The 72089-nt window shown below is 37.4% G+C and overlaps 2 protein-coding genes across 3 annotated transcripts; both read right to left on the bottom strand.

Annotated features, from left to right (window-relative positions):
- Nucleotides 1-5719: 5719 nt before the first annotated feature.
- On the bottom strand, nt 5720-7973 carry Or88a (Odorant receptor 88a). Its single transcript, XM_068291809.1, has 3 exons — nt 6957-7973; nt 5850-6005; nt 5720-5767 (listed from the first exon to the last, which is right to left on the bottom strand). The coding sequence occupies exons 1-3, from the start codon at nt 7971-7973 to the stop codon at nt 5720-5722; spliced, it is 1221 nt and encodes a 406-aa protein (XP_068147910.1).
- A 15212-nt stretch (nt 7974-23185) lies between these two features.
- On the bottom strand, nt 23186-55394 carry Dll (Distal-less). Of its 2 annotated transcripts, none has more exons than XM_068289652.1 (7): nt 54416-55394; nt 51193-51368; nt 48545-48738; nt 24390-24531; nt 24210-24335; nt 23924-24143; nt 23186-23789 (listed from the first exon to the last, which is right to left on the bottom strand). In XM_068289652.1, the coding sequence occupies exons 1-7, from the start codon at nt 54544-54546 to the stop codon at nt 23771-23773; spliced, it is 1008 nt and encodes a 335-aa protein (XP_068145753.1). In that variant the 5' UTR covers nt 54547-55394; the 3' UTR covers nt 23186-23770. The 2 variants fall into 2 exon arrangements, with proteins under 2 accessions (XP_068145753.1, XP_068145754.1); XM_068289653.1 differs by having other exon boundaries at nt 24210-24314; nt 54416-55393.
- Between the last annotated feature and the right edge of the window lie 16695 nt (nt 55395-72089).

Genomic DNA, 72089 nt, shown 5'->3' on the forward strand with positions numbered 1-72089 from the left:
TCGTCATGGCCTTCATCATCATCATACAGAATAGAAATAGTTTTTTATAGATGTTTTTTTCCGTTTTTGTTTTTTTTTTTTTTTGCATGCGCCGCCCTGTGGCGGAAATGTTTGACAGACACGTAATGTTCTACACTAGAGATGGTGAGACGAAAAGTGGCAGAGAGATTGGGAAGGGCTATTGGAGAGGAGAAGGGAAGGGAGGGCCAGTCATATATTTTTCATTCGTTTTTCCACACATTTTGCATAACTATTGAAAAAATGTTCCTTCACAAATACAAATTGCTGATGGAATTTTATAATGAACATTTTTAGTGGGTTGGCTGGACTCTTGTCCCAGGTCTGCCCTACTGGACTCTGGCCTGGACATTTTGTGCGCAGTTAAGAAATAATTGTTATAGGTAAAGTGAACAAAAACAAAAAATAATGAAACCTGTAACTAACACAATGGGTTGGACCACACACACACAAACCCACACACACACACAGACACAACAATAGCAAAAAACTAGAGAAATGCAAAGAGAAACATTTGAAAATAAAGTGACGTGAAAGGTCGTAACATACAAGGGAACTAAATAACAATCATTGCACATGGACAGAACAATGGACACAACGACCTCTTCAGATGTTGAGCCTTACCCCTTACCTTCTCTTCCTCCCATTAACATCCCTCCCTAAAACACTTGGACTAATATGAAAATTTTTAGATAAATTTGAGAAAAAACTTTGAGAAAAAACTTCGTTCTTAATAAAAAAAGATCACAAAGACTTGTTGGAGGACTTTTCAATTAAAAAATTGATTAAAAACTTTAAGCCCTCTTAAAAATATGAAAGAGTATTCATAGATATTATTCATACGTTTTGATTTACTCACATTTCGTACAAGATAAAAGAAAGTCGAAGATGTCCTTCTTTTGGTCAATCTATGTATAAGCCAATTATTAGGTAGAAAATGTCATTCTATCTCTGATTTTATTTTATTGAACTATTTTACTGATATCAATTTATATCACATCAATTCCATAGGCGAATAAGTTAATAAATTTTAATATATGTATTGTCTTGAACGAACTCAGACCTTGTGCAACAAAATTTCCATTTTCTCGCAGCGTTTACGAAAGACAATGAAAAATAAAGGAAAGGAAAATGCAAATCTTGTTGGACCTTTTCAGAAGCTTTCACAACTTAACTGTGTGACTTTGGCTAAAGAAAATCAAGAGAAACCAAAAAAACCAGTGGCGTTTCTTTCAAGAATTGGTATCAAATGTTGAATACCCTGGAACTGGTATAACTAAAAAGAAGCTAAGGGAAACTTTGGGTAAGATATATTCTTTGAAACGTTAGAAGTAAGAGACAAAGTGTCACACGAATCACCAACCTAAAGCTCGAATATTCTTCAAACTATTCAGAAGGAAGAAGAATTGAAAATATAGTATCCATTTTAGAAGTGAGGATTTTCTAGAAATCAGTGGGCAGCCATTTTGGAGGATAAGCATAAGTCATTAGTAATTGAAATGCCTCGTCAATAGACTTTTTTAGCTAAAGGGTACAGGGTATATCAATATAGGAGAAAAACTCAAGACCAAACCCTATACAGACGTTGCAAGCCCTTTTTCTTTTTCGTTTCATTTCGTTTTTTGTGGGTATTTTGAGTAGTGCCAAAAGGTAGAGGCAATACTCATACGCCCCGTTTTAGGTGGCTGTTGGGTTGCAGCAACAATGGCAACTAAACGACATTCAGTACGGTAGGAAGGGGAATGGTTGGCGGCGGGGGAGTTAAGAGAGAGTGTAGTGTGTGTGTGTGCAGCCTCAGAAACCGTTTCAACTGTGCTAAACCAAAAAAAAAAAAAGAAGGAAAAATATGCTACAAACTCTGGCAACGAGCAGCAACCATGAAAAGAGAAGGACAGAGAAAGAGAGCAAGAAATACAGAGAAAGAGACTCACACAGAGTGAGAGAAAGAGAGAGAGAGAGATAGACAAGGAGTGGTGGGGGCGATGGTCGGGGGGCGTTTACTTTGGCATATTCGTGCGCAATTTCGCGTTTGACGAAACATATAATCTTCGCACATTTCTATGGAAATGAATGGATTGGTGAATGCTTTGCTTGATGCATTGATAGATGCATACGACTGATGGATGGATATATGGCTGGTTGGATAAATTGGATTGGTATTGGTATTGGTATTGCAGCAGCAGCGCAGCAGCTCCTACAGCACCAACTACAGAAAAAGGTGGCATATTTCTTGCTTTTCTGTTTGCCCCAGAGAGTTGCATGCAAATTGGTTTTTGCTTTTTGCCTTCGACATGTTGGACAAGAACCACACCCCAACACAGCACAGCACAGCACCACCAACAACAGCAACAACAACAACATCAGTAGAAACAGCAAAAAAATCTACAACGAGAGGGAGGGAGAGAGAGAGAGAGGTAAGAAGCGCCTCAAAGTCGCCTATTTCAGTTTTTATACCATGCACCCGTAGAGTTTTATGGCATACTAGAGCCACCAAAACGCATGTAAAATTCACAAAGATGTTTTTCCTATCCCCATAAAGTATATATTTCTAAGTATTTGGCATAATTGAATCATTGCCACAGAACGAAAAGGTATTATCTTATATATAAATGAATTAGTTCAAGTTGAAGCTCTTACAAATGACTTTCTTAAGTTCGTTAGGAATAGTTTCACGAGGGAAGTAATTGATTTTGCTTTTAGAAAAAGAGTTTGACCTTATTCGAAATAATGTAAGAATACTTTTGAATATAGAAACTATAGTAGTTGCATTCCCCATGAACTACTTAAAAGGTCACCACTACAGAAGGTACTTAACTGTCCTCAAATCTCTATTGCGATGTTCTTTTTGCCTTGGACCATTTCAATGGCCTATCAGATCATAAGAAGGAAGAATTACGATAAAATTACAGTGATTATTCGTCTCTATGTTTAAATTTAAATAAATTATAGTTAATAATGAAATATTTTTATATTTTTTTACTTGATGCATGGTATAGCAAAGTCGGCGCGTGGTCTTATTCACTTGATTTTCTTTTTTAGTTTAGTATTTTCAATTTTTTGTTCTTTTTTCCTGGTCGTGTTCTACTTCCACTCTCTTGCCTATGCAAATATGCAATTAACTTTGGCCTGAGCCGGAGTTTGAGCCTGAGCGGCATGTTGTTTGTTGCCATCTAACATGGCATTCCAGTCAACAGTCGGCATGGGGATCAGAATACCCAAGAGCTGTCAGTTGGTTGCATCAATCGATACATACATATGGTTGAGTATAGGCACCTACATATATACATACTTATGTACATATCGGTGTAGGGTACTAATCGTGGCAAACTTGGCAACAGTTTAATTTGTCATAGGTTCCCTTATGCTTTTCTTATGGCATTTAACGTTGCGTATACTTAATATTTGATACTCTTGCCGAATAAAGGAAAACGAATAAGCATATTTAAAGACATAATTTTATGAAAATTATAATTCGAAAAGTCTTAACTGAAATTCTCTAACTGAAACAGGAATACTAGGTATACAGAATACCAATACTAAATAATCTGTGTAAAAAATTTCAATTCGATGAAATAACTTTTACATCAAGTATAAACCATGACAAACTTTATAATGAGTATCTATATATGTATTTATATATATTTTCTTAGTATGAGAAATTAAAGTCACTGGTTAGAATCCATTATTCTTTACACTCACAAAAATAGTAGTTTATCTGTCAGTCTATATCTTTCCATGCACTCTAGGTCATGATGTATTAATCTAAGATGTTCCTCACTTCAAGAGGCTATTCTCTTACTCTCTGTCATTCTTCCTGTTATGTCCCTTTTCTCTCTCTCTCTCTCTCTATCCCTAACCCTTAATGAAGTTAGACAAAGGACCGAACGATTGATGACAAGACCACCTTACATTATTACATCATATTTTGGGTTAGGTCTATCAAAATACTAGAATAGAATATATCATTCAGTTTTAAAAGAGATTTTACATATTCTTGAAAACTTTTCTTTTTAACAAATCAAACCTTTTCTAAAGAAACTCTGGTATCGTCATGTAGTTGAAATTCCCAACTAATTTTAGCATTAAAGTTAAGGAGGAGTTTTTTTAACACCTTTTAGTGGTTCTGGAAATTAAGACAAAGAGAATCTGCTGACCTTTTTGTATTGCCTTTGAAATAATCTTCTGAAGATTATCCACAACCTAAACACAAGGATTGATTTAGACTTCCAAAACTCCGTAATCTAGTTAGATGACTACATTTGAATATTTATAATCTATTGTTGTTCACTCATTGAATTAAACTCTCTTGAAATAAAGTCAAGACAAACTGATTTACCATTTAATAGAGTATTGCAAATACGTCACAGGGAAAGAAAGATGTGTTTATTTCTTTCATTTTTTATTTAAAATATGCAGAATGCTAACAAAACGTTGAAATGCTAAGTGAAAAAAGAGGAAAAAACAACTAAGAAAATTCCATTGAAAGAAAAAAAAAACCGAGTTGAGTCTTGCGGTTGCTTACCGTGTTGAAGTGTACCTATATATCAGTTGCTTTTTTTGATGTAAGTATGAATATAGTTTTTTTTGCTTCTTCTTCTTATATATAGGTAGACGACGCCATGTTGCTGATGTTGCGTGTAAGACGCGTGTGTGTGTGAGTGTGTGAGTGTGTATGAAGATACAGATACATGTAACGCATTCGCATTATGGCCGAAACGAACGCTTGTGGCTTACATACATATATGGCATGACTCTTGTTGTTGTTGTTCATATTGCTGTTGTTTTGCGTGCCAACCACCCAAGCCAAAAGCCCAAAATGCAACAACAACAACAACATCTAGATAGAGAGACGCACAGAGATATGGTGGCCGTGGCAAGTTTCAACCGCATACAACTTATTTTACTACTAAACTCGCTTTTTGCGGTTGAACAAAAAAGCGCAACAACAACAACAACAACTACGACGAGAAGAAGACGAGGAAAACATACATTTATTGCACTTGAAGAGGGAGAAAAAAACAAAAAACAAAAATACTTCCAGCAAGTCTTTTGCGGTTAGCACAAAACTATGCACTTAATGGGGTGAGGGGGTGAGAAGAAGAGAGGGGTGTGGGGGGACTAAACCTAAGTAGAAGTTAAGAAAATGGCGTACAGATGCAACAACTGCACTACATTTTTGATATTTCCTTCTTTTTTTCTAATTTTTTAAACAATTTTCAATTAATTTTCAAATTTGTGTTTTCAATTTTATGAAGTGACCAAGCTGCAATGAATTTTTGTACATTTTGTTAAAGTGTGATGAGAAATTTAATAATGACTTCTTATGCCACGGCATCTGAAGCTGAAACGCTTTGGCTGATAATAAGTGCAATTAGGCCATTGATGGAGACTGAGACTCCAACATCAGCTCCAACTCCTCCTGCCGCTGCCATCGTCTTGGTGTCTCCATCTTTTGCTCTTTGGGGCGGATGTGAAGGTGAGTCGAGTCGAGTCAAGTCGACTCTTGGCCAACTGTCGCCTCGTTAGCCACCAAAGCGTCTAACATGGGGCCCGATTTCGAGTCGCCATGTTTAATCAAATACGTGACTTGATTTCAATTTGGGCGTCATCACCAACAGAGAAAGAGATAGCCAGATGAGGATGAGATGAATCGGGCAGAAGAGTGAAATGTTACACATTTAAGAATTTAAAGGCATTAAATCTATTGCGATTTGAGAAATGTAAAAAGTCTATAAGCCAATTGAAGTAGCTTCAAGTAAAAGAACAAGAGAACAAACAAAGTAGCAATTAGTTAGACAAATTAATTTCTAATCCAATAAAATGTTACTTACATCCGTGAAATGCACAATATTAACCTGTATCAACCCGTAGGCATCCAGTTTTTGTGTACACTGAGCGAATTGCAGCCAGAGTATCATCAACTTCCGATACTTTCGACTGCCCATATACCAGTTTTGATTGTACAAAGCCGTTTGAAGGCGGCCAGACTGCAAATGATATATGCAATTACATTTCAATTACTAGAATTAGAAAATATTCAAATTCCAAAAGTGTTTTTCATTAACCAAAATGAGATTCTAATTAACTTAATTTGGATTGCAAATAGTTGAATTAATATAACCATCTAGTAAAATGGCCATAAAGTCAAGAAATTTAAAGTCTAAAACTTAACTAAGTATTAAAGAACTGCATGAATGTAATCAAATCTACTTTTGAGATATTCATTTGAAGAAATATCATCTAATATACATTGAATGAAAATAAATAGTCAAACTAATTCATTTGCCCGATTTAGTCAAAGAAATTGAGAAACACGTCGAATGAATGTAAATGAATGTACTTTAAAATGGAATCGAGTGAGTATTTTCAAAACATGGCTAAATATTTTCTGATTCGTCTTAGCCTCTAATGACCTATTTTGGGGATGTCGTGCAAGTAAAAATTCCCAAATCTGCTGAAAAGGGTAAATTAGTTTGATAATTTTACAAGTTTTGCCAAATAGTCGAATGCTTAAGCTCTTTGTGTTGTCAATTTAAGTAAATAGAAGAGAAAGTTTTGAAAATAATTCTGATTCCTAGTCAATTGTAGGCAATTTCTGATATATTTCTGCTTTATTTTTATGCAATTCGTTGCTCGTTTTTTAGGGAATATTAGTCATATGAAAAGGCCGACAAATAAGTTTCAACAAAGATAAGAATCTAGGATGGCACGCCTACAAGACTAGGCCAATTAAACTAAAAACATTTAATAATTTATTTATTTTAATGTCTAGTTAGAAATAATTAAAAAAAAAAAAACCTTTAAGACCTCTTTCAACCCATTTTCATAAAGAGATCATTCTAATATTTGCAGTTAGATCAGCAAGAAGATCAAGAATCAAGAAATTGGTTTAGTGAATCCTTCAAATATATATATGTATATCCACCCTTGCAACTTACCGCCTCTTCCAATTGGGTTCCACGTAGACACAGATCGAAAGTGAATCCCAATAGAGCCAGAGTGGGGAATAGAAATTGAAAGATTTTAAACAAATCCGTTGTCTCTGTTATGAGATACAAATGCAGGCAAATGGAAGTGGCACATACGAAATTTCCAACCAACAGGGCTGCCTTAAAGATTTCATTGTACATGCCACACAAATCATTCAAGTGCTGATGACGCGAGGCCAAACGATATATTTTGGCATAGAAACCGAAGTCCTCTTCACCCAAAACCAAACTATCCCTGGCATCGATGGCGCTTATCTGTCGGGTCAGAGTGTCAAAATGCATTATCAATTGTCGCTGCATCACATAGAAGAGCATGTCGAAGCTGATGAAGAACGAGATGCCACAGACGGTGCATAACATGTCGTAGGTCCAGCACACCATATAGAGATGATGATTCTGTCGCATATTGAAGGGCAACCAACCGGCCAGCAACTGTTGATCCAGGGTAATATAGTCATCGGGCCCTTCATTGGTAAGAAAATAGAACCCCAATGGCAGGCAACAGAAAAACACTAGAGAGGCGTGGCTATAAATAGACACAATTAGATAACGCTTCTTATAGGCCTCATAGACCTCCCGAAGCTGCAGTTCCTCTTGTTCGCTTAGATTCTTGGCAGATTCTCTGTCCAAGGCACATATAAAACGTACAATTTGATCACGTTTCAGATATAGCGACAATCCTCTTAGATTGAAATAGAGGCTAATGCTAAAAATTGGTGGATTCTGATTAGATGGCACTCCCAGATATGATGTAATTAGGAAGCCAAAGCCATTGAAAAAGAAATATGCCACACTTAGGATACCCAATCTCAGGAATCCCATCTGGGTGGTGTTGATCAAACGTTGCGGATTCGTTGGATCACGAGCCCAGTAGAAGGGTATCAACCCAGAGACTTTTTGAAACCAACAATAAATCAGAAAGTCTTCAAGTCGTACCAAACGCTCTTCTTCCTCCAACTTTTCCATTTCAACTTATGCGTCTGCGTGGTTAAACAAGTTTCAAGAACTGACTTTAGTTGGCTTAAACTCAAGAGCCCTTTATATAAAGAAATGGAAGATATGGTCACTTAATTGCTCTTTGCCTAGGTGTAATTTAATTAACAGGTATACGGAATATTACATAAAATGGGTGTATTTCATAGCTAATTTCAATTCATATGCGTATCTTTAGAAAGGGGCTGAATTTCCCCTCTGAGAAACTCTACAGGAAAAAAGGTTGACCATATTTTACTACACTTTGATCTTGTCTAAGTTGAGAGAACCTAAATTCAGTCTAAAGTCTTACCTCTTTTCATTACAGTGTAATTGAAGTGAAAAATATGTTTCTAGATAAAATTTTGTTGGTTCAAGTTTGAGAGTATCTTAAGCTGGCATAGACAAGTTTGGTTTGGTTTTTACCATGTCTCAAATGACAGCAGTTGTCTATGTATTTATGTCCTTAGTCCTTAAACTAGATTAATCTAGCTTAGTCTACTTAAAGTTATTTTGAGAATTGTAAGATTTTTTGTTCTCTTGCCTTTCTCTGAATATATATTGGAGACAAATCGGTGACAGATTATAAGGAATGATTCATGGAGTAACCCTGGCCCCGTATAGAACCCCTCTTGTCAATAGAAACAGTCTATGGAAATTCATAAGTTTGATTTTAGTTAGTTGCATCAATTGGTTATATCGTAGTGTTATATTGACTTCTTAATTGTTACCCATGAAATTATATAGCCAGGTTAGTGCTGAGAAATTGCAAATTGCTGGCACATTGCCAATTAACAGGTATGAAAAATTCTGTAGCCATGTAATGAGCTTCATGTGCATTTTCCCAGAGCAAAAACCCGGTCATAGGGTCGAATGATTCCAAAAACTTGATCTTCTTTTGGACGGGCTGTCTCTCTCTCTCTCTCTCTCTCCCTCTCTCTCTCTCTCTCTCTGTTAACCTGTTCGGCATTTCAGCAAGTCAATCAGAAGTCAATCACTTTGTTGAGTTGCCGATATTCTTCTTGCAACATGGAAACGATTATAAGCCTTCGAACTCCAGACTTAAACCCAAGACCCAGACCCTGTGCCAGTCTCAAGTCTGTTGAAAATGATAATAATCATAATACAGAAACAACAACAACATAATTGCAAATTGGCCAGCACCAACAACAACAACAACAACTACATAACAGCAACATGATAATTTAATGTTTGCCAAATGGCCAAACGGGACACACACAAAAAAACCTTTAAAAATTATAGACTAGAAAAAGAAATATTGAGAAACGAAAACATTGTCTGGCGACCTTGAAAGTGAAATGCTCTAGTCACCCTGTAAATGAGAGAAACAGAGACAGAGAGAGAGAAAGAAAAAGGTGCTAAAAGTTAGTTTCTTGCTCTAATTGCATAATTGACTGTTTCTGATGGCAAACATTTAATTGACATATCTTTGATTTCGCTTGGATATATATGGATATATGTGTTTTTTTCTCTTTTCTGTTGTTGTGTTGTTGTTGTTGGCTCTACTCTCCAACTTGAACCTCATGCGATAATAATTTTCAAGATCCTTGCCGCCAACAACAGCAACAATAAGGGTTCATTCTATTGCCAGGGAGGGGCACCCTGGCCAGGACAAAAAGATTGAAGGGCCCTTCTAGAATTACGCAGCCGTCGCTAGGTCGCTGGGCAGATCTTGTCGAGATTTTTTTTGCCTCCCCCCACCCTTCTTATGAGCTGCACCTTCTACAATTCCAGTTGCCATTGCCGTCGCAATTGTTTTGTATTTTTTTTTCTCTTTTTTTGTGGGGCGTTAACCAAAATACATTTTTTTTTTTTTTTTGCTGTTGCTGCTTTCTTTCTTTTTCTTTTTCGTTTTTTATTTTTATATTTTTTTGTTGTTGGCTGATTTCCGGCGCGTTTTGGATTACACAATGCAATGTGCCAACCCAAAAGGTGAACGGAATTTATGAACGGACGCTGGGTAGAGAGGAGAGAGAGAGAGAGAAAGGAAGACCAGCTCTGGCCGGGCTCTAGCGAGTGGCAAGTTCCGCCCAACGCAACATTGCTGCACCATTCCCAATGCCTTCCACTTCTTCCTCCTCTCCTTCTTCTTCTTCTTCTGTGTTTGCCTTCAGTGTACGGCTGCTTGACGTCTTAAGAACATCCAACAATTTGTATTACACGGAAATGTCGTCGTTTTGAAACAAAGGGCCAACAAATGTTGGAAACTTTGACTGAATCTGCTCGTGCGCCCTCTTACGAGTGGCTTGGTTTTCAAGATTGCTAAGGGTAACAGTTGCAGTAACAGTAAAAAAGGATAGTCTTACTTCTGTTGGTGGTGGTGGTGGTGGCTCCTTCTCTCGATCAACTGTCGGGATTTGGTTGTCAATTTCAATATTGAGTTGGTGGCATCTGTCGATGTTGGTCAACGCCCACTTAACGGTCTTTCTGCAACTTTCTCAGCTGCTTAACCCCTTGATGTTCACCTATTTGGAGTAGCTGTTTGCCAAGAAATCGATTCAAGCTAGTTTATTCTCATAACAAACCAAATTCTCATTTTCTCCCAAGTAACATTGAACTTGTGGGAACAGTTTATATGTTATTTTTATCCAAGAACTTTTTCAATTTCTAGAGTCTTTGTATAAGTTTATAAGTTTTATTACTTATCCTGTTGGGGTTTCGTTGAATTTACTTACTTTTTCCATTTAGTTGCAATTCCCAACTAATTTTAGGGTTGTAGATATGGTATTTCCATTACAAAACTATTATTATAAGCTTTGCCAAACTTTTTTGCTTCATTTAGTTGCAATTCCCAACTAGTTTAGGCTTGTAGATAAGCTATGGCCATTGAAATTCTGAAGTTCTTAAGCAAAGCCTGCTAATGATAGATCTTTGTGGTTCTTGAAATAGTTATACAAGTAGATTATCTTTTGGTTGGCTTACTGCTAAGTTTAAGATGAACTTTTATCCATTTTCCAATTCCTTAAGTAAAAACTAAAGTCTTTTAGTCCATTTGTTTAATTAATATGAATATGTTTTTCAACTTTTAAGGGTTCTTTATTCAACTTCTAAACTATTTATAGACCTCTAGGTTTAAAAACACAATTTGACTATCTTTTCTTAATCTTCTTTTTTTATATTAAGGGTAAGAATAAATGATATTTTTCTTTTGTGCCAAATTTTACTCATTTTACAGCACATTGTACAAAAATATGTCTTGAAATACTTAAATATTCTCCCTTCTAAAATGGTTCGTCTAATTTTACGTTTAATTGGTTCTTCCTCTATTTCTTTTCTTAGCTTTTTCCACATCTAAATCTTCTTACTTACTTTCACTTTCGATTCTAACTAAACTGTTGTATTTTAGATGAACATAACTTTTACTTAATTCTATGCAATTAAAATAAATCAAACCAATTAAAAGCAACACATAATAAAATGGCATAATAGACGAAAAAGGGGTAAAGATACAATAGAAACCACTTGAGATTCTTTTGCTCTAAAGAAAGATACATTTTCAGCAAGCAAAGATACTTTTGCCATTCATTAGATGAAAAGTTAATAAGAAAGAGCATGGCCAACTAAGCCTGAGAACCGTTGAATTGAAATGGAAATAAAGAAAAGTCATTAAAAAAACGAAAACGAAAATTGTATTAAAATTCTAATCAAAATCAAAACATAAGTCCCATTAATATATTTGGATTTCCTTGAATTTTTAAGAGCATCATAAATTCGATTAATAGAATCGCCTGTCAAATGTTGAAAACTTTTTAAGCATTTCTCAACGAATTGTATTCAGGTGTGAATAAGATAAAGAAGTTTTGCAGAGTCCCCCCTCCTCCACTCATCACCCCAACCTGGATAGATGAGCAGTCTCAAGTCCAATGGCCAGTTTATAGACATGCGTAACGAAACCCCCAGTGGCTTTTGGGGTCCCAGCATGAGGCCGAGTTCAAGTGAAATTAATCAAAACTAAACCAAAGCTTGCCACGAATACGTATGCGAATCAATGAATAGGCCGAGTGTCAGTGTGAGTGTAGAGTGAGTCTGTGTATAGGTGAGTGAGCGGCAACAGCAACATTTGACGTCCGCTGAACAATGAAAGTGGCAATTAACCAGAAGCCGAGCATTAAATTATAAAATGCGATCAAAGCAACAGGTTGCCTGGCCTGGCCTGGCTTGACTTGCCCTGGCCTGGTCTGGCCTGTACTGACTGTGGCTCTGTCTCAGTCTCTGACCACCGCCGATCACCATCAATAGATAGCAATAATAATAAAAACAACACAGCCAAAGCAGCAGCAGCAGCAGCAACAGCAGCCGCAGATGCTATCCGATCGTTGTTTGTTGTCATCAATGGGCTTGGGTTGGGTACTAAGACTTACAGAGAGAGAGAGAGAGACTGAGCCGGTTCGCTGCCCAGTGAGTTTCTTAATCGATTTCTTCAGATAGATGCCCGCTTCCTCAGCTGCAATTAGATAGATCGCCATGGGAGGCTGCAGTGCCCTCTAGAGGAACCTCTTCTCGCTCGCTCGCCCTCTTCTCGGTGAAGTGCATTAGGGCTACCCGCTGTGCGCCCAACACTCAGACCTACACAAAAATTTCATATTGATTGAAAATTGATCTATTATGGGAGACCTGAACAAAGTGCGACACAATGATAATCCGCAAAAAGAAAGAAAGAAAAACACAGAGAATAATATGTGCACATGGCCGACCGACATGGCAAACAAATGCTTGAAAGGTAATGTAGAGGGCGTGGTCGCTGCATTCTAAATCCTCCCCTTCCCCTTCTCATTCACCTCTGATGCAGTTTGTATTATCGGATCAATGTGCGAGTGTATTTAGTGTTTCTCCCAGCATGGGGCCTCACACTCCTCTCTCTCTCTCTCTCTCTCTGTTTGATTGACAGTTGGAGACACCTATTCGATTGTTGTTGTTGTTGTTTGTTTGTTTGCTGTTGCATTTTTAATGATATCACGTAGCTTAATCCACTGTTCGGTGTTCTTTTTTCAGCTTCCTTTTTCTGCCTTTGCTGATTTTTGTGTTTTTTTTTTCGTTTGGTTGGCCATAAAGTTTTTTGGCCACAAACATGGCAAACTTTATTTCCGTCCTGTTGGCATTTACATTAACTAGTAATAAATTGATATGGCCAGTTATATATATAATATATATGAATCCCTGCATTGTTTGCACAAACTTTTGCGGCGGTGCTCCCCTTGGAGTAGGAGGTCCTTTGATTGTGATAAGGGAAATGGGTATGCCACCAATAGTCCTTTGTGTGGTTAGTCTAACAATGCAAGGAATAAAGTTGCAAAATTTTAACTTTAACTAGTTTAGATAACATTTGCAATCGTCTAAATGTCGAAATTAATATTTAAATTTGAATTAGTTGTCTTTTAGGCAGTTTATTACTTTTATTTGAGTTACTTTTATTATTAGATATATCAAAGATAGAAAAGATTTAAGATTAAAGAGTTAACTGAAAATTTAAGACTTTTGTTCTAAATAAAGTATTGATTAATTTAACAAACATTTTCATTATTTTTTATATATGTTGTTAATTGGTTCTATATTTTATATAATATTTACCCACTTACCTCTTTGTTATACATTTGCCGATTGAATTTGTCATCAGTTAAACAAATTTGTTTTCCGATTTACTCATTTTTTTTTAACACTTTAGTAATTTAAAACTAAAACTAAGCAAAAATTTCTGATTAAAGTGAAAATACATATATTTGAAAAGAAAGAGACGGAGAATGTGTGGGAAATTTTGCTAGTTCTAGTCTTTTTTTTAAGTATGGGCGATGAAATCTGTTTAATTTTTGTCGGATTTTTATGAAACATGTGCCATTTGACGGGAAATTCAATTTACTTTCATACTTAGATTAGGAAAATATTACTTTAGTTTAAATTGGGATTATAAAACGTCGTCAAACAAAGAGACCTCAAGAATTACATACAAAATCCCCAAATTTCGATGGGTCCCAAAACAAATACTGGGGCTAAAATGAAAATTTTTGGTATGCAGTTTATCTTAGATTACCTAGATCTAAAACTTTTTCAAAGAATACACATGTCTAACTATAATATTAAAGATTTTTGAATGAACGGGCTAAACTATTGTCAAGAATTTGGGGGCGGACCTTTTTGTTCAAAAGCACCTGTAAAAAAAAAAAAACATCGAAATCTGTCATGACAATAATTACGTGTCATCATCTAAATACAATAAGCAATAAATAACTGCAAAAATTTCTTCATTAAATTTCTTGAGAGCCGAGAAAATCAAATTCAAAGTCAAAAAAACAAAAAGGGTCCACCACTGTATATATAAAGGGTATATATAAAGACTTGTTACTTCTCGAGTGACCATGAGTTTTTCTATTGATCGATTTTAGTTTAGCAACTGCCATTAAATTCTTGCATTTGTCATTTGATAAATATTAAGTACAAAGTTGATGAAATGTGAAAAATTTGTTGTAGAATTTAAATTTCTAATCATTTCCTGAATGGCGTTTCAATATTTGCAAAGATTCTCGCCGTTTGATTAAATGCAATAAATCAGAATTTTATTGCGCCACATTCAATGACAACAATGACATAAGACCTAAGATCTTTTAACACCTTCCCCCAGATTACCCCTTAGCCTTCATACGGCCCTGTAAATGGAATCGTAGAGCAATATTTCTGCCATTTATTCTATCACATAATGTTTTATGCATGAAAGGAGATTTTTGCGAAAAATCACATGTAGCATATGATTATCGGTTTGTATGTACATATATCAATGGACTATATCGAATGACGTTTTCATAAATACATAAATAAATGTTAAGGAGCAGCTTACTAAATAAAAAAGAGAACAACTTCAAGTGCAACAACTTGTAGCAGCAGTTTGTTTGGGGCGTGAAACGCGTTTTATGTGTGCCTCATGTTTAATGCGAAAGTTGTGAGCGGAGCTGAAGCAGCAGCAACGTCAGCAAAAGCTGGTCAAATGTGTTGGCCGCGACACCTAACACACACACACACACACATAGATACAGGGGTCCAGGTCCCCATTTCCAAGTCCAACTTCAAGACAGTCCTCAGTCAGATTCAGCTTAGAGGCCTTACACAACAAAACACACAGCTCACAACACACAACACACAACACTCTGGGGACATTGTCGCATACGCAATAAACACATTAACGTGTTATTTAGTTGTCAACACAAACAGGCCAAGAAACCTAAGCCCATGTGTTCGAGTGGCTTTGATATAGACCGCAAGCAATCCAGTCCATGTCCACTCATGTGAAGATGGAAAACTTTCTTTCACATAAATTTCATATGCTAAATTAACTAAATCTCGACCAGAACAACAAACAGTCGCAGAATTACTTATGCTGGTCCTCAATTGATCGCAATGCCAGGACAGGGGTGTATGTTATATAATCCTCAAGGGGGTCTAAAGTTTACTTAGCTATCTAAAAGTTCTCTAAACTAAACCATGAAAAGTTTAGTACTTTAGTTTTGACAATTTATGGATATTTTCTTAAAGCTTAAAACCTTGAAAACTTCGAAAACTCAGTAAAATAAGTCTAAAATTTTAATATAATAACGTAAATAAATATGGAATCAGTTCTTGATGAAATTTCTAAGGTTTGAGAATAGTCGAAAAACCTTTGTGTGTTTTCTCATTTGTTTTGAATAGTTTAAAAACTTTGCTAAAAGCAATTTAAAGTTCCAAATGTTTAGTTTAGTTAGTGCTTCAAATTAAAATTTTAAAACACTTCTAGTCAAGCTAAACAGTTAGTTTAGAATGGAGTTTAGATCTAGAAGTAACCTGACCTCAAATATAAGATTTGAATATTGTTTTTATAGGGAATCCCCCCTTAATCTGTCTCTGATCTATAAATTTGTGTGGGTGCTAAAAGGAATCTGCGATTTGGACTGATTATGAGACAGAGGAAGAGAAGAAGGAGGAGGAGGAGGAGCAGTAGCACGTAGAGACGGAGGTTAGCATACGCAAAACAATGGCCCCAACTGAGTTAAGTTCATCTGTCCATCTCTTTCTACAACTGTTCCAATGTTCCATTTGTGATGATGTCTCTCCTATCTGTCTGTCTGTCTGTCTATCGGTCGGTTAGTCGGTGGTTGGGTCGGTCAAGTGAACGCAATAAAGTTCCCAGGGCGAAACAAAATGAAAATGCTTCATCATGCGGATGGGATCCGATGAGTTGAGATATGTCATAAATTGATTGAGCCAAGTGGGAGAATGCTGATGCTGGTGCTGAACCCAAAAGCTGCTGGTGAATTGTCTCCAGTCTGCGTTGTTGCTTGTTGTTGTTGTCGTCCACAAAAACTGATTTATGATTATTTCGCAGACAATTAAGACAAATAAAAAACGCAAGCAACCAGCCAAATTCAATTAAATCCATTAAAAAAAAAAAAAAAAACAAAGAGCTGCAAGTCTACGGCGCGCTTCTATATATCACCCTCGCTTATCACCCCCCCCCACCCCTCACCCTGTAGTCTTAATCCCACACTCGATACATACAAAAGACATTCCGACTCCAAACTGGGGGACATTGCAAAAGAAAGCAAATGGCATTCGTTCATATAAAGGCAGCTTGACCTCTGGAGGTCAATTAAATTGACTCGTTTTGGCGGACAATTGTCGAGCGGCGCTGAAACAATTCGATTAGGTGGGGGATCGGGTCAAACAACAACAACAACAACAACATCATCATCAATCCAAAACACACACTCACCGACAATTGTTACTGGACGACGACGACGACGACAACGACGGCATTCATTTCGAAAGTGTTTGGGCTAATCAAGATGTGGCTCATGCAAACGAGTTGAACTAAAGGTCACCCAAACACACACACACACACACACATGCATACAATAATACCCTTAGTGTTGACAAATCAGATTGAAGTTGTTCCAAAGATCGAGGGTTGTTCAATTACAATTGCAGTACTTAAGCACTTTATACACACACAAAGAAAGAATCTTTCACCATGTGATTATCTAAAGATTGAAGATTATGATGGGAATCAGACAGTGGCTTAAGCAGATATACGGCAGATATAATGATATATATATATCCTTCTTAAAGCGCTTATGGCCAAAGAAGAAGAAAGATTTAAATTTAGATAAATTTTCCTTAACTTGTTGCAAAACTTGGCTTGTACGTCAACACGAGGCCAATGGCAATTCTTATTTCCATATTCATTAAGGGGGTTAAATGCTCTAGTAATTATACCCAAATGTACTTGAACGATTCGAATTTCCCAAAAATTAAAATGTTGAATAGATTGATAACTACTTTGACTAATTTCCATTTCATTTTCTGGTAGTAGATCTGAAAAGTCCTTCAGTTCCAAACTCCGAATCTCCATTAATCCTTTGGGATTAAAATATAAGTAATCTTAGATATGAATAGTTATGTTTTATATATGGCCTGATCTTTGTTGAAAGGAACAAGTTGTGTTAAAAATTCCTATAGACCGACTGAAAAAACGATTTGGGCAGGACTTTTCGATGGACTCTTTAAATTATTTCCAGTCGGAGTCTTATTTAAACGATTCTAAAAACAAGATGTCAGATAAACACCTATTTGAGTTTTAAATAGTAGTACCTAAGGAATCAATTACATAGATTGACCAAATTTCTATATACTTTATATTTTCAATAAAGGTGGAGATCGTACAACTTTTTAGGTCCTTCGGGGACCAATCACCACTGGCCCAAAATACAATATTTCTAGATTTCTCAATGTCAACTTTGTTTTATCTGGTTTCGATTAAAGTTATCTAGTCATAGACTAGTTATACAAAATCTCACAGCAATTTAGTTAGTTTACATTTTCTGAGGAACTAAAATAGTTTCATATAAAGCGAACTATACTTTATATGAATTTTTTGTATGGAATCTAAGATGATTGTCAGATTTTGTAGAATTTTAAACAAATGCCTACAAGTTACTTATATAATTATCTAAAAATCCGAAAAACATTTCAATTTTTAATCGTTTTTAGGGCAATCGTTTAGTATTTCGATCTAGTTTTAATTTAGAGTTACAGTGAAACCTCGATATAACGAACTTCGTTATAACGAAAACCCAATATAACGAATTTTTGTTAAGTCCCTTGAAGGACTAGGTTTTCTTTCGTACCTATAGCGAATCAATAGATATAACGAATAATTTTGCGATCCCCCTTTCGTTTATCGGTTTCCTGTATTTATTATTGTAAAGCTATAGTCACAATGGATTTGTTTATATTGTTATATTGTTTATGTAAGAGTTGAAATACTTTGGTGACTTTGTTGTTTTGAGAGTTAATATCAACGAAAGGACTCAGAGAGGAAGAAATTGTCAGAGTCTCTTAATCTAATCTCTTAATCGTTATAGTATACAGATCATCGTATACACAATAAAGTTATTTAATATATGTATTAAAAGAGAGTTGAGTAAGGTAAGTGTATAAGGATTATACAAGATACGAGTCTTAGCACGAGCCTGATTCATGAATACGAGTCTGGTCCCTACTCGGGAGCCAGCTATGAGTCTATCATACGTGTCTCCCTGTCGGGGTGTGGTATTGCCATGATCCTTCGATCACATGGTACACTGACTCTTTTTTCTGTCGCGAAATGGGTTGGTTCAAGGTGAAAAGTGCTTATGCTATGTGATAGGTACTTAGTATTGGGTAAAGCGTTAAAGTACTTACTCTAGGTATAGGAAGTCATTAATGGAACAAGTGGATAGTGTGGTTTAATATGGGTCACAATGTACTTCCTAGGGTTATGGAATGTGTGTGTGTTGTCAACGTGACTTTATACTACCCGGAACTCATTCAGCAGTTTCTGGTATTGCGTCTCGTCTTGCTGAATTAGGGCAGGTTCTACTTTTGTAGGAGTCGGCGTATCGTGGAGAAACGCGTGTGCTAACTTACATATATAAGACTTTGGAGAAGCTGCTTACTTTTCGACATCCCCAGTTTCTAACCCTTTTTGCAAGAGCTAAAACCCTTGGTAACTAATTGTAAATGGCAAGCAATCAAATACTAATTAATTAAGCCACTGATCAGTATAACTTTTGTAATAGTCTAATTTAATACTGCAACAACAAGAGATTAACAAATGTTTAAAGGTTGTCAACTGTTTTAATCGTATTACCATATCAATGCATTTTGATGGGTTTGCACTTTTGTCCCTCTGCCAGCTGCAGGATGACATCAAACGGTATTTGGGTCTATGTCACGTGCCCTTTGTTGACCACGCCCTGCATGAACCAAAAACGCCTTTACTCGAATGGTTAATTAAATTAACAGATTTCATATATAACTTTTCGATATGCCTTGTGACTTGGGCTTGTGCTTGTGCTTGGTCTTGGGTAATTGGCAGTTTCAAATTTCAGCGCAGGCGCAGCAGCTGCCTCTCTCCCCCCCCTCTCTCTCTCTGATTCACCCCTCCCTCTCGCCATAGTTGTGTGTTACACAAGTTTGTATCTCGGTTGCAGTTCAATTTGATATTACAAAATGTCAAAGAAAGAGACAGCAAGCGAGAAAGAGTCTGAAGTTTGCCGACAAAACGCATGTTGTCAGGCAGTCAGTCAGTCCCAGTCAGTCAGTCAGTGAGCGGTCAAATTAATTCATTTTCAACACCTATTTTGACAGTTCATAAAATACATTTGTCATAAAATCGGTCGTTCGGTGCGGTCAGTGACTACTTGTTTCATTTGTTTTGTTTGTCTGTTTGTTTGTTTGTTGGTTGGTTGGTTGGTTGGTTGGTTGGTTTGTTTTGTTGCTTGGTTCATTCGTTGCTGGCCAAGATTTATTGAGACTCATTGAAATGCAACCCAAAAGGAGGAACTGCCTAAGAAGACAGACATACAGACAGATAGAACGACAGCAGGAGTAGGAATACTCAATCTCTTTTTTTCTCTTCTCTGTCTCTGTACTCCTCTCAAATTTGTCCCTTTTTTCGAATGTGTATTCTTTTAGTTTTGGAAAGAACAAACAAACGAAAACGAAACGACACAAAACAAAAAAAAACTTAACAAAGTTATTTTACCCAATGCGAACGACAAAAAATGTCATGTCCTTAAAACATTGCTCTTACTGTTGCTTCCAGTAGCAGTTCCTTTTTGTTTTACTCTTTGCAATCGATATGCGTGCAGATGCTCCACTTTGATCAGGTCATCAGCGACACATCGTTCATCATTCCAAAGGGGAACCGAAGGCTTTGGAATGCTGGAGCACAGCCCCAAAAGTCTCTCAGCCCCAGTCACAGTCGCAGCCCATGACCAGTAGCCAAGTTTTAAGACAATGGACCAAGAAAGCCATGAAAGGAACGCTTTTCAAGTTTTACGCCAAAAGCCCCAATGTCTGGTGCAGATCCCAGGGCCCAAAGCCCAAAGACTTTGACGGATGAATTTCACAAATAACTTCAACTGCATTTTGTTGCTGCTGCTTTTTTTCTTATTTTTGCTGCGTTATTTATTGTACGAGTATTTTTGTGCCATGAACACACCAATACCAATTTGGTATTGCATCAGGAGAACGTAGATGATAGAACGTAGAAGGTTGGCAAGGGGGTTGTGGGGGGATGTGTTGGGCCTTCCTTGGCGTTGGTTGACACAAAACCTTGTTGAGTTTTTCGTTCCATCCAAGCAATGAAGAGACGTTCCTTCGTTCCTTCTTTCCTTGTGTCTGTCTAAGTTTGGTATGCGTCATTTTTACGAGGAAATTCTTTGTGAGCGACTGACTGACTGACTGTATGACTGACTCGTGAGACTTGTGACTCCTTTTGCCAGCTACTTTTTGCTAATTTATGTAAAAATTGTCCAAGTGCAAATCGTCCAAGAGTTTTTTGTCTCAGTTCTGGCCTGATCAAAACTTTACAATGGATTTACTAGTTATATCTATTGTTTCCGTTTGTTTAAACAATTAAAAATCAAGTGCGGCTAACTTTTTTTATTCCTTTTTTTTCCCCCTCTTTAAAAAATTCCAAAGCTCTTTCTTTTTGGTTGATTTTGCCGCTGCAAGATTTTAAATTGAAATCGCAAAATGCAAAAATCTTCGACACAAAAATTCCTTTGTCCCATTGTCTTTTCGAGGGGCAAAAGGTTTCTCGTTGTGCAAAAGGTGTTGATTTAATGAGCAGCAACGACAAGTTGAAGTTGAAGTTGAAGTCCAAAGATCCAAGCCGATCAACTTGACTGCTGACAGTAAAAACCCAGGCAAAAGGAAGAGAGAGAGAGAGAGGGAGAGAGAAAAGATGTTTCTGGTTGAAAATCCATCAGTCTTAGCTACTTACCGAAATTAGCAGAGAAAATCAACCCCCAAGGACCAAATGTATCTCTAGCTGAATAAAGATAGACACAGAGAGAGTGTGAGAGAGAGAGAGAGAGAGTTTGTGAGACAGATGAGTGCGGGGGAAAGTGTGTGAAAATGAAAATTATGCCTTTCGAGCACATAATGGAAACCATTCAAGAGAAGCTACAAAAAAAGGACGTTGACGTAAAAAGCCTGCCAGCCTCAAGCATATCCTGTTGCATTCTTTATGATTAATGGAACAGATTTTCCAGTTTCCTTCCGCACACACACACACAGACACAGAGACAGACACACACTCGCACACTTGCTGCCACTTAACGTTTTTTTTTTTTTTTAAGTGTAATGCATTAATGTGTCCTCAATTCAGTGCCCACTTTTGGTCCATCCATCCTTTCAGCCAGCCTCTTTGCCCGGTCTATTGGAAAAACTCAGCCAATGTCTGAACTCTCTCTTACAATATTGAATTTTTTTTTGCTTTATTTTCTTTGTCTGTTGTTTTTTTTTCATTTTTTCTTTTTTTTTGTTGTTTTCTTATTGTTTTGTTTCGATTTGATTTCATTTTAAAATTACGACAATTACTACAAATTAAAGGACTTAGGGGTAGGGGTTTGCGGTAGGGGGAGGGTGGAAGGGGGGTTCTAGGCATTTCTCTCTTCGTTTGTGTGTGTTTTTTTTTTTTGTATATTCTGGTTTATTTATGCCATTTTCTAAATTAAAAACTATTTAAATTTAAATGCTAGCACATAATTTGTTTAAAGTTTTTTATCAATATTTCTTTCTGTTTTGTATTTTGCATAGATTTTAGTTTTTTGTATTTTTGTTTTTTTTTATTTTTTTTTAATCACATGCACACACATACATACACACACACACACACACACACACAAATAAACTAAAAAATTTAATTAAATAATTATTTATGTTGGTTTTTTTTTTACTTCTTTCTCAATTTTTGTGTTTGTTTTTTTTATGCTTTTGTCAAATTAAGCTACAGTGGAACAAATTATATAACAGAGCACCCCAAAAAAAAAAAAATATATATATAAAAATGTTTTTAAAATACAAGAAATATATTTTCAAATATTTCATTACCAAAACAGAACTCAGAATGAACTTGATTTTCAAACTTTTCTACTTCATTTCCTTTAATAAAACAAATTTTTTTTTTTTTTTTAAATTTTTAAAAAATTTTTTATATTTTTTCGATTCTGAGCCTATTTAACTTAACAAAAATTTATTTGTCCATATATTTTTCGTATCTTAAAACACATTAAATTTTTTTTTTTTTTTTTGGGTAGCTGTTGTTGTTGTTGCTTTGCCTCACTGTACAGTGAAGCGACACAAGTCGCTGCTTAGAAATTACAATTAGATCTAGAGCAAAGCACTACAGCAATAATAACTATTATTTAGCATAAACTTTTTTTTTTTTTATATAGAATTATTATTATTATTATTATAATTATTACGCTGGTTTTGTTTTTTTGTTTTATTTTTTATGTTTTACTTTACATTTCATGCCTTTGATTTAGCTTAATTTACAGAGAAATTTACAATCAAAAAATGTTTTTCGTTTTTGCCTTTTTGCCATTTGCCTTTTACAAAATTTGTATTTTATTTTATTTTTGTTGTGGCTTGTTTTTTTTTTTTTTTTTTAGTTAGTTGTTAAATTATATTGCACAATTTTCTCTTGTTGTAGTTGTGGTTGTTGTTGATATTGTTGTCTGCAGTGCAAATTGGATGTTTAAACAAAATTAAAATAAAAGAAAAAAAATTATTAATGCAAAAAAAAAAAGTTTTTTTTTTCCTTTATTTTTTTTTTTTTTTTTTTTTGAGATCTGATTTTACTGATGTTTTTTTTTTTTTTTTTTGCCATAACTTTGTCTGTGATTTTTTTTTTTTTTTTTTTGTGGCTTAGAAAAAAAGGCTTTAAGATCAACAGCTGATTTCATGATTCAATTATGCATTTGTTTTATTTTTTAATTTAAGATTTAAACAAAAGTGAAGGACACGCTTCAAAGTGTGAGGAATGTGTTTTTATTTTTTAAGTTTCTTTCTGTTTTTTTTTTTTTTTTGTTCCTTAGGCTAAATTGTAAAACGACTTTTATTTTATTATATTCTCGATAAAATTTAATTATTGAAAATGTACAAAAATGTTGTGTGGTTTTTTGTTTTTGTTTTAATATTTATAATATTTTACAAGTTGCTATCAAGGTTGTTGTTGTTTTTTTATTATTATTGGCTAAGATATTGTATGATGGTTAACTGCCCCGTAAACTGTGGCCGTTGCCTCATGTGGCGGCTGCTGGTGCTGCTGCTGCGGCGGATGCAATTCCGGATGCAGGCTCAAATCTGAGTGCAGCTGCTGTTGCTGCTGCTGCTGGTTGGCAGAACAAGAGCCGGAGGAGGAGGTGGCCTGCGACCAGGCTACAGCAGCGGGGGGGCAGTTGATTCGGGTGCTGTTAAACCGTCGGCCAAGCACTAAACAAAAGAAAGCAAGTCCCCCAAAAAAGAAAAAAGAGCAAAAGGAAAATACCATTTAAGACCAAATCACAAATGCATACAAAGAGTAGAGGAGGGAGGGGTAAAGGGTTAAGAAGGATTAGCACACTTACGTTAGTAATGAGGGATTCGTTTCGGGCTGATACCAATACTGGGGCACATAACCGCCCATTTGTGGCGGCGGATTGTGTAGATGCGAATGCGGATGAGGCGCTGCTGCCGCTGGATGAGGTGGTTGCGGTGTCATTTGCGGTGGTGGCTTATGATCAATCCAATGCGGTTTCTGATCCCAAGTCGCTTGCGTTGGCGGACTGAGTCCCGTGGGTGGGAATTCTACAATAAAGAATAGAATAAATTTGATCCAAGAAAACACATCATGGAGTCAAAACTATAACTTACCAGGTGATAACTCAGACACAGGCGTACTTGATGGCGTTGGACTATGTCCGGGAGGTAGATAATGTGAAGGTGAACCGCTATTCGAGCCACTGCCGTTATTACCGCCTGTCAAATAGAGACCGAATTCTGTTTTTTAGCTAAGAAGTGAAACAATTCCCCAAAAGAGACTTTGAGACTTACCACCATGCATTTGACTTGGACTATGCTGACCAGGATTTGGTCCACCGCCACCCAAAGGCATACCACTATTTGTACCCGGTCCCTGGGCTGCTTTCATCATTTTTTTATACTTGGAACGTCGATTCTGGAACCAGATTTTCACCTGAAAAAAATATCAAAATAAAAAACGGGAAGACTCCATTTAGTTAAAGACTAAAAAAAACAAAACAAAAACTAGCTGAATCAGCATGACAATTAATTAATTATTACACAATTAAAGCATGAGTTTTACATTTCTGACGTGTGAACTAATCCAAGTAGTTGGCTTAATATACCCACAGAGAGAGAAAAAGAGATAGAGAGAGAGAAAGATTAATACAAATCGACATCCTTAGAAAATGATAATGATATGTATTAAGAGCATTGAAGCCAACATTGGTGACAGCTTTTCAAACCACTTTTCATATGAAATTAAAAGTGAGCTGCTGCTGCTGCTGCTGCAGCTGGCAGGAAAATGGCTCTAAAAAAAAACAAAATTATATATGTATATAGATATATACAGATTTTGGCAGAGTGTGAGAGACAAATAATCCAAGTCAGCAGATTTCGTCATGAAACTTGATTTGGTTTACCAATTTTTTTGTGTGTGCACTTGAGAGAGTCAAAGTATCTGAGAGTTACTTTCAGTTTCCATTTGACGAGTATCTCAAAATGCTGCCTCTATGTAGAACTAATTGTGAGCCAAAGCACTTTACTTCACTTCACTTCACTTTTCGAAAGCCTTAGCCCCATATAGTATTTGGTTTAAATATAGGTACAATCAGAGCAAAAGCAACAACAACAACAACAACAACGCGTATCTAATGCTATTTATGCGCTCAGCTCTTAACTGTATCTACAATTTGCAATCTTAAATATATCTACATATATATATATCTACATAGGTATACTTAAAGCCCGACTTGTTCAAGGTCGTTCTTCGCGCTTGGTTGAATTTTGTGGGCAAATTTCACTGACGGTTTTTTTTTTTTATGTTGTTGTCCATAAACAGTTTTGAAGAATGTGTTTTTCATTGGGTTTTTATTTTTATGTGCATTTTGTTAGTTGATTTCAATTAAGCGATAACCAACTACCGGTATTGAATGCTGTCTAATCAATCTGTTTTGTGTGATTTTCGATCAAGGCGATCATTGGACAAGTTGGACAAGTGTTGGCTAAAAGACTTTAAGAGATTATACAATTTTCCATTTAATTCTTTTGATTTGATTTTGGTTTTGCTTAATCAAGCGGGAAACGTCATTGAAATGGGTTTTTAGCTTTTCCATAAGAATAACCTTGATCTATCAGTCTTTTAGAAAGCCAAAGCCAACTTTGAGATGCTTAGAAGGAAACAACAGCAGCAGAATAGTCACCACAATTAGTCTTTATTTACACACACCCACTAAATGAAAGTTAGTTATGTTTCACTTTGTGGTAAGCTCTACTTGATGGAAGCCAACAGAAACATAAAACATCAAATATGTTTCCTTTAAAGGATCTTCGGATTGTTATTGCTCATTTTATCCCAAAATTTGGTAATACTCAGACAAATGTGGCTTATATTGGTTGAAAGACTTAAAATACTTAACTGATTTGTTAATAATATAAGACTAAGACTCTCACGAATCTAAAATAGTTCCTCATTCCCTTTAAACTATGTAGGTGGAATTTTGAATAGCTTATTTAGTCCCTTTAATCCTTGAGTAGTTTATACAAGCTTAAACTCCACCCAAAAGGTAGCCGAATATTTTGATATATCCAGACTTTACCGGGTATCTGCTCAGTCGTTGCCAATTTTGAAACTAAGAAATTTATTTGGTTTTTTGTTAGACTTTTTATCGGCTTTGGCTTTGTGTTACGCAAGAGAAACCAAGCGAAAAATATGCGCTCAATGATAAAATATTGTCGAGGTTCGGTTAAACAAAAAACGTAAACCAAAAAGTAAATATGTATATAAATTTATTTATGCACAAAGTCAGCTTCCTGACTGGGTATGAGATTGCCACAAGCTTTTCAAGACGAATATTTTATTTTTTGTGCACTTGAATGTTTAAAACAATTAATAAGTAGTAAGTAAAGTCATTTTGTATTACCAGAGACGGAAAGTAAAAGTGTGGCTCGAACAGTTGTCATGAATAACAACATTTTGCCAGACTTGGCCAAAATGCCAGCCAGACTGTCAAAATGTCAATCAGCCTTATGTCTGGTTTCGTCTTCGTCTCGCTCAGTCAATGTGTTTGACTTATAAATATATACAAATAAGTATATATATAGATAGATGTTGGTGAAACAACAACAAGAAATTAGCATGTCACTGTGTCACTCGAAGATATTGAAGTTGGCTTTGTCTGGCCTTATCCTTTTAACCCACATTTGGTGGTTGAAAAAAACACTTGCTTGATCACTTCCGCAATATGTCACAATATATTTATGCAGAATTGATGATGGCTAGCCAGATGAAGATGAAGATGATTACAGATGGCTGATGATGCAGCAGCAGCAGCAGCAGAAGCAACAGATGGATCGAGTGCTCTTTGAGCTTTCGGATCTATATTCGAACCGAGGAGACTTTCTAGCATTCCACTTGGTGAGGCAGGAGCCAACGAACGGTTTTTAGTGACTGGCCAGACACCTGCGTTTCGAACAAATTGTAAGATCATTGGAACTGGTTTCGGTTAAAACCAAAGTGCGTTTGCCTGTACCCCACCTCCTCCTACCATGCTTGGCATTTAATTCATTTGACAGTTGAGCATTTAAAACGTGGGAAAAGATAAGCGCCAATTGATTTTCCATACGAACAAACTGTGGAAAAACCTTTTGCCAAATTGATTAGTGTGGGAGATTTGCTTATGTCTTTTGACAACAAAAATCATATTTCTAATCCTAATCCTGTCCCCCTCTCTCTCTCACTCTCTATCTCCCTGCTGTCTCTGAGTGTTTGTGTAATAAATCTTGGGCGTATAACACGCCCCTTTTTGCTGCATCGTAAATAAGTAAAACTCATGTCTTTATTTACTTTGAATGTCGGAGAGAGATGTACGAAGACCTCAAGTGTTTTTTGGCCAAGCTTGGCAAATAGCTAAGACAGACCTCGGACACGGATGCGCCCGCCACCTAATGACAACAACAACGCCCACCCAACAAACAACAACAACAATAACTGTGAATGATGTGATACACTTCCTTTGAAAAAGTTCACTCGATATTAGCCAGAAATTTGCACTTTAACTTTACCCCTTATGCAATAGAATTGAAAACTACTTTTTATGTTTGAATTGGTTCTTTGACTGCCTATAGCATACTTTAGGGAGTAAAGTTGTTTCTACTTCATTATTTTACATTCTTCCTCTAAAAAACTCTTTACACTTTAAAAGAAAATGAAAATAGAATAGAAATAGAAGTTGCAACTCATAAAATTCCTCTAAATATTCCAAGTCCAAGATGGCAAATTCTTAATATATAAATAAGAAATAAGAACTCAAGGAAATTACTGAACAAAGTGCTTACATTATGCGATTCTTTGTCTCTTTTTGGAAAGATATATATATTTGAAGTTAACTTATCCTAAATGAGGCAAAAAAAAAACTTGATAAATAAGCTTAGCTTCTGGGAAATTGTTCACACCATTCAATTCAATTTCATTCTTGGCTATTAACTTAATCAGATCTAAATCAAATGCCTTCACTTTGAAGCCATTTCATGAACCTCTCTTGGTAATACTTTGGAGTGGAGTTTTCTTTCGAAAGCATTGCAAACAGTTTTTCCTATGACATTGCTGCAGTCTGATTAATTTGCCGTCAATTGCCTTTCCACATTACTTGGCCAGGGTATCCAAGCTTTCCCCACAGCAAAACACACAACAAATTTCCTGCTGGTTCGCTGCTGGTGCCAACATTTTCCCATTTTGGAACCCCAGTCGGCTTAAACGTTAAGCCATCACAAAAAAAAAAAACGAAAAAAAATGTTTATGTGGCCTAACAAACGAGCGCAAGAAATGGTTGCAGTTGCTGCTGCTACAAATTTATGGCTACAACAAGAAGAAGAGAGGCAAAAAAAACGAAAAACAATAAAAGTTTTTCCCGCATTGTTCTTCTCAGTGGCAACATGTTGCTTGTTACCGCATTTGATTTGCTTTTCATTCATAAATTCCAAGCAACAAGATTTTAACATATTTTTGTGCACATTTTTAGCTGCTGTTGTTGTTGTTGTTGTTGTTGGTTGCTTTTCGGGGCGTCGGCTTCTTCTTTGAATTAGCCAAAAGGAATTGGTTCAATTTTATTTGTATGCCTCAACTTTCCTGCCACTGAACGTTCGGGCCAAACTGACTCGACAATCTATTTTGATCGCACTGCAATAGCCACAGCTTGCGCTTTAGTGCAAAAACTGTGTGTGTGTGTGTGTGTGAGTGTGTGTTGTTTAATTTATGCACAAAACAAAATATAATAAAAAAGTTTATAGAGAGATAGTGCCGAGTGGCTGGGGAGGGGCAACAAGTGTGGGGAGGCACGAGCGGAAGAGCGGTTGCCTGAAATAAAAATAAAAATTTTGATTTATGATCTTGTCGCTGAAGTTGTTCGTCAACACACACACACACACACACACACACTCACACACTTGGCCAGTCTGAAGCTGCCGTACAAGTTTTGTGTTTATTTCGCTGGCGCAACAAGTGCTTTTGGCAGTATAACTCACTCAAAATTCAGTCAGTCAGTTAGTCAGTCAGTCAGTCCAAGTGTCCATTCGTCAGACGCAGCGGTCAGTCTCCGTCTCCGTCTCCGTCTCAGCATCAGAGTCAACCCTCCGCTTCCCCCATGCCACCAGCCAGATGACGATCATTCATAAAAGCTAGCAGCAAACAGCTGAGGCTCACCGCGTGGCAGTTAGCCAGATTTTTATCTCAGCCAACAGTAACAACGAAAAGTAAAAGCCAAGCAACAAAACGCATTTATTTAATATTACTTATCTCCATCTCTCTCTCTCTCTCTCCCTCTCGTTGTGTGTCTCAAAAAACAATTGTTGTTGCGTGTGGCAAAAAACCGCTACATAGACCCAGCCCCACCCACTCTCTGTCAGAGGAGGAGTGGGATGAGGAGGGTTGGCGCGTAGTGGTAGGCGGGGGTTCTTTTTCTTTTTCTTCTTCTCCTTCTTCTTCTTCTATGCTCTTTTGACTGCCATGGTTGACGGATTACGCAACTTGCCGGCCGTAGCATTTTCATTTTATTATTGTTATTATTGCTGTTGTTGTTGTTGTTGTTGGTGGAAAATTTGTACATTGCATGCAATTGTTTGCCGCTAAACAAAAAAATTTGTTTATAATTTTGAATGCAAGTGTACAACCGCCGCCAGGCAGGCAATGACTTCAAAAACAGCAGAAAACAAAATAACAACAACAACAACGAACAAAAAACAACAAAAAAAAACAACAATGCCATGTCGTGGTAACGTAAAAAAAAAAAAAAAACTTTTCTTTTGAAAAGCCTTTGTCTCGCCCTGCCTCAACCGCTCCTCCCTTCTCTGCCAGGTAACTGACTGACTGACTGGCTGGCTGGCTGACTGGCTTGGCTGTTCCATGCCCTAGAGTCAAGTGTCACGCACACAGTTCCAGCTCTTCCAAACTCTTCAGCTCATTAAAGCCACATGCAAAAGGTTTCAAGTTTGCTGCTTAAGTCTTTCGTTTTCATGGATGTTCTTGTTAGCAGCCACTAAGAAAGGCAACCAAAAAGTCGCTGCTGCCGCTGCTGCTTGGCCTCGTCGAGGTGCAACAAAAGTGATTTCCAAATAAAATCGTTGCGGGCTGTTTTGGGCAACGCCTATCCCAAAAAAAAAAAACAAAATAAAACAAAACCCGAAACACAAAACTCAGGAGAAGGAAAAAAAAAAAAAGAAAGCAACGAGCAAAACGCTCAAAGGCTTCAAGGCCAGCAACGCAACGCAACGAAACGCCTTGGACTCCAGTTCCAACTCCAGCTTGATCGTACCACACCAACAACACACTCTCCACACACTGGTCCAGCGCAAATGAACGCAAGTTAACACGCCGATGCCGCCAAACAAATTGAAAGCAAATCGATGCGGCAACAGGCCAACCAGCTTCATCTACACACTGAGCCCGTGACCAGCATCCCATCAGCAGCAGCAGCAACAGTTGTTGCCCACGTTCAAAGTTAAAACACGTGGCCGTAGGGTTCAGGTTGCAGCTTTGACCTCCAACAAATAGTTGTACGCACGTGGCTCTCTCTAGTTGCTTGTTTTAGACCAGCTACCAGCTACCTGAAAATCATATGAGGTTTCATTTTCACCTGTGCCATGTGCCAGCTAATCGGAACTTCAATTGCAACTGCTACACATATATTTATCAATTTAATGTAAGTTAACATGAACAAATTGCAATAGTCTTTGATACGTTTAGTGTTGGGTCTGATCTTGGCTTTAAAACACGGACTTGATTTAGTGCCAAAAATCGATCTGGTATAGAAATTTGTTATGGCAAACGTTTCTGAAGCATGGGAAATCGATATGATTAGAAAGCTTATACTTTGAAATCAAAATATTAATAATTTGCTATACAATTTCCATATGTTATATAATGACTTAATATCAAATTAGTTTAAAAATGCAATCAACCATAACAATCTATTATAAAAATGTCCTTTTGGGTTCTTGGACCTAAATAAACATAAAGAAAAGTTAAGGCCTTTCGATGTTAAGGGATATATAAGATATGAATTACAAATTGTTATGGCATGGCATAAGTAGTTTCTTAATGGGGAATAAGAGGGCAACAGTGGGTTAAAATAAACTGCATACTAAAGTTTACTGATGCTCAGTGAGTCTCATTGGGCATTGTCATGCAAAATATGCCACTTGATGTGACCATTTTTGGTTTACTGCCTTCAACATCTACTAGTAGTTAGCTTATTTCCCCAGGGAGAGTGCCTAGCTATGCCATTGATCTTTATCAATGAAACAACAACAGTGAGAGAGAGAGAGGATGGATGGCGACATACTTATGTCTGAATGAAAATGAAGACTCTTTGCCCCAGCAGCATTAATTTATGCATATATAGGCAATGCGTAAAAAGTGAATGAGAATCGGTATGATGGAGAGGTGAAGAGGCTTGGTTATGAGAGAGTTGCGTCTAGTCATAGCCTAGAGGGAAGCTCTGCTTAATAAACAATAAATATGCAATTAAGCAAGGCCAGCAGTCTGGCTGTTTATATAAGATGCCGCTGATGCTCATGTTGCTGCCGTTGGTCAACTCTTTCTAATAGCAATTGACGTGGACGATGACGGCAATGTGGACTTCAATGGGGATGCCTTGGATGCTGGTAATGAGAAATGAGGCTCCACATACTTACTAACTCTTCAACGGCTGTTACTTTTTTTTTTCTTTTTCATAAATAAATAAAGATATTGATCTAATTTCTATACACAGAGAGTGTGTGTGTGTGTGGACCAGTTTAACATTTGTTCGATCAACCGAACGTTCGCAATGATTGCTTAATCGTTTCATAAAGTTTTCTTCTCAATAGAAGAAGAAGAAGAAGTTGTGTATTAATTTGATAAAGTTGTTAACCGACTTGGCCTAACGGCTTTTGGCCTCAACTTGAAGGTAAGAGAAAAATGAAGATGGATATGGTTATGGGCCTGGTTAATACATTAGCGCGAACTCACGACAAGTCAACTGCATGCCAATAGCCAAATTTAGTCTTTGCCAACAGACAAATCGAGCATTATACTAACTCAATTAGTGCTTTATAGGAGACGACAGACAGACAGACAGACAGAGAGAGAGAGAGAGATGTGTTTATAGTTTTCATAGAAACAATTAAAATGGCAATTGAATCTCTATCACTGACGTTCGTCGTCATCCGGTCTGACCTGGCCACAGCTCTCAGCTCTCAGCTCTCTCGGACTTCTTAAAGCTATTGTGCAACAAAATACAAAATAGCAACAAATGTTGTTTTGTCAAATCCGGAAACTGTTCCCAGGTTCTATAGGCACTTGCTGCTGTGAACTATTGAACAACAGCAACAGCAACAAATAACACAGAGGCGGTGGAGGAGGAGGAGGAGGCGGAGGAAAACAAAGTTTTTTATTTCGCATCATGCAATGCGAATGGGAATTCTGACTTTTTGTTGCTATTCGGTTGTTGTTGTAGTTGTTGTCGTTTGATTCACCTGCAAAGCCTTGAAATTTTGTAATTCTAATTTCAAACAACACAAAAAAAAACTGACTCAGTTTGAACAAAAATTATTGCAACAGAACAAAAAATTTCAACAATAAATCGGCGGCAACATTTGATCAACAATTGTCAAGGTGAGATTCTAAGCAGATAGAACAGCAGCAACAACAACAACAACAGCAACTCATGACGCTGCAAGTGCAGTTCCAAGTATGCAGTTGCCTTAGGGGCGGACACAACGGCAACAACAGCAACAACAACAGCAACACAAAAATGTATATTATTTTAAGGCAAAAACTTGCACATTTACTCAGCATTGTTGTTGCCGTCTCTTTACGTTGTTGTTGTTGTGGTTTTGTTTTTTTTTAAACAGTCACTGAAAAATATTAGTCATACTTAATTTAGTTTTGGTTTTGTAGCAAGTGACAGTTAAATAGGTAAAAGGAACAACAACTTGCAAACTTTGTTTGCAGTTATGTCATTTCGACTATCTAAAACAGGCAACAAGACAAATGGCTAAAAGACTCTTTCGCCCAGCAACTGTTTTTTTTACTCTCTCTCTCTCTCTCTCTGTATATACTTAAAATATATATATTTTTTTTTTTGTCTATTGTTTGGGAAAAAAACCAAACTTGTTTAATATTAATGCGATTCTGTTGAAAAAAAAAATCTATACATTTTTAATACTTTGTGACGTGTGCATCTAAATGATGAGGAGAGGTGAGGAGAGGAGAGGGAGAGAGAAAAACGCATTCTCAGCAGTTAATCGAAAGTTTTCCAGTAATTGTAGCAAACTGTATTGGAGGGGGGAAGAACCCAGTCATAAATATAAATTTGAAAGCAAATTCCAAATCAATGTCAGGGATTCCCCCATGAACTTTGCTAACCCAAAAGATAACTGTACCAGGTTCAGTTAGTAGGCTTTATTTATTGGTTGGGCCATGCTCTTGAAAAACTCCCAAAAGGTTCGATTTCAAGAACTTCTTTTCCAGAGAACACTCCAAGGAACCATTTTCATATAATCTTCATAAAAGATTCTTGATAGTTTTTAAAGAGGTAAGGTTGAAAGTGAAGTAGGCACAAAGAAATTAAGGATTCTTAAAACTCTTTTATGGGAGTTATACCATTGGCGGATCTAGGACGCTAATTAGGGAAACTTTGCCCCTTAAAGTATGCAATATGCTGGGAAATTATATTTTATAATACATTTTTGCATACCTGGTAACTGAAAAAGTCTTTTTAAAAAATGTTTGCTTCAAAGATTACTTTTTAGCCACAGTAAATACTAAATTTTGTTTAAATGTTTTATAAAAGGGAATACCCAGGCTGTTTATTGCATACTTTGAAGGGTAAGTTGTCACCTTTTCACCTTTCACCTTACATAAATCGTTTATCCATTGCCTTTTCAATGGAAAACTTTAAATTCAATAAATTTTTTAACTAAAAAACGATAAATTAAGATTATTTTTAATGTCCTTAATTGGAATTAATATTCTTATTCTTGATTATAAAATTTGTATATCATAAAATTCAACTCTTTCCCAAGTCTCGCCCTCTTCGATTTGGCTTAAATAGTCTCCCATAAAAGTGAGTGCACTTGAAAAGAACATTTTCCACTTGGTTGCCCATTTCTCCTACCCCTCTTCTCCATGTTGACCACAAAGTGCATAGTTGAGTATCAAATTGTTAAACAAATTAAGTGAAAAAGTCACAGCAGAAAAAAAAAAGATTCCAAACAAAACTCCCTGAACTGGGTAAAAATCATTTTTGTGGTCAGACTTTTTTTTTTTTAGGTATAATTACAGACGATCCAGATTGAGATCTATAAAAATAGATAGTACAACCCACCACAAAAAAAAAAAAGTGTGGCGCTTAATTGCACAATTTATATAAGTTTCTCTCTCGGTCTACGTTTTGTTTTGTTTTGTTTTTTTTTTTAAGTAATTTAAATATTATTTTTACCTGGCCAAATGAAATCATGGTCAACTGACTATTATTTGTCGCTTTACATTTTCCTATGCATTTTCACAAGCGATCATGATAAAAAGAGTAGGAAAAAAACTGAACAACGACAACACAAAACAAAAGAGTGGAAAACTTAACCAAGCGTTAAAAGTTTTGTCTGTTGTCTGTTGTCTATTGTTGTTGTTGCTGCTGCTTTAAAGGTCTAAAGATTCTGATTTCCTATATAGAATGTGTGTTCACATTAATTGGTGTCAAAGTACAAGCGGCCAACGCAGCAGGAGCAGCATCAGCCCAAGAAATGATGAAGGACATTCGAGCATTATAATTGGCATCGCATTTACCAGAGTCACGAAACAAGTGCAGACCAAATGGGGGTTGAGATTGCCAATTTTACCTCCCTCTTATTGGGTAGATACAAGTCATATGAGCATAAGTGAAGCAGTTTCAATAGGGGATAGTATATGTATTAGTCATATTAGAGTACACAATGATTCTTTTAGGTATCTGAAGCTAAGCTTTATAGCTGATTTCTGATGCAACTTTAGTTAACTCTCTTATAGACTCTTTGAGAGTCACAGAAACCACAAAAGGATTGGCGAGTTTCAGACTATAAGATCAAAAATCGGGACTGCTTAGCTCAGAAGGACTTATGGAGTCAGTAACAGATCAATAACTCTATCTCTCTACCACCGAACCATCAAAGGGTCTAAAGTAGGTTACCCATAAAAACAATTCCGAATCGAAAATCGTCAAGTAACAATCCAATATTAGCTTCAGTTCCAATTTTTATCGAAAAATACTTGATCCTCTTACTGATAACAGAAATGGGAAGCTATCTAGGAGTATTCTGTAGTTGTTATTTCTGTGAATGGTCTTACAGAGTATTCTCTAGTCGGTGGGCCAGAAAAATTTGTTTTGTTTTGGTTTCATATAACACGCTAACTGCGAAACAATTTGAGAACCAATTAAAATATGAGACTCAGAGACAGAGAGAGAACAGATGAGTCAGACTTCAGTCAGTCACCACCCACCCAATGATGAAGACGAAGAGGAAGAAGAAGAGGAAAACAAGTTACAAAAACTTAAAGGAGTTTTCACATGTTGGTTTTTCCTTTTGTTGTTGACTTGGTAAACATGTTGAGGCCTCCTCGACCATAATAAAATAATAATTATTATGATTATCGCGTAACTGAAATCTTCATTGGATCCGAATGGAATGGAGACTCCATCCTTGAGAGGAGGAGCGGTTTGCTGTCGTCTCTTTATGTCTCTGTGTGTATATGTGTGTGTCTGTTTGTCAATAAATGAGCGTGTAATTAACCCTTGACAGGCCCCAAAAAAAAGCTAGACACTCTGTCGTCTGTAGACTGGCTTGACTTTGTCCTCAGTTGTTTTTTGTTGGCATTCAAACTATGCCAAACTATAATCATAAAATTTTATTTATTTGAATACTCTCACTTGGGCAGGTCTAAGGCATGAGACACTACAAGTTTTTCCTTGCCTCCCCTCACACCCAACCCCTCACTAGCCAATTGCCCTGTCTTCAAGTTTTGTAATTTCCTGAGCATTGCGTATGATATTTATCCGTTGTTGTCCAGTTTCAACGTTGCATGTGGAAGTTGTGGCCAGTTTTTTTTTTTTGAAAGCATACAAAAATATTGTGAATGAAATGCGAAACTTGCTTTCAGCAACCATCAGGCACTGGGCAACCATCGACAAGCGTGAAATCTTTCCACCGAGATCACGCTGTGTGGCAACAATTTTTTGGTTTTTCTTTTCTTTTCTTTTCTCTTTGTGATGATGGAATAAAGAGATTGCCAGCGATGGAAGAGATGATGGTTGGTTGTAAATGGTTAATTTCCAGAGTAGACAGGATGCTAAAGGAAAGCCAGTTTGCATGGGCTAGACAAAGTTGAAGAGAAGGCCAAAACTTCTTCACGTTAACAGATCAATCAGAAAATAAGTCATTTGATAAGCAATTCAAATCTTTACTAATGAATAAACGTTCTACTAACTGCTCTATTTAGTATATTATTCTAATATCACATTCTAGAGTGAAACTGTTATTTCCCACATAAATATTTAACATTTGTAATGTAAATTTATTAATTAGAACGCACAGTGGTTCGTTTTGATTGATTCGCTGGCGAATTTTTAAAGGTTAATCATAAACTAGAGGAGAGAACATTGGAAAAGATGAAGAGTTAACTCTCGATTCATAAGGATTTTCATTCCATAAACATCTTAATTCAATTTGAAATCGTTTTTCACTTTGCGCTTTGCCTTCAAAAATTCATTTATCCAGTGGCACGCTTTGTGGGTCAATTCCACTTGGACAGTATCGCATTTGGATCTTGTATGTGTGATCTCTACCTGTAACAAATTATGTCAACTACGAGATCCGACAATAGTTAGGCACACGTAGGCAATATAGAGAAAGAGAGAGAGAGAGAGAGGTGGAGAGAGGGGTAGACGCTATCCATCGCTCTTTAGAAAATATGCAAATGCGGTCAGATCATGATGATGATGAGAATTTGAGCAAAGTGAGAAATTGAGAAACGTTTTATAGCTAGAGTTTGAGTCGCCTTCGTCGCAAGTGTTGTCTGTCTCGTTGCTTACTCTTCAAAAGCTTCAAAGCAATGCATCATTGTTAATGGCAACTTGTTTTGTTGTTGTCGTCGTCATTGCTGTCGTTGTTGTTGTTGTTGTTGTTGTAGTAGTACCAGCATCAACATTGATCAAACTTAATTCAAAGTTCCTGTTACGCGAGCTCACGGTGCAAAATTTCGACATAGGGAGGCAAGCAGCAGCAGCAGATAGCAATAGCAACAGCTGCTGATGTTGCTGGTGGGCTGTTGTTGTTGTTGTTGTTGTTGCAGCAATGTGCGTGCGTTTAAGAAGACGTGCGAGCTGATGCCAGGGCAAGTTACATTGTATTATGTGCCATAATTTAATTGACATTGCTCGTGTAAATCAGGCAATCACTGATATATGTATACACATAACGACAACGACAACGACGACGACAATATGTTGCTGCTGCTGCTACTGCTACAACTATGAACGTGACGCCAACAATAACAACAACAACAACAACAGCAAAGAGCCGGCTACTGGGCAACATCTCTGAACATTTAAATGCGGTCAGCCAGTTTTCATGTTTGTATTTAGCAGTTGATACTAACTAGACACTTGTATTATTTAAATCAAGTTGTGCTAGTTTTTTTCTTCGCTTTTTCTCTCTTTATACACGTACAGATTGGGTTTTTTTTTTCTTTTTTGTATATCTTTTTCTTTGCTTCACTTGTATTTGATGTGTGGAAATTAATTATAATTTTTGCAAGTATTTCGTTTTTTGCAAAAATTCCAGTGAAAATGATGTTTAGTAAAGTCCATGACCTTTGAGTGTATATTGGCCACCACGTTCATGTTAGGGGTGGAGCAGACGAGCAAAAAAACCAAGAATACAACAAAACCAAGAAAGAGCGAAGGTGTGCACCGTGGGCGATGCGTCTGCGTCGTCATCGTCTCTGGCTGCGTGCAACAACAACAGCAACAGCAACTTGCGACTTACGGACTCGTGATCCGCAGCGGCAGCAGCAGCAGCAGCCACCAAACACACACTCATAAAGCAGGCGTTGTTGATTTTTGAAGACAGACCCAAAGTAGGACTTAGGAAAACCAAAAAATGTTAGTCCAACTGAGATTTAGGAAGCAAAAGTGAAGATAATGCTAGTTAAGAACTTTGCTTGGGATCCTTTTTTTCTAGAATTTGAGCCTAGAATCAATAGTTATTTAGTTAAACTGGAGTTAGGGGTTTGAACAAGTCAGAAGTAGTCTCAATAGTTCATAGAAGATAGTTAAAAGTCTGAAGTTAGACTTATTGATATGAAAGCACGAACTAACAAGTAAGACGTATTACTCCCTTGTTGCCCTTTCTTATAAGCCACATGTTTTATGGAAGGAAGTCCTTAACACATTACATGCACTTATGTATCACTAAGTATCAACTAAGTAATTCGTATTGTTAGCAAAGTATCTACTTCTATTGAGAAACATGAACTTCTTTGGTGGTCCTGAAAGGGTTCAAGAATAAAAATCATCTATTAAACTCTTAAAGCCTTACACTCAAAGTTGTATAACTTCATTAACTATCTGAATGCTTAGGAAGTATTAGATGATTAGCTAAAGTTTGCTTTTGGCCAAGTTAAACAACACAAAATTATGCAATTAAAAGTCAATTTAGTTGCAAATTAAAGTACCTAATATTATTGTAGTTGAAGCTTCTTGATCTTCCTCCTCTACGAACATTTTTCGTTATGGTCTGGCTTCATTTCGCGGCTCCCACAAGCGCCGTTTTGGCAGTTCGTCTGCTAAACTTGATGTTGCTGCTGCCAAAATCCTTTGTTTTTTTGTTCATTCTTTCATCTTTTGCAGCCAGCAGCGTGGCCTCCTACAAAATATATTTCTTTCTCGATCTTTTTCTGGTTTTCTTTTTAGCGTTGCGCCCTTTTGTTGCTGCACAACAGAAACCAAAAAAAACAGATCAAAATGTGCCGATATGAGCTCATAAACACGCAGTTTAAAAGTATTTTAAGTTTTATACCTTCCTATATATATGTACATATGTATGTGTGTTTGTATGTATATTATAGGTGGCTCAGACAATCGAGGAGTTGAGGGAGAACTTTTGTCTCGCGCTGTCAGGTTTTTGAGTTGAAATTTTTGTGTCTGTTTTCGATATTGAAACATTTGGCAATCAGCTTTAACGTTCTATGTAATTATTCAATTAGGTGGAGTGTAAGACATAAAAAAAACAACAACAACAAGCAAACATAAAAAACGCTAAAAACAGTAGCCAAGATTTTTGCTCTAATTGAAAATTAATTAATATAGGTAGCTGTTGAGGAACCAATTGTCATTTGACTTGCATTGCTATACGCAGCAAGGCAAAGACTCATGAATGATCTTGCACATCTCACAATGCTTTTGTTTTTGTATTTTCTATTAAGTTTTCTAGAATATACTGGCGTCAGTCTGGTATGCTCTGTCTCTGTCACTCTTTATAAACCTATATGACCTACGTAGTTGCGTAAGAATTGAAAATTTAGTAATAAGCAAGCAAACGAACGATCAAGACGTGTTCTGGCAGTGGCAGACACAGTTCAGTGAAGTTTAAGTAAAAATAAAGTTAAGTTCTTATGAGAAATTAAACACAGTGGTTTATTGTTCATCATAATTTGGTCCTTCGAGCCGGATCGTTGGGCATTGTTTGTTTGTTACTCATTGCTTAATAATTTGTTGCAACGTGGTTGCAATTAATTGTTAACCTCAAAGTTAGTAGTCGATAGTTCTGGCCTACTATCGAATAGACAATCGCGTGCTTATTGGAAAAAGCGCGGACAAACGGTGGCGCCACTCGCCTATCGGTATCTGTTATCGATATAATCGACGAGATCGTGAGGGAACACATCTCTGGAAAAAGACGCGTCTTGAAATTTTTGGTCCACACAAGCAGTGGAGATTTCTTGGTATTTCATCATGGAGGAAATGAAAACATTCATAAAGGCCAGAGGAAGATTGAAGACAACCATTACCCGCATATATGGATATGCAGAGAATCCTGCACAGGATGCCGACGTCTTCGCAATTGACACCAAATTGGAAACTTTGTCCAATGCGTGGAACGAGTTCGTGAAGTCTGGCGACGAATTGGCCAAATACGACAAACTAGAGGGTTATGTGGACCCTACCGAAGACTTCGGGATATACGAGGAGAAATATGAAATAGCAAATGCCCGCCTTAAGGCGTTACGAGCTGCCTTGGCTCCGTCTGGCAAGTTGGAAGAAATCGGCGCGGCTGGTAACGATGGTTCGCTCTTCCAAGGAATTCTGCAACAAATGCAGAATCAACAGCAACAACTACAACTCCAGATGCAGAGTCAAATGGAACACCAGCAGCGTCAAATGGAACTCCAGATGCAGAGTCAAATGGAACACCAGCAGCGTCAAATGGAGCAGCAGCAACTATTGGTTGAGAGATTGCTCTCGCCACAGCAATCTTCGTCTTCGTCAGGCTCACAGTCGGTTGCAACAGCGGCAACAAGAGATTGTGAGTTACCGAAAATCAACATCAAGCCCTTCGGTGGAGATTACAAGGAATGGCGTGCCTTTAAAGACCTGTTTGAGAGTACCATTCACGGAAAGACAACTTTAACGAATATCCAAAAGTTTCATCACCTTAAGTCATGCGTCATAGGAGAAGCAGCGATACTCATCCAGCATCTGCCCGTAGTGGATGCAAATTACGTCACTGCATGGAAATCATTGAGTGATCGATATGAAAAGCCCCGTTACTTGGTGAATTTACTGATGGACACATTCACCGCATTGCCAAAAGCTGTTGGGCAAAACTCATCATCGCTACGCGCTCTGACTTGCGGAGCCAGTGATGTTATTCGGGCTTTAGACGCTTCTGGACAAACGGGCCGTGACTGTTGGCTCATATACTTGCTCATCAACAAGGTTGATGAGGCTACCCGACGTGAATGGATCGACAAAAGCCAAGATATCGAAAATCCTACCATTGAAGAGTTGCTCAAGTTTTTGGACTCACGATGCGATCGCCTTGAGCTCAGTCAAGTTATCGATCATGTAGCGAGCAAACCGAGGGATGAAAAGGGAAAAAGGCAAGCACGCACCATGCTTGCCATTACAGGTAATTGTATGAAATGTCATAGTACTGAGCACATACTGTCGGCTTGTCCTCAATTCCAGAGCTTGACTGTCAAGCAACGTTACACCTTTGCGAAGGAGAAACATACGTGTTTTAATTGTTTGAGAACTGGACATGGAGTAAGCGCTTGTGGCTCGAAGTCTTCTTGCAAGTATTGCAAGCGCCGCCATCATTCTATGCTGCATTCTGAAGGCCATTCTACACCGCAAAATAGCTCAGAGCAGCACCAAGGCAACTCAGGCCAGGTTTCTGAGGAGTCACCAGCGGCATCAGCGATAGCAATGATGAATGTAACCAGACCCAGTAAGCCAAATGGCCAACGAAGAAGCACTCTACCTACTGCATTGGTACACGTCCGAAATTCTCAAGGAGCCTTGCTGACGTGCCGTATTTTATTGGATAGCGCCTCAGACTTGTCATTCATTTCGGAACGGTGCGTACAGACGTTGGGGCTTGCACGTTCGCCATTTCGAGTTGCCACATCGGGCATCTCAGACGTCAAGGCGGGAATAACCAGAGGTTTCTGCAATCTCCAGATGATGTCTCGTGTGTCGAGTCATTGCATCGATATTAAAGCTCACATTTTAGGAAAGATCACCTCACCATTGGCACGTAAAAACATTGATGCTTCATCACTGTCGGTATTTAAGGGATACCAAATGGCTGACCCTGACTTCAGAACTAACGCCTCAATCGACATTTTGCTGGGCAATGATTGCATTTGGTTAGTTCTCACCGGAGAGAAGTTATGCGATGGTCAAGGGCACCCTATTGCAGTTAACACCATATTTGGATGGGTAATCACATCGGTATACACTTCAAGATTGCAAACATCATCTACGTCATTGCTGACTACGGTTAATATAGATGGACTACTGCAAAGATTTTGGGAACTAGAGGAAGTTCCATCACACACAACTGTAAACAAAGAGGATGAAAAGGTCGAAACGCACTTCCGCCGTACCCACAACCGCAACTCGAATTGGAGATACATAGTCGATTTGCCCTTCAAGGAACAAAACCCACAATTTGCGGATACATTTCAAGGAGCAAGATCGCGCTTTCTCGCAGTCGAGCGTCGTCTAATGAAGGACTCCAGCTTGAAGTTAAAATATACTCAGTTTATGAGAGAGTATATCCAGCTGGGTCACATGAAGGAAGTAGCTGCAGACGAAGACACAAACGTATGTATGAAGTCATTCTATTTGCCACACCATCCAGTCATAGGCGCCAAGCTGCGGGTGGTGTTCGATGGATCATTTCAAGATCGGGATGGACGATCTCTTAACGACGCACTTCACATTGGCCCATGTATACAACGCAACCTCTTCAACGTTTGTCTGCGTTTTCGAATGCACAGATTCGTATTTTCTGCGGACATCGTCAAAATGTTCAGACAGATTTTAGTGGCCCCTGAACATCAGAATTTTCAACGAATCCTTTGGAGAGAAGACCCTGAGGAACCATTGAAGCATTACAAGTTGACCACAGTCACCTATGGCACGGCATGTGCACCGTTTCTGGCAGTTAGAGTGCTGGAACAACTGGCAACTGATCACGAATACGAGTTTCCAAGGGCGGCTAGGATACTTTTGGATGATTTCTACGTCGATGACGTACTGACAGGAGCCATGAACGAACAAGAACTGCTCGACATTAAGGAAGAGCTGATACTCCTTATGTCACGGGCACAATTGGAGCTAAGCAAATGGGTCTCGAATAGTAAACGAATTGCCAGCAACGAGGGAAATGAAATCGATTTCTCAAAGATGGCAGCAAAGGTGCTTGGGCTGCATTGGCGTCCTGGAGAAGACGTCCTAACATATAAGGTTTCATTATCGGAACATATGACTTGTACGAAGCGACAAGTGCTATCTGACACGGCACGCATCTTTGACCCACTCGGCATTTTGGCGCCAGTGGTGATCAATTTTAAAATTCTGCTCCAAGAATTATGGCTGCTTAATCTGGATTGGGACTCGGAACTGCCAACGAAGCAAGCGCACTTATGGCAAACATTCAGAAAGGACATTTTCACGTTAAGGAACTTGAAGATACCACGATTTGTAGACAATCAACCCGATGACATCGAACTCCATGGATTTTCAGATGCTTCGTTAAAGGCTTACTCTGCTGTCATTTACAACCGTGTGACACACCTAGATGGAAGCATCGGAGTGGCACTCATTGCAGCTAAAACAAGAGTTTCACCATTAAAGCAGAAGTCGTTGCCACGGTTGGAACTTTGCGGAGCTCTACTATTAGCTCGTTTATTCCAAGCAGTAAGGTCTGGTCTGCGCCAGAAGGATGTTAAGATACACGCATGGACCGATTCTACAATCGTTTTGTCATGGCTTTCGCATCAACCCTGTAAACTTAAAACATTTGTTGCAAACCGAACGGCAGAAATACTAGAGATCATACCACGTAGCGCTTGGAGACATGTCAGCACTAAAGAGAATCCTGCGGACTGTGCATCACGAGGCATGCTAGCGAGTGACTTAATTAACTTTGATCTATGGTGGAAGGGACCATCTTGGCTGCACGACTGTACACTATACTCAGAGACAATGAACAGACCACCAACTTGCTGCTCAATTCTCAAGCCAGCAGCAGAACTTGAGTTCAAAACCAAAATCTTGACAACCATTTCCAAGGATATTGAGGATTCCCCATTTGAGGTACTACTCGGAAGGACATCATCTTGGATCAGACTGGTTCGAGTGGTCGCATATGTATTCCGCTTCGTTCATCGAATCAAATCAAGCAAGTCTAAATATTCAGGACCTCTAAAGTTCGATGAAGTTACCAGAGCAAGGAAGTTTTGCCTACGACAGGCACAAAATCAATTCAATGACGATAGACAGCTGCTTTTGAGGAAGCAATCGGTGGAGCGACGATCAATTTTAAGCAAACTATCTCCCTTCGTTGACGAAGATGGAATTGTACGTGTGGGTGGACGTTTGGAAAGGTCGCAATTGCCTGCAGATGCCAAGCATCCAGTAGTTTTGCCGAAACAACATCGCCTTGTGGAATTGCTGCTGAAACATGAGCATAAGGTCAATCTTCATCCAGGAGTTTCAGCAATGTTTGTAATAATTCGCCAGAAATATTGGATCATTGGCGCACGAAACCTTATTCGACGTATCACACATGAGTGTTTAAACTGTTTTAGACAGCGCCATCACACAGCAAATCAGTTTATGGCCAATTTACCGGCTGTTCGAGTGCGACAAGCCTTTCCATTTGAGCATACTGGATGCGATTATGCTGGACCTATCTTGTTGAAGGTTCACAAGGGACGAAACCCCAGGAAGGAAAAGGGCTACATTTGCCTGTTTGTATGTATGGTTACTTCAGCTCTTCATCTGGAGCTGGCCACTGATCTCAGCACCGACACATTCTTGGCGGCATTAAAACGTTTTATGGCTCGTCGTGGAAAGTGCTCCCAAATGTATAGCGATAACGGTCGCAACTTTGTTGGTGCAAAACGTGCACTAGACGAAATGGTACAGCTTCTCGCTTCACGCGAGCACAATGATGTCGTTTCAAAAGCCCTTGCGGATCAAGGCATCAAATGGAATTTTATTCCTCCATATTCACCACACTGGGGTGGTAAGTGGGAGTCGGCAGTACGCTCGGTTAAGCTGCATTTGCGACGTGTAATAGGAACCAACGTCCTCACCTTTGAGCAGATGCACACACTGCTCTCGCAAATAGAATCTGTCGTTAATTCGCGACCATTGTGCACAGCATCGGATACTGAAATTGCCTACCTGTCACCGGCACATTTCTTAATTGGCAGAACATATACAGCAGTTCCTGAAGACGGCTATTTGCAGATTCCGACCAATCGATTGAGCTACTGGCAGCATGTTCAAGCAATGCTTCAAGGATTTTGGAAGCGTTGGCATCAAGAATACTTGACATCGCTACAACAGCGCCCGAAATGGACCACCAAGTTACCAAACATTGCGATCGGTAAACTTGTACTCATCAAGGACTCTAACGCGCCCCCATCGGCATGGCTCTTAGGACGGGTAACTCAGGTGTTCACAGGAGATGATGGCCTCGTCAGAGCGGTTCAGGTTCTCACCAAATCAGGAGAAGTCACTCGCCCTATCACAAGGATTGCAGCCCTACCGGGTTCAGAAACGGAGTTTCAGGGGGGGGCGGGATGTTGAGGAACCAATTGTCATTTGACTTGCATTGCTATACGCAGCAAGGCAAAGACTCATGAATGATCTTGCACATCTCACAATGCTTTTGTTTTTGTATTTTCTATTAAGTTTTCTAGAATATACTGGCGTCAGTCTGGTATGCTCTGTCTCTGTCACTCTTTATAAACCTATATGACCTACGTAGTTGCGTAAGAATTGAAAATTTAGTAATAAGCAAGCAAACGAACGATCAAGACGTGTTCTGGCAGTGGCAGACACAGTTCAGTGAAGTTTAAGTAAAAATAAAGTTAAGTTCTTATGAGAAATTAAACACAGTGGTTTATTGTTCATCAGTAGCAATGAATGTGCCTGAGTGTGTGTGTGTGTGTCTCTCTCTCTCTGTGATCATTAGCATCGACCGGATGCACTTTCAAATAAAAAACTCAGCTAGTGGCCAAAGTGAAAGATGCAAATAGCAGGTCTATATAATGTGACTAGTTTTACGATCACGGAGTCTCCAATTTTTTATTTTACAGAGCGTTTGTTGGCTAATTGCACTAGACACTTTCAACTATCGGCTAACGAGACTTTGGAGACTTTTTTTGGTCTTTGGAGAAAGTATTGAAAAATATCATCTCGGCAAAAATCTAATATTTTGGCTTTTGGAGACTTTTTATTGAGTGGAGACTTTGTAGAGTAAGTCAAAGAACCTGAGTGGAGAGTTTGTAGAGATGCTCAAAAATTAAACTTTATCAAATTTTATATCACATTTAGTTTCAATACTTTTGGAGACCACTGGAGACTTTTGGAGACTTTGTAGAGTTTCAAAAAAAAAAAGCAAATATGAAAGTGATTTATGATTTTCATGGTTTTTTTTACTTTTGTAGACTTTTTATAGAGCATGTGCCCAGTTAAACTAGCTTTTAATACCCTGTTTATGATGCCTTTTATGGAATACCATGCTAACTTTATAGAGTGTTCAGTCTTAGTTTTAGTATGCATTCTTAACTTGTTGTAAATGTTATCACCCCAAAAACCAAAGTTCGACAACGAAAAAACTTAACATGCAAAACTTTAACTTTAAGACAAAACAAATTGTTTAACACGCCCCAAAACCAAAAAACAAAAAACTTAAGTAAAACGGACTGACTAACTGACTGACTGAATGTAGTGCCCCCAACGCTGAAGGCCATTAAGTGTTGCAGCGGTTGTTGTTTGTGTAACGCATAAATCTTGGGCTAAAGCACAATGGTTTGTTTGCCGGTCGCAAACATTGGCGTGGACTAAGTCCGCACCTGAGACGAGACCTAGGCAAATCAATAAAGAACAAAAACTTCCGCTGTAGTCCGAAAAAGGAACGACAAAAACGAAGGTAGAAATTGACGGGGCGGTTTTAATTAACACCAAAAGCGAAAGTCCTGCTCCTGGGCCGATAGCGGTTAGGACTAACCCCCACACACACACACACTCCTCTCGATTGCACTCATAAATTAATGCTCCTTCTGCATTTTAACCCCTTTTGCAATGTGACTTTTGCCCTGAGGGTCAACAAGATAAACCAAATTGATTGTGGTGCACGCCGAATTGTCTGAAATGCAATTTTGGGGCGTGGCTGTTTGTTTAGACTTGTTGGAAGTTTTCGTTTTTGGCCTGCCGATTGACAGCTGCCATAGAGAAAGAGAGACAGAGAGCAAATCTGCGTTTTATAGGGTGACTAAGTCCCTGAAAATTTATTACACAGCCGCCGTGTGGCACGCCTGTCTAACCGGGCGTCTGCTAGGTCTGTGCTAGGTCTCCTCAGCATATCATAGATATATGTTGCACGTACATGCATACATACATACATATATATTCAAATATATATCATGATAAACAACTTAAGGCTGGAGCAACACCCACGCCATTTCAGGCCACGCACATATAGACAGGGTCTTCAACTTGTTTTACAAGTTTTTAGTTTTTTTTTTTTTTTTACAACATTCGAATGGTCTCTCTCTCTCTCTTTTTCTTTCACTCTCTGCCTCATTTCTGTGTGCTGTTTGTATGAACTTTTGTGGCACACTAATTCAATTAGGAAGCCCACGCCCACTATCAATAAATTTTCACTAAAACGAGACTCATTCACATTTCTCATTTCCAGTTGTAGTTAGTTTTCTTCTTACTTTTTGCATCTAGCTTATTTGTGGGTGGGTGTCGTCTCTCATTCGCTCTCTCTTCCTTTCCCTCTCCCCTTCTCTCCCCCTTCTCTCTCTGTATGTAAAGACTTTTGTGAGCAGCAGCGCGTGTATACAAAAAGTTGACATTGACACACGTGGATAACAATATAACATAGTCAGTTGCATGTGCGATGCCTCACTCGGTTTGTCTGTCTGTCTTTCTGTCTCTCTGCTAGTCCATCAACTCTGAGGGTCACAGGCGTAGGAGGTCTCTTGCAGTTGGCGTTGTCTTTGCTCGTTTGTCATTTAACATTAGGAGGCATGTCAACAATTCAATTTGAAAATAGAAATTAACTGCCTGCCCGGTTAGCAGACAAAACGTAAAAGACACAAAAACAATGGCTGAAAGGATTAGACTAGCAAAGGACAAAGAGCAACTAAAAGTAATGCACAAGGGATTTGCGCATGAAAAAACAATGAAATAAAACTTAGTTGTAGATTAAACATGTCATTTTCTTCATATAATAAGATATTGACATAAAATTTAGTCTAAATAAAAGGTGATCTAACTTTTACATTGTATATTAAGCCAGTTAAGACTTGAATGACTTTATCTAATTTACAAATGCTTTATAATATTTCTTATAAAAATGTTTATAGAAACTCTTTTAGAGATGAAAGTGGACTTAGACTTAGATTCATTTAGGACCTTGTGTTAAATGATATGTTTTCCTTTACCATTAGAAAATCTCCCACTCTAAACACGTAAACCCTTCCTTAGTCTCTCAATTGGCATATAAAATTTAGGTACAAAACTGAAATCTGAAGATATTAGACCTTCCTATATAAAGGATGTTAAGAGGAAAGGAATTGGAAGTTCTCTTAAATATATGATTATGATAGATAAGATTTCAATATAATTCTTGACTCTTACCTGCGTTTGTGTTAGGCCCAAACTGGCTGCCAATTCGGCACGTTCTGGCAAGGCTAGATATTGAGTCCTTTGGAAACGTCGATTCAATTGCTGGAGCTGCAGTGAACTGTAAATGGTGCGAGGTTTGCGCATTTTCTTGCCCTTGCCATTGACGCGTAAGCCCGAATCTTCGCATTTGTCGGAGATGGAAAAATCTGCAAAAAACACAACAACAAAAACTTATATATAAAGACAGAGACAAAAAGAACTGAAACTCTGATCAAATAAGGCCTGGCCTTTATATATGCTTTTGGATAATGAATTTATAATTAGCAGGACAAGTGAGTGAAAGAGAGAAAGAGAGAGAGAGAGCGATCGAGAGGTATTCGATTCGAAACCTTTCCTGGAAACTTTTACATATTAATGAGCAAATATTGGAATGCATAAAATCTGTTACATTTATGGCAAAAATGAAAAAAAAAATTACAGAAATTAATTGCTAGAAGTCCTCTCAGTTAAGTAACTTGTAAATGTCATCAAATTAAAGTTAATTGCATAAACAAAAAGCAAAAGTTCAAAGCTCCCCCCGGATTGTTGTTTTGATGTTGCCACTGAAGTTCAATGAGCGACAACTGCAATCGACAAACGACAACGACAAACGACAACGACAAACGACGACTGCTAATTGTTTAAAAATAGCATGAAGCCACCACACAAAAACTATTATTAAATGCCAAATATGGTAACAGGTATAAAGAGGGGGAATGAGGGGAGACCAACCCGGCAAGAGAATGAGTTTGCGCCAAAAATATCTACACAAATATTGGCGCCCAAAAGTGAATTGAGGCACGTGCTGTTGGCCGGCTTAATGACAAAATGGCAACCCTCATGTTAGAGAGAGAGAGATATGTAGGTAGAGCAAGAGGGATGGAGAGACCACCCAATGTATGAGCCATTAGTCAGGCTGACACTTTGTCCCTAGAGTTTATGCACATGTTGTTGTGTCTTTTGGCATGGCCAATGGTCGCCATTTGCCAAAGAATGGTATAATTAATTACGCCAAACGAAAGCGTAATTACGGGCAATTATAATTACAAACAACTCGACACACACACGTCAGAGTGAGTGTGTGAATGTGAGTGCGTGAGAGTGAGAGAGAGAGAGAGTGGTATTAAATTAATCATCAATGAAGCGCTAACGATCAGCTGTTTTTTTTCTCTCTGACGAAGTATCTTGCCTTTCTTTTTGGCCTTTCTGTCAATTCAAGTCCAAGTACATATCTACACAACTCGCATCAAGGTTAATTGGCCAACGTTGCGTATGAGTGACGAAAGTCAAATTGCGACAGTAATAGCAACAACAACAACGACAATGGGTGAACTGAAAATGAATTGCTTTTCACTTATACAACAAAACTGAAAAACTGCTCAACCAAAACGCATAAAATACAATACACACACACACAAAACACACACACACACACACCGAAAACGAAATACAAAAAAGTGTTTAACAAAATACGAGTCTATAGATAGATATATCTATACATTTATATGTTTTGGATACACAAAATGTCACAGTCAAGCGCGCAATTATGCCAGCAACGAGAACCAAAGTCAAGCCAAAGGAAAAACATTATCCACATACATATGTATCTAGCTATATGGAAAATTTGAGAAAAACTGCCAAGCCAACAGCATACAATTGAGTCTCTGAATCAATGAATGGCAAAAACAAGATCCCACAAACACTGAGAACTCTTAGAACTTGAAATAGTTAAGAGTTTATTAAACCCTTTAGGAAATTATAGTAGAAAGGACTTCGATTCACTATTGTCAAGCTTGATTTATTGAAAATTGAGATTTTACCTCTGAGACCTCCTAACTTTGAGCTCCTGTAAGACTTTGATGAATATAAATGGATTTTCACTAAGATATAGAAATGTATTCCATCTAATTTCACTGTTTTCGACCGATCATTCCTAAGGGAGCTATTTGATATAGGCATAATAAACTCTCTAATATTAAGTTTCATGACTTTGGCGTTTGTATGGGAGCTATATGATATGATGTGTTCCGATCCGGCTGAATCCGAGATATACAACCCCTGAAGTATATACAAGCCTATATAGTATAACAAACCGAATTGAAGTTCTACTTACTAACTTTGTTAGATTGTTTAACAAATGAAGTTATCATTCACTTTCAATATCAAATAGCAAATCAGATTATTATATAGGGAACACAATCAATAAAGAAAATTAAAGGGAAAACCAAAGGATATATATCTGAATATTAGATATTTCTTCAAAGGACCACAGATTAATCACTATTAGTAAGTAATTTATAGCTCTAGTCATCTAATATATCTTTTATATACTCATTTTTTTGGCCAAACTGTACTAAGATAAGTCAATTTATAAAATAAAGTTGTTTCGCCTTCGTCTTTTTTTGGCATAAAGCAAACAAAGCCCCCAGGCAAAGAGAGACAACAATGAGAACTTGAAACGGTTGTCTACTTCAGTTCGAGTGTCGCCAAAAATCAAAAAAAAAAAACTAAAGCCAAGACATAATGTAGACACTGTACAGCAACAACAATGGGCTTCAATGGATCTTGATGAACTTTTTAAGTGATGTGCGACAACAATTTCTATATATTTGATTACTTACCATCTTTTGGTGGACTTGTACAGGGTGGCGCATAACTGCCTAAATGATAGCCAGAATAGGAGTTCTGATGCATGGGCGGGAATGGATAGCCTAAGGCACTGCGAGGACTTGGAAAACCCGAATCCTGGCCACCTTGTGGACCAAAATGTTGATAGGTGCTGCGTATGCCGCCATACCTGAAAATAGGAAAAAAAAAAACATTTCAAATATTTTCTGGTAAATCAATAAAAGGAACACAGAAAAACAAAACTAAATGAAACTAAACTTGGTTAGACTAGATTCCTTGGCCACGGCCTGGGTTTGCGTGTTTTCCCTACACTTTTCACTATTAAATTCAAGCCAACAACTCCAAATACAACAGCAACAACAACAACCAAAAAAATAGAACAAATTTTTCATGTTTAATGCAAAAAGCGTCGAAATAAAACTTTTTTCTCACAACAACTAACAAAAAAATAGAAAAAAAAACCTAAAACCAAACTTTTTTCCATGACTTCATTTATATAGACAACTTCTCTGAACTTTATGCGGTTAATATAGAGAGAAAAAAAATCAATAAAATGTCAGAGAATTTCAGTTCTCTTAGTTCTAGTAAATATTTTGTTAACACTTTTCAGTTAGAAGCCACTGCAACAGAGAGAAAGAGAGGGAGAGGGAGAGAGGGAAAAACAGTTGAGTTAGTTCCCATGCATTTCCGAAGGGAGAACCACCGCATTATGTTAACGTTCCTAACAAATTGCCCAATACCAAAAGCCATGAAATATTCAATACTTTTGGCGGCAACACGGAAACGGAAACAAGCCACAGCTCAAAAAGTGGCCCAAAAAAACCGCAAATGTCTAACCAAAACTCCGCAATATGGCAGTTACTTTTGCCCAAGTCTAAGCCATTCAAGCTAACCGCTTTGCCAGGGCTCAGTCAACTTGAACACGCACCGCAAAAAAAATACTGAAAAAAATGGGCAATGGGCAAAAAGAAAATGACAAACCGCACACACAAAATGCCATAAAATATGTATAATGAAAAATCGAATCGTGCGTTACCCCGGAACCACTCACTACCCCATAGCCAGTGAGTGACTGATACATATATGGACTACAGTCACACACATACATATGTATATCCGTCTAGTGTGAGTGAGTAAGTTCCCCCTCTAGAGTAAAAAATAATAATAAATAAACTAACTGCACTTAATTGAATTTATTTTTGGCTTCCGTTCATTGCCATGGCGAGGGCAGAACTTGTAGAGTGATCAACGGACATCATCAGCGTCAACATCAACAACCAGCATAATCCATAAGCCGGAAAAAGTTATCCTCATGCTAAAGAAGACACAATTCAGATACCAACAACAAATCAAATAGATTTCCATTAATTTAGGTTAGCCACAAATCTTTGGACTTGCATCAATTGATTTTGGTTTGGCCTTTAGATAAGTTTTTAAGTTGAGCTCTGTCTGCAAACCTAAAATATTATATAAATTATACAAATCATGAAACAAATTTGTCATTTTCATTAACTATATTTTTCATATATAAACTAGAAGAAGATCTTAGAAGAATGTTTCATCTTCAAATGATGAAATTCATCCAATTTGGTGATTCGCATTCCTAAAGTTCCCCTTGTAAGTTGAAAATATTTGTCTTTATTTATAATATTAACTTTTACAGATACTGAAAATTTATATCTCTATTGTGTGACTAAATAAATGAACAATTTGTCTAAGCAATTTGTTATTAAAATACTTTTATATCCAATATTTGAGTTTTGCCAAAAGTAAAAAAGTTTTCTTCTTAAGTAAAATAGTTTAAAATCGAATATTTAAACTTTAAACTATTCTAAACACTTTATTTGAGTTCACTTTAAAAAGATAAACCAAGTTAATATACAATTTTGCATAAATCATTTAAGTAAAATCCTTTAACTAACAATAATTTCATAAAATTTCCTTTGAAAAGGTTTCAATATTAAGCTTTAGATTGTTTTTAAATATATATTTCATTTTTCTAAGCATGTTTAAGAATGTTACTTTTATTTTGTTTATTTTCAAAGGATTCTTTTGGTTGGGTTTTTAATTTAATTTAGTTTTTTAAACAATTTTGTTTTAAAAATTGATTTCTAGCGTAATTTAAATCAAATTTATGAGTTTTTCTGATTATGTTCAAAATTTTCTCCTTATAAAATATTTTTATTGGCTTTTCAGAATTATTTTTATATTTAACCCATCTAAAATGTTGCTCTTTTTGTGTTTAACCCATCTAAAATGTTCTTTAATTTGTTTTCAAATAATTTTCTTTGTTTTTCTGTCTCCACTTAAGACTTATCAATCTAAAAACAGTTAGTTATAACATAAAACGATTTGAAAAGAAGTAAACTAAATCCAACATAAGTTAATCTTGAGTTACTTTCCTTTAAAAATATGTTTAAAAACAAATTACTCCTATTAAATTTTAATATTTTTGTGTTTTTTTTTCAATAGACTTAACTTCTTGTTAAGAAAATTGTTTTTAAATCAGATTTCCTTTGGCACACTTTAAAAGACTCTTAAATTTATGATGCCTACATATATAAATACTACTTAAAAGTTTTATATACTAGAAATATTTAAAAATAAGAAGAAGATTCTATAACATAAACTCAAAAAAAGAAAAAATCGGACCTCAAAAGTTCTTTTCATTACTTTTCATTTGTTATTTTCAAGTAAATTATTGAAATGAAATTTGTTCATTCTATTTGCATTCATTTGTTGTCCTGAACTGCATTAATTTGATCTATTAGCCTGGCTGGGGAACGCCCCTAGAATTTATGTTGTGTGTTTTTCCACCTTTTTGGGGTGTGTTTGCCTAAAAAATTTGGCTGATCAAGACTGAATGATAAAAAGAACAGAAACAACAAAAAAAGAAAAACCTACTAAAAAACCAAAATGCAAAACAACAACAACTAAAACTTAAATAGCAAACTGCAATGGAAAACTTTTGGGATCTAGCTAGCTTGAGGCTGGCAGTTGTCAGTCAGTCAGTCAGTCAGTCACTCAGATTGGCAGTCCTTCATTCGAGCAGCAGTTTATTTTGTCGTTGTGCACTTTTTCTTTTTTTTGCAAGATTTTTAACTAGCGATAAAGTTTTTTGTCGAGAGAGAACTCTATAATTAAAATGTTCAGATAGTTTTCTGTGTCCATTGTAATGAATTGATGATCCAACTGCCCCCCTCCCCCGACACTTACCCGGCGGCGGCATGTTGCTGCAGCTCGACAAAGGCCGATTTGCCGGGTATATTAACACCGGGCGTTATGCTACTGGCCGTACTCCCTCCGTCCATATATTTGGGCGTATGCGGGGCATCCGGAGCATCCATGCCCGATTGCGGTGTACTGGGAGGCCCCTCGTAGGGGCTCCCTAGATCCGTGAAATTAAGCGTGTTGGCGCCTATTGAGGCCACTTTATCAAGAATTTTGGCGGCTTTTGTGTGAACGGTCGCGGGAAATAATCAGAATCACAACACCGATAAAACTCCAATCGATGGGTCAATGAGACTCTATTAGCGTATGTGTAAGTGTGTGTGTGTTTGTGTGTGGTGTATAAGTGTATATGGTGTGTGTGTGTGTGTGTTAATTGCACGTAAACAAAAGTTTTAATTAGAGTTCAGTTCAATTGGGCAATTAAAAGACATGTGCATAAATGAACGCCCCTCCTCAAACACACACACAGTTTATTAGTATTCTTATTTTCGCGTAAATCCTTTCTTTTTTTTATTAATATTTGTATCTTTTTGCACTTGTTTTGCTCACTTGTATGGGTCACCGTTTTACTTGAACACTTGTTACAATTTTCGATAGAAATTGAATTTGAATTTCTTTTATATACAATATATATGTATATTCTTCTCTTTATTCAATTGGCATTTGCAAAAATATGCAACAAACACAACATCATCATCATCATCATTATCTTCATCATCATCATCATTCACAACATGATCATCTCACAAATGAACGTATGTACTTATGTGGGTAGCAAGTAAGTTGGATCAGAGAAAACGCGACGGCTTTGAGTGTAGCATTGAGTAGCGAACGCGAAATTCCAAATGAAATCTGGTTAGGTTTAGGTTACGGTTACTCTTGTTTTTGTTATTTTTATTCTTTCTGCTTTCGAGCGGAGACCCGCGAGAAACACACAACGACGATGACGACCAGCGACAACGAACCAACCACGAACAAAGTGCGTATACGACTAGGTAAAGTTTCAGCGCTGCGATTGCGCTCTGCCCCGCTCGCAACGGCAGTTCGCAAGTTTTGTCGCTTTGTGGCCGAGTGGTTGAAGTGTGCAAACGAGATGGTTGGCCATTCAAAAGACAGATGTTGGAGCGAGATGCCTTGTGTGACTGCATTGCAGCGGACAACCCACCACCAATGGTAGGCAAGTGAACCGGTTTTCAATCTCTCTCTGTGTGTATCTGTGTGAGTTGCAGCGGGTTGGTTTACCAATACCATAAATTTCGTTACACACACACAGAGACACACATATGTATCTAGACAAGCATAAACAAGCAAGTGATAGACAGACAGTGGGGAGAGAGAGAGAGAGAGAGAGCGAGCGAACTACTGATTGAGGGGAGCTCCTTGTCATCTTGAGTCTAGGTCTAGGGCCCCCTGCCACAAAGCAACAACAAAAATATTGAAGAATTGCTGATGTTTTTTTTCTTTTTGTTTAAGGCGTGGCCAAGTTGCCTTCTTTGCTAGTTGCTTTTTTTCTTCCCCGTTTTTTTTGGCTGTATTTCCTTCTTTTTTTTTTTACATATGCAAATATATTTGTTGTACAGAAAGTGCAAATATTTTGACGTTTTAAATAATGTTGATTAAATGCAAAAGGTCTCAATTATTAAATTGTTGCCGATTCTTGAACCTGTAATCTTTATATTTTTTTACAGACACACACACACACAGACTTACACACATATTACAGCAACAGTTGTCTGATTGAGTTTAAGTCAAATACTAAAACATTTACAAAACATTTCATTACATCCCATCGAATTAGTTGAATAGAATTATTAATAACATTTTGGAGTCTTTTTTTTTTTTTTTTTGTTTGGTTTCCTCTAAAACTTTGTGTCACATTAAAGTGAATTCAATTTAAAGACATGCTAGCGCCATCTATGGGGCAAATGGGGCCCCAAAACCAGTCAAACCAGGCAACTCACCTGCTCTCACAGACAGAGAGCGAGAGCAAGAGAGAGCGACAGCTAAAACGCCCCCTTACAGCTTGCACACACCACACAAACGCCAGCATAGAAGAGAGAGAGCAACAGCATGAGAGCACATAATTTCAAAATGGCGACCCAAAAAAACAACAAAAAAAAAAAAAAAGAGGCAAAAAGGCGAAAGGAAGGCAATTCATGTAGTTTTGTGGTATCGAAACAACTTGGCTGGCTGCAACTCTCTCATGCGGCTACATTTTATGGTATTTTTCATTCACAAGACAAAGTCGGTCGCCGTCACTTGTAAAAGATACAACCAAAAACCAAAAAAAAGAACTCAAGAGGCAACAAGATAAAAACCAGCAACAACAACAACAGCAAGAATATAACATAACAACGGGGGGGTTTCCCCCATCAACCAACTACAACAACAAAAACAGCATGAAAGAGAAAAAAAAAAGAACTTGTCACCTGAGCAGGATTTCCGTTTGGGCTCTGTTGCTTTTTTAACATACATATAAATATTCATAGAAAATCACAGCAATTAGCCCAAGTGGAGATTAACTAACTAAATAAGAACTAAATAACTAAATACTTGACATATTCTGTGTGTGTGTGTGCTTAAAAAAAGAAAATTAAAAAACATTGAACCAATTGAAATGTTAATCCCTCTGTCGGCCACAACTTGACCATGCGACATAGACAAAGGGAATTGCAAATAGAAGGGAGACAGACAGAGAGAGAGAGAGAGAGAAATAACAACCAAGTAATTGACTGCAATTACTTAATGAAATATTTATTAAATGCAAATTATGATTAGATCGATGTCGCGCTGTTTCATTTCCCACTGCATTTTCCAGCAAGTGTGTGGTGTGTGTGTGTGTGTGTGTCAATTAATTGACCATAAATCAAAATAGAATTATCAAAGCACACGAGACACGTGCAAATAAAACACTTGTCCTGCAAGTCAATCACTCAGGTGTCAATAAATTCATTCCAAATCTATCAAGAAACATCTTTTTGATAAGAATTTCGAAATCGTTTCAACTTATTGCTAAAATTTATGTTTACTTTTGCTTTGTAAACCCTTTGGGAGTTTCAGGCACGTGTCCTTAAGAATTCCTGGAATTCTAGGCCAAAGGATCGCGTGCTAAGGAGACACTTTCCAATCCATTCTATCTCTAATGACTTGCTAATGGTCTTGACCTTGTTGAAATCAATTTGTAGTCCACTTTTATTTGCCATTCTTATGGAAATGCTTTGTGAATGGAAGCGACGGTAAGATCTGTTGACCCTATCCAGATCACTTTGTTAATGCCAGCAAAGTAATATTTTATAATAAAATCACAAGCAGACTTAATGCTTATAATGATATTAATCAAGTCCAACTTTACTTTTAAATCCAATTGAAGTCGATAAAAGTAATTATCTTTTAACATTTAAACAGTTTAAACTTGTTTCTCTGCAAGATATAGAGTATATATAGTTGTTTCATTAAGGGTAGTCAAGTTTATGAATTCAAATTCCTTTAAAAAAAAGTATCCAAAGATATATAAAGTGTATATAAACGACTACTCAAAGTTTAAATGAGTTTTTTTCGAGGTTAATAATAAATATTAAACAGTTCTTTCCCAAAAATGTCCTTTTTTGAGTATCTCCTTAAAAAGTATTCCCTCTCTCTCTCTCTCTCTCTGTTCATACACCAAAAAACTGAATAATAAAGGTCATCATGTGCCATCCATGGCCTTAATAAGTTTTTAGTCTAAAATCCAAGAGTATATACTAAGTTAAGCTAAGTTAAAGGAGGACTATTTGTATCACATTTGTTTAAACTAAACAAAATTTACTTCTTACCCTTTTCTGTTGATTAATTTTAGTTGTATTTAAATCTCATTTGCCCCATTTCATTATCATTCGATATTCCATTTGTTTTTCATTTGTTTATTGTATTTGTTAGACATCCCACCCAAAAAAACCAAACAAAAAATTGACCTAGTCCCAGTTGCCGAGTTGCCGAGTTGCCGAGTTCTGAGTTAATAGCCAAGTTGCTGTTGTTGTTGCTTTGTTCACACAGTTGATTATAGACCTTGATTGCCATAATTTTATTTCATTAGTTTAAAAGCAAAAGTATGAAATCATGGAATAATTCAAGCTTTCTGTGATATCTCACTTTGAAATGTTGGACACCGCCCTTCCCTCCCCCACCCCCCTCGGTCGTTTTCCTTTTTGGAAAATAGAAGGAAAATCAAGCAAAGCAAGCAAAAACGGAAGCCTAATCGATTTTATTACCAAATAACATTAATTCACTACCGAAATACCAAAATATAAAACAAGCCGCTCTCGACCATTGCATTACATTTGAACAAATGAGACGATTAATTTTCCCTCACGGAAAATGTACAAACTATGGCCAGAAGAAGAAGAAGGAATAACGCCCACCAGAATGTAGAAGGAACGGAAAGAAAGCGCAAAACGTCAAGGGTTTTGCTTGATGTTTTCTTTGATGGGAACCAGGTGGTCAGTTGAGGGGAGAGAGGAGAACAGTGGAAACACCTACAACCAACACACACACACACACTCACACTTACACACAAATTAAAAAGGGCCAAGAAAGAGGGCAGGCAATAAAGGCAAATGAAAAGCAATGAGCAAAGTTCTCGGGCAATACAATTTATCATTTAAATAATAATGTGCCACAAATGACGAGAGTGACATGACAGAGAGAGAGAGAGACGGCCAAGTGGGGGAGGGGTCCCTTTTGCAGGGCCTTGTGGCATGTATCAGATCAATCACTTGCCTTGGGTTAGAGTGAGATACCAACAGCTCTCCAGAGTTGTCTAGTCGCTAGCTTCTGGGGGTTGTTCAATGAAATGGAAACTGACGTCCGACCTACCAACGCTCGCGACTGTCGGTCAAATTACATTTTAATGAGCCTTTTCTGGTCAGGCTCACAATGTACTATGGCATGGTGGTCAGTCCACTTGCACGCTGACCTCACCTCACTTCACATTCCCGCTCACCACATCTCTTACCGATTCGATGTGCCTTTCAACGCCATAAATTTTATGCGAAATGCATCCAAAAGAGAGCAAAAATTTCTTAGTTTTATGAATTTGTTTATGATGTGTACGAGAAGGCTAATGAAAGCGCCACAGCAGGCGCCAAATTGGGTCAGAGACCGCCCGTGGCTTATAGGAGACTCCACATGGAGCAGCAGCTCCATGGCTGTTGCTTCCTCCGCTTAGGCATATGTATTTGCCATTCAATTCCAAATAAATCAGATTTTATGACTTTAAGCCAAGTGAGGCAACGTCGAATCTTGACCGACGACTTCATTGCTTCAGTTTTGGCTTTAGTTTTCGTCGGCGGTTCTCTTTCAAAGCCGAAACACTCCACCACAACGCCGGTGGTGGTGGTGGTGTCGCTGTGAGGCATCTGTGGAGCATCATCCTGGCGTTAATTGGCTGCCGCCAATAAATTTTCAGCCCAAAGGCTTTGCCCGTTGATGTATTCATTGAAGAAGCAAACTTAACTCATCTCATCTCAACCCAACACAATTCAAAGGCAAAACTAGTTAGTTGGTTGGCAATGCGTGTCTTGGCCAACAAATTTGAAAACTATTCACATTCAGCTACCGAAAATAACACTCGAAAGGAATCTCATTGGTCTATGGACAAACGAAATTCATTGATGAATTTATGGCCCATGGAAATGCAAAGAAGAAAACCAAAACAAAAGACTTAAGCAAAAAACTATTGAATGAAACAAAAAAAAAAAAAAAAAGATGAAGAGTCAAGTCGTCTCGGAAATGCTCTACAAATGCCAGTGGAAAACATTTTTGGAAAAGTTTTTAATGGATTTTCTCAATAATATTTAATTTTCAGCTTAGTTTATTTAAGATAATCAATCGACAAATAACTTTCACCTGATTATACAACAGATTTTGTCTTAATTTTCAGATAAAAAACTCAAAGATTTAAAATGAAAAATTATTTATTATTATTATTAATTATTAGTGTTTGTATCTTTTTTCAGTTTCTAATTTTTAAAATGTTTACAAAAAGGATAAATTGTTTATATAAAGGATACAACTCTTTAAATGTTACTTCAGAATATGAAATTTATTACTTGTTATAAACAAATTGAGAAATTAAACATAAAAAGTGATAACAAAACAATTACTCAACAATTTTGAATATAAACCAACTGAAAGTCAGTCTTAGTTGAAGCTTTTAACTTAGTCACAGCTTCAAAAAGCATTAGTCTAAGATAAAGACACTAGATTATTGCAGCTGATTCAACAAATTTTAGGAATCAATGTATTATTCTCAATTAAATTATTAAATTATTACTATTTAGCTGTATTTCATCTTCTTCTTTGTTCAAGCCAGTTAATTTTCCAGCTTTATTTTCTGAATAAGATTATTTGAGTATTTCAAGAACCATCAAGTGGGATCATTACCAGACTTTGCTAAAGAATTCCAAAATTCATATGTTTAGAAAGGCATCAAAGATCTAAAAAGGACATTTCATACAGATCCAAACTAAAAAGGAAACTCTAAATATATACTATCTAATTTTTATCCGATTTTAATGAAAAATATGTCATTCGACGGGAAATTCAATTCCATTTCTTTCGTAGTTCAAGGAAAAAAGTACTTTAGTATGAACTAGTGTCGTAAAATGGACTCGCCCAAAGAACCAAAAATTTTCATACAAAATTTAGATTTTCAATTGGCTCCAAATCGAAAGTTGGGGATAAATTCAAAAATTGTTGTATGCAGTTTATTTTCGTTTTGCTCGATCTGCAAAACGTCTATCTTTCATATTTAAGATTTTGGAAAAAACATCTTAGGTATATGCCCCCCAAAAAACGGACTTCTCTTTGTTCAAATGCACCTGTCAAAAAAATATGGATTAAACAATAAAGACCATTCTTACGGTCCATTATCTGAACACAATAAACAACAAATTAAAGAATTATTCGATTAAGTTATTTAGGAGCCGAGAAAATTGAATGCAAAACACAAAAAAAAAAAACGTCTTAAATTTGTGTCCGCCACTGTATACCCATCCCACGATCCAACTTCCTCTATACGCTAAAACTAGTTGGGAATTGCAACTAAAAGAAAATATTGGCAAAGTTTTTAACACTAGAGTTCATGTTTTTGTGAATATATCTGACAAAATTTGCTTTAAATTTCAAGAAGCTCACAATCTTGACAGATATTTTAGTGCATTATATTATCTTGATATTTAAATACCTAAATTATAATTAGTAATTAAATAGATTGTACTTTATTTCTTGGAGTTATAGAAAAAAACAAATTAAAGCATTGAACAAATTCTGTTTGAAAATTACTTCCAAATCGTGTTGAAATATCTTGGATATTGGAAATTACTGAAAAGTCCTTTTTAAAAGGAATAAAGAAATATTTATTCAGTTCTAAGAATCAATTACCATTGCAATAGTTTGATCTTACTGCCTTTGCTTATAAATTAATCGAAATTTTTGACTTACTTTTTGAATCCTAAATGAAGAAGAATGAATTTCACAGATTCCAGAGTCTGATTTTCTCTGTTTTCTGTTTGAGAACATTTTCTCTGTCATTTCCTTGATTTTTGTGGAATGTTTTTTTGTTTTTCGTATTTTCGGTGATCATCTTCACTCTTCACTGCCCTTTCCAACTGAAAACTCAACTTCAATGACCCCCAAAAAGGTCTGGCAAACGGTTCAACAATTTCACACTTTGTGAAGCACTTTAAGCAGCGTTAACCCCACCAAAAATCCTACAAAAAAATGAAATGTTTTGAAATTTGAAAATAATTGTTGACACTTTTAGTTGTTGTTGTTGTCCAGTCACATAACAAGTGTCAGTGGCTGCCGCTGGCCTCTTCTCTGTCTAGTCTGATGTGTGCGACTCTTGGCTGCACATGCGCATAGAAAAACTTCCGGCATCTAACAACAACAACAACAACAACAACAACTACAACAATATTTCAAATACGTAAATTTAGTTGTGTCACATTAAAAAGCAATTATCACCTTAAATTAACCACCAACAACCACCGACAGACAGACAGACAGACAGTTCGTCGTACATCAAAAAATTCAAATTTTTTCTAATGACTTTTCAAAACTAAAAACTAAGTAGAAACATTTTTTTTGGGTTGTTATTTCCTTTGGTCGGGTGGGGGGAAGGGGCTCGTTAAATTAACTTGTTGCTATTTTCAATTGGATGAACTGCGATTGGTTTGGGAGTTGGGGGGTGGTTGCCAGGCGGGGGGAATGGGGTTTCAAATGGCTGCGCTTTTAATTTGTTTTAAATTATTTTGTAGGTGAATTCCACTTTTTTTTTCTCTGCTTCTTTGGTGGGCAAGTTGAAAGTTTAATTTAGCATTGAATTTGTATTTGTTGGCAATGTTTTTCCCTTTGACAGCATCAGCCATTGTGAATCATAACCAAATTAGTTGGCACAGTGGTTCAAAAGATATAAAAAACCAATAAATCTAGTGATTTTGTGGAAAGTAAACTTCCGCCATTGCAGGATGATGCAAGCCTCAACCACGCTTCTTATAAAACATCTTTTCTTGAAACCCCTTTTTTAAGAAAAGTTATAGAAGATCGCATCACGAATAACTTCCTATATAAAAGCTCCACTCTAGTCACGACTTCCCTTCATAAGTTGTTGATGGACCCTTCTTTTGATCAATATTGACCCATTTGAAGGTAATATTTTGATTAAAGGTATTAATATGAACCGATCGAAGAAGAATCATCAATTTTGTTATGACTTATGTAAATCTGAAACACATGAACTTGGTATAAACAAAATTTAGAGCATATGAAAAGACATTTTCAAGGCTTCTCTTAAGCCAACTTGATAGTAATCATAGTCTAATTAAACAAGAGGGCTTTAAATAGATTCTTTAAGGTGTAATAATCTTCCAAATGCTTACTTATTTAGAGAGAACTCTTATCAAAGTCTTTGTGAATCGTTTTCATGATCTAAGCCGTTGAAAAAAAGACTCGAATAGACTCAAAAAATACTTTTCCAAATGCCAGAGATGAGTATAGGCGACTCTTTACTTGATAAGTGCCTCAAAAATAAGTCAAAACTGATTATAAAATGTCATTTATAATCAGAAAATCTTTACATTAAAGATCATTTCAATCAGACTGAAAATACATTCATACAAGATTACGTGAGGACAATGAATATAATATAAACCAGAGGGCCGGGGATAACTTCGACCGCGTCAAAGTTTGTATACCCTTGCAACTTTTTTGGTAACTCTTTCCTTACCTATTAGCCATCAATGTGGAAGAACGTTTTATCTAAAAAGGCTTGTGTTTGCGAAAGAATGGCCTACAATCATAGGAAATAACGAAGATATTGATCATAGTCACTGTTTTCGACCGATCGTTCCTATGGGAGCTATATGATATAGTCATCCGATCTTAATCAAATTTGGCACAGTAGTTTATAGGCGTAATAAACTCTCTTATATTAAGTTTCACGACAATAGCTCAGAAAATATCGAAGTTATTGAGAAAAGTCACTGTTCGTGACTTTGGGGTTTGTATGGGAGCTATATGATATAGTGGTCCGATCCGGCTGAATAATCCCAGATATACAACACCTGCAGCTTATACAAGCCTACATGCAAAATTTTAGCCCTGTAGCTCTTACGGTCTAGGAGGAGTTTGCGTTGATACAGACGGACGGACGGACGGACATGGCTATTTGAACTCGTATCGTCACGCTGATCAAGAATATATATACTTTGTATGGTCGGAGATGCTTCGTTCTATGCGTTGCACACTTCTGACCAAAATTAATATACCCTTTTTGCAAGGGTATAAAAACTTAAGACTTAAAGACTCCCATGTAGGTCATGGCTTGCATGGGGGAAGAACTCTTTAGAGATGCATCCCATTCAGAAGACTTGATGAATTTCAAAATATATAATCTTTTATTAAACAATTTGAACCACTGTTGCTTTCATTTTTTTGTTGTGCTATATTATGAAATGCTTTGAGCTTTGAGCCATGTTGTTGTTTTGACGGAAACATTTGTCAGCGATTTTCCAGCGTCAGTAGGAAAAAAAAAAAACAAACAATTTAATTAGAATTTCCCCCTTCCCAGCTGGCGACATTTTGAACAAATTATCGCCGTGTTGCGGCACAATGTGATTTATGCGCAGAATGTGTGACATTTGTCGCCCAACTTACTTACATCACAATTACCGAAAACAAAAAGCAAAACGGAAAGAAAACAAAACCTTTTAAAATGGCGTCTGCCGTTATATATGTAATCGGTTCATCATAGCTGCAACAACTTCACCAGGATCAACAGGAAGATACTCTCGAAGAGGACAAACCAACGATGCACTTGCAGACGTTCCGCGGTGACACTTTGCAGTGGAGGACTTGGAGATGCCATCACAGCCATTGGACATTCCTCATGGATGAAGCACTGCGGTTGCTGTACGATTGAGAGTTTGTATAAACTCTCCTCAGGTTGGCCAATAAGGATATGTAGGAGTAGGCATAATAACAACAGCCAAAAGGACATGAAGGTGTCTGCCTCCCTCTCTCACTCTCTCTTTCTCTTTTTCTCTGTCTGTGGTTTCTCTGTGTAGCTTTAATACAAAAGATTTGATTCCAAAAAATTTCGAAAGAACAGTCAAAGTTAACTTGAAACGCCAAAAAACAAAAAGAAACCTCAAAAAACGGAAAGGTGTCCATATCGAGAAGTTATAAAATTAATTACCAACAAAAGAAGAAAGAAAAGGATGCTCCGCTCCAAAAGAGAGAGAGAGAGAGAGGGAGAAAAAGAAAAGCAAAAGATACTTTAGTCTTTCTTCCTCTGATATGATTTATATTGTCTCTCCGAACGGCGCCAAAGTCGGCATCTTTAATGTCTGCCCGCTGCCTGGTTGTGCGTGTGTGCGAGTGTGTGTGTGTACAATGATGATGATGATGAGGGGCGGCTGCGCTTTAAACATTCAGTTTGTTCGGTTCTTCTTTTATTCAGAAATTTACACATATATTTTGTTTGCCTTCCTTCCATTTCACTCTTCACACTTCCACTTTACGCTCCAATTTCAATTGCCATTTTCTTCCTGCTGTCTATTTGCATTAAGAAAGTGAATTTACCTGTTAATTAGTTTGCCTGCCTGCATAGGAAGGGATTAACTGCTAGCGGAACGGATTATGGTCAAGGTCATTTGGCCTTAGCGCCGGCCAAAAAGCAAAAAAAACGGGAGGTTCAGAGGGAGAGAGAGAGAGAGAGAAACGCATATCTTTTGGGTTAATTTCAGTTTGGTGGCCCAAATGCAAATGCAAATGAGGCCTAAGCTCAGAACAAGTCATCTAACGGTGATGTTGCTGCTGCTGCACGTCGGCAACGCCCCATGGTAGAGATGGTAGGAACCAACGCCCTGGGTAGCAACAGCATCTATCAAATGCCAAGAGACGAAGACTTTTCCTTCATGGCCATGTTTTGTTGATGTTGTATTATAAAGTGCATTGTGGCTACCAGTTAAGTGCATGTTGCTGGCGGGAAACCGAGGTAGGTGTGTAAACTATGTTGCTGCTGCCGCATGTTGCTGCTGCTTGTTGCTGTTGCAGCCGGAGCAACAGCCATCATCAAGAGAGCCAAAAAACGCCACGGGGTAGGACCTTTTTTTCTGTTGTTGTGGTTGTTGTTGTTCTTGTGCCGTTTGCCAAGCTGGTGGGCGCGTTCACCTGATGTTGCTGATGTTGCTGTTGCCGCTGTTGCTGCAGTGTAGAACAGCTTCTGTTTTAAACTTGGAGCTTGGAATTGGCTTGGCTTGGCTTGACTTGACTTGGCTTGGCATGGCTTGGTTTGGCTTTCTTTTCATTCATGCACTTTGTCCGGGCTGTTCGTTTTGGCCAAGCTATAATTACCGCATCCATGTCGTTGCTGCTGCTGCTGCTGCTGCCAGTTGCTGCTACTTCATAAATTAGCATGCCAGCCAGCATGTTGCTCCATTTGCTGGCTGTGGCACCATCTTGTGCGAGTGGCCCAATGCTTTGTCACTGCCATAGAACTACCAATGCTGATGCTTTTCTTGGCCACATTTTCCCTGGAAACCGAAACACAAATCACACCACCAAAGCAACCACATCTTGGCCATTAGGCTTCCGTATGCTGCTGCTGCTGCTGCTGCTCCTTCCTAGCTTATTTCAGTCAGTCTCTTCGTTGTATTTTTTCGTGGCCTTCTTCATTTTCTTAGTTAGCTCCAGACGAGGTTGTACCCAGCCTAGGGGCAGGCTGCTTGCTGCTCGCTGCTGCCCTCTTCTTCATTTTTCCTTGAATTCCTTGAAACATTGAAACGCCCCTCGAAAAGAGGATAGCAAAAAAACAAAACACAACAGAAACAACAACTTCGTCCTGCTCTTGTTAGGGCTCTTCTCTCTACTTGCCTTTTTTTCTGATGACCCACAAACAATTTGTTTTTGCATTTCGCTGCCGGGGACTTGCCCATGATAGCCGCCACCCCAATACCCCAATACGACGGGCGGACGGACAAAAAAAAAAAAAAACAACAGACAACTGAAAAACACGAGATGGTAACTTGCTCTCAACATCATTATCACAATGATCTCGAACTGGACAACTTGGTCCCCTTTGCGTGTTATCGTTGCTTTATTATTTCTTTTGCTCTTCCATCCCTCTGCCCCCTCCCCCCTTTTCAGTTTTTATTTTATTGCCGGCTTCTCACTAAAGGTTTCCATTTCCAAGGGAAGTCAAGGCGAAAGTATTTTTTTGCTTACTGACTGTGTTTTTTTTTTTATTAGGAAATCAATCATATCAAAGGCCCCTTAAGTCGCCTGCCTATGGCTAATCCGGCACTATCCATTTGAATAGAGTAAACCATTTTCAATAGGACCCTTTATCTAATATCTAAATTCTTTGTACTGTTTTCACACAGATGAATTTGTGAAACATTTTTCCAACTATTAGATGTTTAAATAGATTTTATCAATAGAAACTAACTTGAAGTGTCAGTAAGTCCATTCCCTAGTCCTAGTTTTGAATTTTCTAACAAAGAAATAAAATACTCTTGATATGAGTTGATATCATTGGTGTTTTGAAAACTGGAAGTATTAAGAGCTGTCTCCATCATCCATTAGCCTCGGCTGGATAAGTTGGCAACAGACAGGAGCTCTGACTTGTTGGCTAGGCGTATTTGTTCGTTCAAATATATAACCTAAGGCTTGGAGCGAGACTTCATCTTTTGGGCTGCCATCCCATTGCCCGGTTAACACCCCAACGAGAAGTGGAAGTCCAGACCCAAGCCAAACCCAAGTTTCAGTCTGCAGCCCAAGAAGATCAAGCTAAGAAGCTGCCGCTGATGATGTGGATGTGGATGTGGCATGGCATGGCCTCTGGGCATCAACTCGTAAGCGTTTCTGAAGACCTCCAGTGCAGCACGCGATTTATGTATATAAAAAAAAAAAGGAAAAAAAGATAAAACACAAAGTTATAAAAAAAAAGGAAATGGCACTGGGAGACGAGCACGAGCGGACGAATGCTTTAGGGGTGTTTCCTTACGGTTCTATAAATCTCTGGAAAATATAATTTTTATTCTTCTTCTTTTTTTTTATATGGTTGTTGTATTTTATTAATGATTTCAGTTGAATTTCTTATGTTGGGGCCAGCAAAAGATTTCAAGAGAAACAAGGCTATCGATGAAAAATGTTATTTTAATTGGGATTAGGCCAAGTTAACACACACACACACAACTACAGCTAGAATATACAAAACAACTCACTTAGCAAGCACACAAGCAACACGTGCAACACTCATTTGTTTGAAATGCTAATAAAAGATAGATTTATCATCCAAAAGCAATGCAGAAGGCGCTACCATAATGATTACAGCAAATACTTGTAGTCAACAAGAGCAGCAGCAGCATCAGCAACAAGACTAACTGCATTGCAATAGGGTAACACAAAAAAAACGCTGCATCATGGCCAAGTGATGAGGGTTAAAAGAGCTGAGGGTTTCGTTGCGGGAGGAGACGGAGATGGAGACCAAAAGACAAGCCAAACACTTGCGTGTGTCACTGTGCTGACGCTCAAGTAAGCGACTGGCTCCAAGCTACAGCCACCAAATGTAACTCCAACTCCGAAACGCCAAAACTTCAGTTAGTGTCAGAGGCACCTGTACTAGTACCCACCAGCACCAGCACCAGTAAACCGATCGCTAGTTGTCTCTGTATATGTAAATGTAGAGGCCATTTGGGTTATACAGGAACTTAGCCAAGAACATTACACTGTAAGGAAAATTGTTATTAAATTATTAAAAAAGCGTTTTTGAATTGGTTTTTGGTTGGCTTCATTTCGGTAATGTCAATATTTCCTTCCTTTTTCCTCTGTGTATACACCCAACTAGGGAATTTTTAAAGTGGTCTCGCAATTTTAATAAATTCTCAATCTAAAAAAATGTCTCGCTCAAATATTTCTCAATTTAATAAGCCAAAAATCTTAGTTTTTATATCGGACACTCTTTAAAAATATGTTTTAAATTCTTCCATGTAAAAATGTAGAAAAAGTTAGAAGTTAAATAAATTTGGGAGTTGTGAGACACTATGTTGTTCGATGTATTTTCAATCTTAAATGTCCTGAAAACTATTTATTTAGCAAAAAAGTATTCTGAAAGAGTTTCTTTTCAGAATTAGGATTCTTTTTTTAGGATTTAAAGACTCTTTCTTAGTAAAGAAACATTGTCTTAATGCATCTGTCTTAATTACATTATCACATATTTTCGGAACCTTTCGAATTTTGGACCAATCTAGAGGACTTCTGTTGTTTTTTTTAACAAGTCTTGTCTTTTGTGCCACGATATCAAGTTTAGTATGGTTAAAACATTTTTTTACAGTGCATGTTCTCTAGACTGAAATGAAAATTAAGTCATCAAGTCAGGCACACAGTCTTAGGGGCTTGTAGAGAGGGGCTACATGTGTCTCACTCCAAAGACTCGAAAGTGAAGTAGGTGCTGTAAGTTCCAAAATATAAATATGTTTATATCTACTCCAGCTATACATATGCTGAATGTTAAAAGCCAGACACAGACACTTCTTGATGAGATTTGAGCTCATCAGGCGGGCAGGCAGGCAGGCAATGGTTGTCCCCGTGTTTTGGTTCTGTGAGTCTGTGAACGGGACAAGTGTCTGGCGACTAAGAAGAGAAGTCTTCTCTGTCTTCTGTCTCGACTTTGACTCCAACTTCTGGCTCTGACTCTGACTCTGGAGACGATGATGAATGGGCCAAGTTGACATATGAGGGTTTTAATCGTCATAGAAAACCTACGCATGCGATTCAAACATTAAAAAACAAAAAACAAAAACAAAAAACAGTAAGTATGCCGAAACCGAAACAACAGAAACGGATTTTGAATATATGTAGGTATATATATTCATATTTAAGGCAAATGAGGTAGAAACCAAAGTAAGGCACCGGCTCCCACGCTCTTTCTTTTTGCTCTTGGTCGATGTTGGTGGATTGAAGCCTTGTTATCCTTGTTGCAGCTGATCCGTTCTCGCGACCATACAAATTGGCGGCATCCTTTCAAATGCCCCAAACAAAACACTTGACGTGCAACATCGCAACATCATTGCGATTGAAGCATCAAAAGGATAAAACGGCTTTCAACAACTTTTTGTTTCCTTTCCCCCTGCCACCTCTCCAACATCTCTCTTATATCTTTATGGGTATGTAGTTTTTTTCTTTTTTGCTCTTTTGTTCGTTTGCCGAAAAGAAAACATTGAAATCCAGAAGAGAAAGAAGGAAAAGCTAAACTGTAGCCGCCGCAGCGGCAGCGGCAGCAAATGTCAGTCAAAGCCATTGATTATGATCATCAAATTATTGAGCGCCTCTGAGCACCAAAACTCGTCGACCGCCCCCTTCCGCAACAAGAAAGAGAGAGAGAGAAAACGAAGAAGAAATGAAGACAACATAAAACTGCTGACACAATCGAAGCAATTAAATCGTATGACTTGGTTCAAAACGAAGCCCAAAAACGAGCCCAGTCCCGGACCCAATCCAAAACTCAATCCTCCTCCAAATGCAATCGAAGTGGAAGTCAATCGAAGCCCCTCGAGGAGGACAACAACGACGACAAAGACGACGAACAAGACGACGATCTCAACAGGCGGTTAAACGATTTACAACATTAACAGGTGAGAAAAATGGGTTCAAACATGCTGATCTCATGCCCATTCATGACTAGTGTTCCCTCTCCCTTCTCCATCTTCCATCTCCCATCGCCATCTCCTACCTTGGCTACTCTCCTTACTCTCTTGTCTCCAATTCAATTGGTCAACTCACAACAGAGATTTCCACTCTCTTGAACTCAATTTATTTACCCAACGCAGCAGATCTGATTAAAAACATTCTCGTAGATAATTTCACCAATCAAAAATTGAACTCAACTTCCGTTTTGATTGCCTTCAAGCGATAAGAAAACAAAAAAATTCATTTTTTTGGTCATTCATGAGTAGGTTTAGATTCAGATTCGTTCATTCACTTGCTCAATTGGGCGAATGAGTTCAACTATATACTGAGTAGTTATTGAATACTTATCATTATCATCTTGTCGGCTATTTAAAGCGTTTCACTTGACTTGGCCAACAGAATTGTTCTACATATAGTATAATATTCTATATACAGACTAATTGATTAGATCTAAAACAACAATATTTGGTTATTTCTGTTCCCAATGGCTTATATATTTTCATTGTGGAATCTTTTAATAAGAAGCTCAAATAGAACATTTAGTTATAAATCCAAATCCCTTAGTTATTATCTAACACAGGTTTCTACTTCAATACCATACATATATGTTCGATTAGGTTAATTCAGACAAAGTCTGTTTTAATACACGTCTTTAGAAAATCCATTCAACCCCTGATTTCCGAAAGAAAATATGTCTATAACGTCGCCCCAGTTCAATGATATCTTTTGGTTACCCATTAGACTATCATGATCTTGAGATCGAAGTTTACAGAAACTTACTTTGGATCCGCTCTCAATTTGAAGTACAATGTTGTTATTCATGCTAAGGACTAAGGATCCTCTTCAGCTCTAAAAACTAACATTTGGTATATAAGTATTTGTGTAATTATAAAAGAAAATCTCATTTTATGATTAATTGCAGTTTTCTTAATGACATTCTGGTATTTGGCTAAAACCAGAAAACCAAATTATAATAATGTCTGGATCAATATTATTCCATATAATCATACAACATTTTACAGTACGCTTTTCTATTAGACTATGAGTTCCCTGAGTTTGAATCCTTTCTCCATACGTTTGGAATTTGTTATCTTAAAATGGCAAATATAGAAGTCTTGGCTTATTAGAGTTAACATTTTACTAGTTAGCATAGTTAATAGTTAGCAGTTTTTTTTATATTTATATTTCTTTTTATTTGAAAACTATCCTAAATGAACAATAAGCAAATATTATCTAAGGGGTGGAATCACCAGCCCGACTTTAGACCAGTCTAAATGGCAGGTCAATTGGATGACTCCTTTAAGACGTCAAATCTACTGGCTGTTGTCCATAAGTTTAAGGGCCACTGCATTATCATGGGTTTCTAGCCTGGAAGGGTACCGAATGCCATACCATCGGATCTCGCACTTAAGGTCTCTGTGTAGGACTG

The sequence above is a fragment of the Drosophila tropicalis genome, unplaced genomic scaffold (assembly GCF_018151085.1).
Source record: "Drosophila tropicalis isolate 14030-0801.00 unplaced genomic scaffold, ASM1815108v1 contig_593, whole genome shotgun sequence".
Lineage (NCBI taxonomy): Eukaryota > Metazoa > Arthropoda > Insecta > Diptera > Drosophilidae > Drosophila > Drosophila tropicalis.

Excerpts from the sequence above, each read along its gene's own strand:
- Or88a (XM_068291809.1), bottom strand. The coding sequence starts at position 7,973 with ATGGAAAAGTTGGAGGAAGAAGAGCGTTTGGTACGACTTGAAGACTTT. Across the intron at positions 6,006-6,956 it reads GAACCCAATTGGAAGAGGCG|TCTGGCCGCCTTCAAACGGC; the intron begins GTAAGTTGCAAG and ends TATCATTTGCAG. Across the intron at positions 5,768-5,849 it reads ATATTGTGCATTTCACGGAT|CTACTTCAATTGGCTTATAG; the intron begins GTAAGTAACATT and ends TTTTACTTGAAG.
- Dll (XM_068289652.1), bottom strand. The coding sequence starts at position 54,546 with ATGGATGCTCCGGATGCCCCGCATACGCCCAAATATATGGACGGAGGG. Across the intron at positions 48,739-51,192 it reads TACAAGTCCACCAAAAGATG|ATTTTTCCATCTCCGACAAA; the intron begins GTAAGTAATCAA and ends TGTTTTTTGCAG. Across the intron at positions 24,336-24,389 it reads TCCAAGTCAAATGCATGGTG|AATTCGGTCTCTATTTGACA; the intron begins GTAAGTCTCAAA and ends GCTAAAAAACAG.